Source organism: Delphinus delphis, chromosome 1 (genome assembly GCF_949987515.2).
Source record: "Delphinus delphis chromosome 1, mDelDel1.2, whole genome shotgun sequence".
NCBI classification, from domain to species: Eukaryota; Metazoa; Chordata; class Mammalia; order Artiodactyla; family Delphinidae; genus Delphinus; species Delphinus delphis.
The window spans coordinates 14,316,047-14,381,794 of NC_082683.1; the positions used below are offsets into that span (position 1 = coordinate 14,316,047).

Here is a 65,748-nt window from a genome sequence, read left to right on the forward strand (position 1 = left end):
GAGAGCTTCTGAGTTGGTGAACACATTGAGTTGCTGGAAGGTGGCACCCCTGAGGGGGCAAGGAAGCTCCATGCTCATCACCCTATGCCCATAACCTTGACCTGTGCATCTCTTCCACTTGGCCGTCCCTGAATTGTGTCCTTCATAACAACCAGTAAAGGTAAGTAAAGTGTTTCCTGAGTTCTGTGAGCTGTTCTAGTGAATATCAAACCTAGGGAGGGGGCTATGGCTACCCCTGGATTTATAGCCAGTTGGTGAGAAGTACAGGTGGCCCCCAGGACTTGTGATTGGTGTCTGAAGTGGGGTGCAGTCTTGTGAGATTGAGCCCTTAACTTGTGGGGTCTGTGCTAATGCCAAGTAGTTAGTGTCAAAACTGAACTGAATTGTTGGACACTTAGTTGATGTTGAAAAATTGGTGTGAAAAAGAACCCACATAATTTGGTGTCAGAAAAAAAGATATCACATGGTCAAACTAAAAAAATGTTTAAATGATGTCAAGTGATTGGAGGAGACACGAGGGGGTCCCGGGGGGCCTACCATGCCATGCTCTCTTTCTTGACCTGGCTGGTGGTTACACAGCTGTTTGCTATGTGACAGTTCACTGAGCTATATAATTACATACTGTGTATGTTTCTGTCTGTTTTTATTACTTCATAATATGTAATATTATGCTGTTTTTTAAATTTTAACTTCACCAGTGAGAGAAAACACATCTAAGCGCCAGATTTGGCCCCCAGGTAGCAAGTTTGCAACCCCTGAGTTAAATATTTTCTCCCAGGTGGAGAGCACCTGGCCCATGAAATGACCAGAGCACCAGGATTTGAGTCTCACATCAGGAAAGAACTGGCAGCACAGGAACACGACCGCAAGGGCTCGTCTGGCCCAGCCCCCTTTCTCCTGCATGTAAAGTATTATTATCTGCATTTCTCAGATGAGGCCACTGAGGTCCAGGAACCCCCAGCGAGAGGCCCCACATCAAAAGTCATCATCTCATCTGGGGCCTCACAAATCCCAACAGCCTGAGTATCTCATCTTCATGAGATTTCTGCAGCCCCATTGTGGGCCTCTGCCTGGAGGGGCAGGTGGGATCCCGAGTCTTTCTCTGTTGCCTTTTCCACTGGGCCTAAGTTGCTTTCGTGACCTTGACTCACCCTTGCTGAAATTTTAATTATTATTTTAGTGATGCTTTTCAATGCTCGGAGACCTTTGGGCACTAACCTCTCATCAGCCTGAATTCATCGTCATTATTGTGATTAGTATTTTATTAACAATAATAACTCCCTGCACTGGCCATCAACTTGTCATTAGGTGATTATTTCAAAACACTTATAGAGGTTGACTCACGCCCCACAGGCAGATCAGAGACAGCGTTTTTCCTCCCCTGATAGTAAAAGACGCCAGTTAGAACTCAGGACACCATGCCTCCGTGAGCGGTCTAGAGCACCACAGCCGGGCACTGTACTGGCAATTCTGGGATTACATCAATGTCACCTGCCACAAGAGGATGTTAGGCCGTACAAGATGCAACATTAAACACCGACTTACATAATGAGATACCCTCTTGTTCATTCCTTTTCCATATTTTTTTCCTGGATTTGACCAGGAGAAAGTCTGTCTTGTTCTATTTGTCCCTAATACCTCTCTCTGTCTCTTTAATACACACAGGACAGGCCCCAGGCTTGGACCCTTGGGCCGGATCATGTGAAAACTTAATTACATTAGTTTGCTTTTTGATGTTATTTTCATGGTCACTTTCTATTCATGTTAAGTGGTGTTGGTGTGATGTAAAGTTTCCTTTTCAAATGAATTTATTTAAGTAGAACAAAGTGAATCTAAAGAAAGGACTAAAGAAATAATAATCTGGGTCAGGGGTCCGCAAATGTGACCGGCATGCCAAATCTGTCCCACTGCCTGTTTTTGTATGGTTCATGAGCTAAAAATTGTCTTTACATATTTATTTATTTATTTATTTATTTTTGGCTGCATTGGGTCTTCATTGCTGCACGTGGGCTTTCTCTAGTTTCGGCGAGCGGGGGCTACTCTTCAGTGCGGTGCACAGGCTTCTCATTGCAGTGGCTTCTCTTGTTCCAGAACACGGGCTCTAGGTGCACAGGCTTCAGTAGTTGTGGCACGCAGGCTCAGTAGTTGTGGTGCACAGGTTTAGTTGCTCCGCAGCATGTGGGATCTTCCTGGACCAAGGCTCGAACCCATGTCCCCTGCATTGGCAGGTGGATTCCCAACCACTGCACCACCAGGGAAGCCTTGTTTTTACATTTTTAAATAGCTGGGGAAGGGAATGGAGAATAAAAAAAAGAATAATATTTTGTGACACGTGACAAATATATGAAGTTCAAATTTCAGGGTCCAGAAACAAAGTGTAATTGGCACACACCCATGTTTATTGATTTATGTTTTATCTATGGCTGTTATCACACTATACTGGCAGAGTTAAGTAGTTGCAACAGAGACCAAATAGCCCACAACGTTTAAAATATTTATTATTTGATACTTTAGAGAAAAAGTTTTCTGACCCCTGGTGAAGGTGGTTGGCTGACATGGCCAAGATCTTGGTGATGGTACCAGAGTGAATTAATCCGTCATCATTTGTTTCCATCCAATTTACAAGTGAGAAGGTGACTGAGGCTCAGAGAGGTTTAGTGACTTGCCCAAGGTCACACAGCCAGTCAGCAGCAAGTCGGAATTTGAACCCAGGTCAGACTCCAAATGGGCATTTGGTGGGCAGGGCTGAACATCACATATGCTTTGCTGATCTTTCTTCCACTCCTTCATCTTCTTCATGTCCCCCAGATAAACATGGTACTTTCTTTCCAGCCTCTGCACCTTTGTTCCAACACCTCTTCTTCCGGTTATTAAACCCAGCAAAATGGTCTCTCCTCTAGGAAGTCTCCCCCACGGCCCATCCCTCCTGGACCCAGGGCAGACCTCCCTCCTCTGTTCTCCCCACACTGGTACCTGCATGGTGGTGGATTATTCATCATTTCCTGATGATGTGGCTCATCTCCACAAGCTCAGGAAAGGCCCTGGAGGGCAGGGACTGTGTCTTATACAAAGTCCTAATGATTTAGCAGAAAAAGACAGGTCTTCCACGCCTTGCTTCTGGTCTATGACCTCACCTCACCTCTCCCCTGCTTCTGCTTTATGCTCCAGCAGTACTGAACCACTTGTAATTCACCACACCCATCATGCTAGCTCAAGCCTCCCTGCCTATACACAGGCTAATCCTTCCTACAGAACACACTTCCTGTCCATTCTTCACCTAACTCCTACCCACCCTTCAAAGCCACAACCAGGCATCAGTACGGAGACCGCTGCGTACCCCACTCCCACCCCAACAGAGGAGACCTTTCCCTCCCTTGGGCTCCCGCATGCCCCCTGCTCCTGGTGAGGCAGTAGAAGGGGAAGCTTAGCCTGCAGACTCTGGAGCCAGACAGCTTGGGGTCAAATCTGGCTCTTCTCAACTCTAGTTCTGTGTCATTGCACAACTGAATGAGCCTTGCTCTGCCTCAGCTGCTTCGCCTGTAAAACGGGGGCAATGACAGCAGGTTGCACTTGGTATCGGTGTGAGGATTGGATGAGATAAAGCCTGGGAAGCCCCTGCCTACAGGGAGGCTTCTCATCGTCTGCTGTTATTACTGCACTGAGGTTGTGACTGTCAGTTTCTTTGTTTCCTTGCCCTCCAAGTGATGGGGGTTCTGCAAGAGCGGGTACCGGCTTCTGTCTCCGTGACTGTCCTGTGCCCGATAGAGCAGATTGGGGTTAGGTGCTCAGTAAAAGTGAGTTCCCTCCACCTTCCTCCTCCTCAGTTCCTCCCCCATCCGTGCTCCCAGCTGATCAAAGCAAACTGGCCCCAGGGGTGGCACCCAGCCTTTCCAGGTACAAGTCTGCTTTCTCACAGCAGTCCCTGACCCAAAATCCAGGGCTGCAGGCCCCAGACTCCCCAGGGCCACCCTGAGAGCTATCCCTACAACAGCCCTTCCAGCCCCTTGCAAATCCGAAGTGTGTACCCCATAAACTTGGTTTATGGGCCAGGAAACAGATTGACACTTGCCTTGTTCATGAGTCGCTGGGACCTCAAAGAAGGCCACACCAGTGTCCTTGCTCCCCGTCCAGTACCCGGGCTCTCTCTTGAGAGTGGGCTCCCCCCCACCACAAATCTGTAAAAAAAAAAAAACCCAGCCAACCAAAGACACATCTGAATGGTGTTCTTACAGCTGGGCTCAGGGCCCATGCGGCAGCAGGCAGAGCAAACCAAAACCTCCCCTAAACCAGACTCCCCATAAGTCTAAATGGAAAGGAGGTGGGTCAGCTGCTTAGCAGGGCTCCAAGAAAGGCAAGGTAGTACCATGGCCAAGAGCTCAGGCCCTGGGTTCAAATTCAAATATCACAACTTAAACACTGTGTGACCTTGTGCAAGTCACTTCACCTCTCTGAGCCTCAGTTTTCAACTCAGTCAAACAAAACGAGGAGCTGCTGTGAGGATTAAATAATACATGTGCAGTGTTTGCACGTAGTGCCAGGCACCAAATAATCTTCAATCCACCTAGTTATCATCACCTGGAGAATCCTTGGGTCTCTCTCTTTCCTTCCCTGGGCCTCAGCTCCTTCCAGGGCAAGTCCTCCCTCCTCAAGGTGGAGTAGAGAGCCCAGGGCTGTACAGCACACTGGCAGCAGATGGAGACGGGCCAGTCTGGTCAGGAGACTGGATCAGCCTCAGTGGGACCATAATCACAGTGCTTGGAAGCACTGCCTTGGACAGGGCACCCCTAAAAGCTGACCCAATACAAGGATTCATGTACCTAAACACGTAGTTTACTGGGGAGGTGATCCCAGGAAATGCCAGTAGGAGAGTGGGGAAATGAGCAGGAAATGGGGAGGTCGTAGCAGGCAGCTAGAGCTCAATCCCAATGGGGAATTCTGGAGCCGGTGTAGAATCCAAGCTGAGAAATCTGGGGTCTCTAAGCACCAGCTCCTGCCTATCATCTAGTGTATCTTGGGGGCAGGGAGCTGTGAATTCCCCAGCACTTCACGCCTACTACAGATGCGGCATGAGAAAGCCCCCAGGTGAAGACCTGGAGGGGCAGTGGCCGGAAGTGGGGTCAGAGCGCTGTGGAGTAGTGAGGATGTGGGTCTGCGGGGGCACCCACTGCATCTGCTACAAGCACCTGCTATGCTCCAGGCACACGGGTACCATATGCACAGTTTCTCACTCAATCCCCACAACAACCTTGCAGAACAGACATCACTGTTTCCCTCCTCTTTTTAAATAGCTTTACTGAGATGTAACTTACATACCACAAGATTCACCCATTTGAAGGGTGCAATTCAATGTATTTTATGATATTTTCAGAGTTGGGCTACCATCACCACAATCTAATGTTAGAACATTGGCCATTTACAGTCACTCCCCACTTCCCCCAAAACAGCACCTCCCACCAGCCCTAGGCATTCAGGAATCTATTTTATGTCTTTATAGATTTGTCTGTTCTGGACATTTTACTCTACATGGAATCATACAACGTATCGTTTGAGGCCAGCATCTTTCATTTAGCATGTTTTTGAGGTTCATCCGTATTGTAGATGTTTCAATATTTCAATCTTTTTTTATTCTCAAATCGTATTCTGCGGAACGGAAATACCACATTTTGCTTCCACATCCACCAGATGAAGGACATTTGAATTGCTTCCATTTTGGGCCATTATGAATAATGCTCTACGAATATTCACACAAAAGTTTTGGGGTGGATGTGTGTTTTCATTTTTCTTAAGCAGATAACTAAGGGTGGAATCGTTGGGTCATATGCTAATTCTATGTTTACTATTTTGAGAAATTGCTTTTCCAAAGCAACTGCTCCATTTCACATTCCCACCAGCAACACACCCAGGTTTCAACTCTGCACACCCTTGTCGACACTTGTTATTGCCCAATGGGTGTGAGTTGTATCTCACTGTGTTTGTGGTTTGCATTTTCCTAAAGACTAAGGAAAACTTAGTTTTTCATGTGCTTATTGGCCATTTGTCCATCTTCTTTGGACGTATGTCTATTCAAATGCTTTGCCTATTTTAAAATTGCGTTATGTGTCTTCTTCGTCATCCCCCTTTTACAGATGAGAGAACTGAGGCTCAGAGAGGCAGAGCAGCTAGCCCACAGCACCACAGCTTGTTGGGGGAACAGGCAGCCTGACCCTTAAGCTCCATCCTTGGCCTCACTGCAGGCCACCTGCAGATCCGCATTTGACCCTATTCCCTACAGGCTTCTTTGGAGCTTGTTGGGAGTGGAATGTTTGGTTCTTTGAAAATGAAGGGGCTGGGGAACTCCTCACATCTCTCCTACCTTTAGAAGTCTATGATCCCCAGAGAGAAAAGGACTTCTCAGCAGCCTGCGCCCCTCCCCAGCATGAGGACCAGGTGACAGCAGCATCACTCTGCCAGGTGTTCAGTGTTCAAAGACGTGCGTCCTGGACCATGCGGCTCGGCCCCCGCACCCCCCCTTCCCCCTCACTCCCGCAGCCTCTCCATCCGTCTCCCTCTCAGCCCTCCACTTGAGAGTGTGGCCTACTTTCTCCTGACCTCAGGCCTTGGCTCGGTTTCCTGGCCACTGTTCCGATTTCTTCTCCACAGTCCAGTGATTCCACTAATGGCACTCTGGGTACCACCCCTGCTGGCCTGACCCAGCTCTCCTCTAGAAGCCCTCGGTCAATCCTCTTAGCAGACACTGTCTTAACTCCTGCTTGGTGCGGGACACCAGGGACTCAGAAAGGACAGGACATTGTCTGTGCCCTTGATGGAGCAGATGAGGCAGAACCATAAATGACTGAGAGCCAGTGAAGTTTTATAGGAGCTGTAACAGATGAGAAAAGTCTGTACACCGGATTGTGGGGTGAGGGGCAGGAAGTAGAGGGAAGCAGACGTTGTGGACAGACTCCCCATAGGAGGGCATAGGCAGGAAGGGCATTCCAAGCAGTGGAAAAAGCAAGAGCCGTGGCAGAGAAGTGCAAAAGCTGTTTGGGAGAAATGCAAGGTGCTCTGGGCTGTTGGGTGTAAAGGGCATAATTGGGATCTGGTAAACCTGCCGTCATGGAAGACCTTGCCATACAAAGGAGTTTAGAGCAGGGGGAGTGAATAAGGGTTTTAAGCTGGGGATGGACATAGTCAAATTTGTGCTTTAGAAAAATACAACCTTGGTGATCAGTCTCATCAAATTCAGCCCACTACTCTCCGTGGGGTATTTTGTGGCTGCCAGCCCATCCCATTCCACTTCCCAACCGAATCAACTCTCATACTCTCCTAGATGAGCATTTCACACCTTCCCTCTCTCAAAGCTCAGGCATCTCTTCCCCATCCTCCTTCTCAACTTAATGACATTCCTTCCTATGTACTAAGGAAGCAGAAGCAACCAGAAGAGATGGCCCACATCCATCCATCACTTCATTCCAACCTATGTGATTCTGCTCTGCATTCCCACTGTGACCATCAAGTGAACTCTCCAGCTCGTACCCGAGCCCCTTTACTCCCTCTGTGCACTGGACCTGTCTATTCTCCCCTATACAAGGACATTGCCCCATCAGCCGGCCCCTGTCTGCTGGGTCGTTCTCATCACCATACAATCTCTTTCTTACCTTGAAGTAATTTCTCAACCTTTTTTTTGACCCTACATCTCCTCCAGCAACTGGCCCGTTTCTCTGATCATTTTCACAGCACAATTTCTCAAAAGGGTTACATATTTTTCTCTAGCCACATTCAATTTAAAGAATTGAATCAATTCAAAAAAGAGTCAAACTGAACATGGAGCAAGAGATTATAAAAATGACCATGGAGTTTTGAAAAAGAACCCAATAGAATTTCTAGGAATGAAAAATACATGAAATGAAATTTAAAAATCAATGGCTGGGACTTCTCTGGTGGCGCAGTGGTTAAGAATCTACCTGCCAATGCAGGGGACACAGGTTTGATCCCCGGTCTGGGAAGATCCCATATGCCGTGGAGCAACTAAGACCATGTGCCACAACTACCGAGCCTGCACTCTAGAGCCCACAAGCCACAATTACTGGGCCCCTGTGCCACAACTACTGAAGCCCATGCACCTAGAGCCCGTGCTCCACAGCAAGAGAAACCACTTCAATGAGAAGCCCACACACCACAATGAAGAGTAGCCCCCACTCGCTGCAACTACGGAAAGCCCACATGCAGCAACAAAGACCCAACACAGCCAAAAATAAATTAATTAGTTAAAAAAATAAAAATCAATAGCTGGATTAAATAGCAGATTATTTAGGGCTGAAAAGGTAACTTGGGAAACTGAAGATATATTTGAAGAAACTATCTAGAATGTAGCACAGAGAGATAAAATTATAAACTACAGGATAAAAACTCTAAAGACATGGAGGACAGAGAGGGAGGGTGTAACATACATCTCAATGGAGTTCAGTGAAGTAGGCTGAAAAATGGCCCCCCAAAAGATATCCATGTCCTAACACCTGGAACTTGTGAATGTTACCATATATGGAAAAAAAAAAAAGGTCTTTGCAGATGTGATTAAGTTAAGAGCCAAGGATGGGGAGATTAAGGTAGATTATCCAAGGCCCCTAAATGCAATTACCTGTATCCTTATAAGAGGGAGGTAGAGGGAGATTTGACAACACACAGAGAAGTCTACATGAAGACAAAACAGAGATAGATATGAAGATGCTGCCCTTGAAGACAGGAGTGATGATGCCGCAAGCCAAGGAGGGTTAGCAGCCACCAGAGCCTGGAGGAGACAAGGAAGGTATCCCCTCTTACAGCCTCCAGAGGAAGCATGGCCCTGCTGACACCCTGATATCAGCTCAATCATATTGATTTAGGACTTTTGGCCTCCAGAACTGTGAAAGAATAAATTTCTGTTGTTTTAAGCCACCAAGTTTGTGGTAAGTTGTTACAGCAGCCAGAGAACACTAATACAATGGGAAAGAAGCAATGATTGAAAAGATAACAGTAAGAATTTTTCAGAATTGATGAAATACATGAATCATATTCAAGAAGCACAGTAAATCTCAAGTAAGATCAAAGCTTAACTTCACATGTATGTATAACATAACGCACCTGGAGAAGAGAATGGTCAAAGAGAAAATATAGTCAGAGAGGGCAACAATAGATGATTAACCAAGAAACAAGGATTCAAGGGCAGCTAACTTTTCAATGTTAACAACTATGGCTGGAAGACAGTGGAATAATATTTTCAAAGGACCAAATAATTGTCCCATAGTGAAAATAATTGTCACTAAGATTGTGTACCCAGCAAAACTATCTTTCAAGAGCAAGGACAAAATTTTCAAACAAACCAATACTGGGTGTCTTGACCACCAATAAACTTTCACCAAGAGTAAGTCAAACAGAGAAAGACAAATATCATATGATATCACTTATATGTGGAATCTAATTTAAAAAATGGTACAAATGAACTCTTTACAAAACAGAAACAGACTCACAGATCTCAAAATCAAACTTATGGTTACCAAAGGGGAAACATGGGGGGAAGTGATAAACGTGGGGGGAAGTGATAAATTAGGAGATTGGGATTGACATATACACACTACTATATATAAAATAGATAACTAATAAAGACCTACTGTATAGCACAGGGAAATCTACTCAATATTCAGTAATAACCTATATGGGAAAAGAATCTGCAAAGGAATGGAGAGATATATATGTATAACTGATTCACTTTGCTGTACACCTGAAACTAACACAACATTGTAAATCGACCATACTCCAATGAAAAATTTTAAAAAACTTTCACCAAGGGAACTTTAAAAAATGTACCTCAGGTCAAAGGAAAACGATTCCAGGTGTAAGGTCAAAACTGCAAGGTAGAACAATGAAAGAAAGGACAACCATGCAGGTAAATATAAACCAATGTTAACTATATAAAATATAATATCTGCAGAAATCAATTTACCACTCAGTGCGGTTCCAAATAAAATCCCAACCAGGTGTTCATGCCATATGACAATCTCTTTCTGTAATTTATAAGGAAGGACAAAGGGCCAAAAGGAGCCAAGACATTCCTGAAGAATTACAAGGAGTAGGGCTTGGCCTACCAGGTATCAATACATACAATATAAAGTGATCATTAAGACATTTTAAAGCATTAGTAATTGGAGTAGTGTGGTTTTGGCTCAGAGATAGACACACAGGCCACTGGATCAGACTAGAGAGTCCAGAAACAGACTCAAGGATAATGGAAATGTGATCTAGAGAAGAGGTGGTTTTAAAAATAACACAGAAGATGAACTATTCAATAAGTAGAGCTAGAACAGTTGCTTATCCATATGGAAAAAAACCTGAAATTACATCCTTATTTATATAAAATCAATTCCAGTTGGCTAAAGACCTAAACGTGCAAGGCAAAACTTTTAGAAGAAGATACAGGAAACTATGTCCTCAGGGGAAGGAAGGATTTCCTTAAAAAGACACAAAAAGCACAGACCACACAGGAAAGCATCAATAAATTCCACTATGTTAAGAATAAGAATTTCTGTTCACCAAAACACACCATTTAGAAAGTGAAAAGATAAGCCACAGATTGGGAAACGCTACTTGAAAGGCATATAATTTACAAAAGATTAGGATTGGAATATATAAAAAGCTCCTAAAGAATCAATAAGAAAAAGATGACACAGCAGAAAAAGACTAGAAACTTAACCAAACGTTGCACAGACAAGGAAACAAGTATTGCCAATAAACATTTAGTCTCATTAGGAATCTGGGAAATGCAAACCTAAAACCTCCGTAATATGCCAATTTACACCTACCAGGTTGGCACCTGTGTTAAAGTCGGACAACACCAAGTGTTGTCAGGGTTATGGAACAATGAAAGCTCTGTACACCATTTGTGGGAGTGTTATTAGTTCATACGGCTGCTTTGGAAAGCAGCTTGGCATTGTCTGGTCAAGTTCACATGCACATATCTTCCAACCCAGCATTTCTATTCCGTGTGCCTCACCTGGAAACTCTTATACATGTGCATCAGGGGATGCAATAAATATTGATTGCAGCAGCCCTATGTCCATCAAGAGGAGAATGGATCGGTGATCTTTGGTTTATTCACACAGTAGAGTGCATTACGGCAGCAAAAATGCATGAACAACAGCACTACTCAACAATATGGGTGAATATCAGAAACAAAATGTAGATCGAGAACAAACGTGCTGTCGGAAAACTCAGACAGCCCATTTCCATTTCTCCAAGGTTCAAAGACATGCGAAACTAGACAGTATATTGTTCAGGACTGCATCCATCTGTGAGAAAACTGTAAAGAAAAGGACAAAGAAATGATAAATACAAAATTCAGGTTATTGCCTCCAGATGGGAGGGACAAGCAGAGCTCAAGGAGAGACATGGAGAAGCTTCAGGAATTAATAATGTCAGCTCTCCTAAGTAGGATGGTGGGTATATGAATGTATTATTATTATTATTTCCCTTATATGTTTTACATGGATGAAATGTTCTTAATTTAAAAAAGGAAATGCAGGGAATTCCCTGGCGGTCCAGTGGTTAGGGGTCCACGCTTCCGCTGCTGAGGGCCAGGGTTCAGTCCCTGGTCAGGGTACTGAGATCCCGCATGCCGAATGGCGCAGCCAAAAAAAAAAACAGCAAAAATTTTTTTTTTTTTATTGTGGTACAGTTGTTTTACAATGTTGTGTTAGTTTCTGATGTACAGAGACGTGAAGTAGAGTTCCCTGTGCTATACAGCAGGTTCTTGTTAGTTATCTATTTTATACATATTAGTGTATATACGTCAATCCCAATCTCCCAGTTCACCCACACACACACTTTCCCCCCTTGGTGTCCATACATTTGTTCTCTACATCTGTGTCTCTATCTCTGTCTTGCAAACTGGTTCAGCTGTACCATTTTTCTAGATTCCACATATATGCGTTATTATATGATATTTGTTTTTCTTTTTCTGACTTACTTCACTCTGTATGACGGTCTCTAGGTCCATCCATGTCTCTACAAATGACCCAGTTTCATTCCTTTTTGTGGCTGAGTAATATTCCATTGTATATATATATATATACCACATCTTCTTTATCCATTCATCTGTCAATGGGCATTTAGGTTGCTTCCATGTCCTGGTTATTGTAAATAGTGCTTCAATGAACATTGGGGTGCATGTGTCTTTTTGAATTATGGTTTTCTCTGGGTATATGCCCAGGAGTGGGATTGCTGGGTCGTATGGTAATTCTGTTTTTAGATTTTTAAGGAACCTCCATACTGTTCTCCATAGTGGCTGTATCAATTTACATTCCCACCAACAGTGCAAGAGGGTTCCCTTTTCTCCACACCCTCTCCAGCATTTGTTGTTTATAGATTTTCTGCTGATGGCCATTCTGACTGGTGTGAGGTGATACCTCATTGTAGCTTTGATTTGCATTTCTCTAATAATTAGTGATGTTGAGCAGCTTTTCACGTGCCTCTTGGCCATCGGTATGTCTTCTTTGGAGAAATGTCTATTTAGGTCTTCTGCCCATTTTTTGATTGTGTTGTTTGTTTTTTTGATATTGAGCTGCATGAGCTGTTTTAGAGATTAATCCTTTGTCCGTTGATTCGTTTGCAAATATTTTCTCCCATTCTGAGGGTTGTCTTTTCGTCTTGTTTATAGTTTCCTTTGCTGTGCAAAAGCTTTGAAGTCTCCTTATGTCCCATTTGTTTATTTTTGAAACTACCACTCATGGGCACCCATACTCCCTGGCAACCATGAGGATGGTGTGAACTCCAAAGAGAGAAACTGGAGAGGGGAGACCGGCCATGAGGCTTTGCCTCTGTGGAGTCTTGTGAGTATTAAGTGAAATCACGAATGTTAAAATGCTTAAGACAATGCCTAGCCCATGATAAGGTCTATATAAGCATTCACTCTTATTGCAGTGATGAGGGTTTGGCACAGGATGATGGCCATGGGAATAGGGGAAAAGGAATATATTTGAAAGATCTTTGCTGCTTAGAGTGATCGAATGGGAGGGTGAGAGGGTCAATAACGACACTATGATTTCATTGTATTTCTTTCTGGTGGCGCGGCACGGCTTACAGGATCCTGGCTCCCTGTCCAGGGACTGAACCCGGGCCACAGAAGTGAAAGCGCCGATTCCTAACCACTGGACCACCAGGGAATTCCCACATTGTATTTCTTAATACACTTAGTATTTACAGAAAACGAAGCAGGGACCAGTAGAGGAGAAGCAGTTGGGGGTTGCAGGGGTGGTGGTTGCTCCTCATGCCACGTTTGGGTCATTTGGTGATGGCTATTTCCATCGATGTGCTGTGTGCACTGGCCTGAAGAAAGGTGGATGGAGAGGTTTTGTAAAGGGTGGAGAGTCAAGGATTTGCTGGAGGAGGCTTCCTCAAGCCTGCCCTGAGAACCAGGCACAGACACCATAACTCATGGGTCAAGGCTGCTCTAGCCCTTGGGAAAACTCAGAGTTTACTGGTCACCTTTGGGGCTCACCATAGAACCCTTCTATCACATGACTTCCCCCTTGCCTCTTAAAAATGTCAAGCATCTTATTTGGGGAGGTATACACAACTTTTGGGGTGGTTACCTTTGGAAAGTGCAGCAACTCCATACTGGAGCCCTGTCTTTGTGGGCCCCAAGGGAACATGACTCCTGACAGGGCTCTCAGATGGCAGAGTCTCTGAAGATCCTCCCAGGGGCTTTAGCCCTCACAGCCAGATGTCAGAGTTAACCTTGCTGCAGCCTGCATGGTTTGTCTTCTTGTTATTGGAACCTCAGATCAGTTATGGAAGGGACTTCAGAAGGTTATCCGGACAGCTCTACCTCTGAAGACCAACCCGGACCAGACATAACGCTTCTTTCTCTGAAGGTCTCCTAGGAGAGAAATGCCACTGATTCTCTCTGGATAAGAAACTGCTCTTGAAAAGCCTTGGGGCAAAGAGGACCTGTCTGGAACATACTGCCTTTGCAGTCTGCAGTGGGTTCCCATTTATGGAAGGCGACTGGGCATTGCGTATCAAAGGCTTTAAAATAGCTTCATCCCACATAGTTTCCAAATAGAATGATCCTAAGTAAACAACTGGACAGCTGTATAAAGATGCACTTACAAGGTTGTAGATAATAAAGAAAACATATCAATGAGCTATGTGTCAGCCACAGGGGATTCGAGTGCATGATGGTAAATGTAAGCAGCATAGAACATTAAATGCACCCATTAAAAAAAACAAATATCATATGATATCACTTATATGTGGAATCTAAAAAAAGTGGTACAAATGAACTTTTATACAAAACAAAAACAGACCCACAGACATAGAAAACAAACTCATGGTTACCAAAGGGGAAAGGGAGGTGAGGAATAAATTAGGAGATTGGGACCAACATATACACACTACTATATATAAAATAGATAACCAACAAGGACCTACTGTATAGCACAGGGAACTATACTCAGTAATCTCTAATAACCTACACAGGAAAAGAATCTGAAATATATATATATATATATATATATATATATATATATATATACACACACACACATATGTATAACTGCATCACTTTTCTGTACACCTGAAACTAACACAATAATGTAAATCAGCTATACTTCAGTATAAGTAAATAAGTAAAATATATAAAAAGTAAAAAAAAAAACTTGAGAGAATATTTATTGACATAGAGAGACACAATATAGTATTTAAAAAGCAGGTCATAAAACAGTATATTTAATATACTGTTTTTTTAATTTTTGAATCATAGGAAAATACAGAAAAGATTCAGAAGCCTGTGTAGTAAGATCTTAATAATGGTTACCTTTGGGATGTGTTTAATATACGTATTTTCCCCTTCATTTGCATAGCTGTTATTTTCAGAGGCTTTGCAATGACTATATATTAGTTTCAGCTTTAACTTTTTAATTACACCAGTAATGCATGAAAATAGATTCGGGGTGAAATATTCAAACAAAACACATAAGGGCAGCATCATCTTTAACCACCACCCGCCCTAGTGTCCATCCTCTCCCACCAGTGACCACCGTTATGAGTTCAATGTCATTCCTCTGAGTCTTTTTCCCATGCATTTTGCATAGATGTGTGCGTACATTTAGAAATGGACAGCATTCTTTAGGGTCTTTTCTTTTTTTACGTATCTGATATTATAATGTATGTACTATACTGATATGAAACTTGTTGGTTTTTTCCACTTACCCGCAGACCTAGAAGATCTTTTCATGTTGGTAATAAGGAGATCTACCTCCATTATTTTAACTGCTGCATGGGATCTACATGGATGGACCACAGTCTGTCTGCCTATCCATAATTGATGGATACTTAGAACATTTACAGTTTCTGCTATACAAACACTGATACAGTGAAAATCCTCATCCAAGCTTGTATGCATGCAGGTACACACTCATTTCTCTAGAGGAGGTCCTAAGGAAGTCTGTGGTCACGCACATTTTAAATTTAAATAGATAACCCCAAAGTATGTTCCAAAAAATAAGATTTACCTGTTGATTTTCCCACTAATGATAAGTAAGGTACCTGCTCCTTGCCCACCTATGACATCATCATCAATCTTTTAAATTTTTTGTGTGTTACTTTAATAATCAGGAAGAAAAATAGGGTTATCAAAGGTCATTCTGTTCAACCTCCACCATCTGATACTTGACTAGGTCTTTAACACCCTCCAAGGAGTCCACCAGCCTTTCTCCCCACCTCAAATACCCAGAAACACAGTTTTGTGCTCGGTGCCCTGGGTGGCTGGGGTCACATATCTGAAGGCTGGATAAGGAGTGCCAGTGGGGCTGTAGATGAGAGGGGAGGTCCCAGAAATGTAGGAATCATCTTCCATCTCCAAACACTATGCACGGAGTACTGGTCTGCCTCCAAAATAAACGTCAAATCTGTCTGTCTCTTCTGGTGTCATCACCACCATTCCAGACCCAGCCGTCCTCATCCATCACATGGACCCTGAAATTGTCTGCAATTGTCCCCCACTTCCACCCTTGTCCTTTCAATCCTGTTCATTCTCCACCCAACAGCCAGATTAATCTTTCTTCAAATGTAATTCAGATCCCATCACTCCCACGCTCAAAAGGCTCCCATAGCTTCCTACTGGACCGGGAATTACATCCTAGCGTTTTTCCATGGCTGCAGAGTCCCGCACCATCAGACCCCGCCCCTAACTTCATCTCCTCTGCTCTCCCCCTTGCTCACTACCGTCCAGACACCCTGGGTCCTCTTCTACTCGACACAGATCCCCCAGCTCCTCCATACCTCAGGGTCCCTGCCCATGTTGCTCCCTCTATCAGGGACATTCTTCTTCCATTGCTGGCCCCCGCTCATCTTTCAGGTCTTAGCTTAAATGCCATGCAGTCTAAAATGGCTCTGCCCCATCTTGTTCTTATTTTCCACCTTTGCCTACATGGCACCTGTCACAACTAAAATGTAGAAGTTAATCTGTGTGTTTGTCTCCAATATCTCAGGTCCATCTTCCCACCAGACTGGGAGCCCATGAGGGTAGAGACTTGTCCACCATTTCTCCCTTGTATCTTAGCACCAAACACAGTACCTGATAATACTAGATGCTTGGTGAGGAATGAATGGACGGATGGATGGATGGATGGGCATACAAGAAAGAGCTAAGAGAGGCAGCCTAGGAACCAGGGAGGAAAACAGGAGAAGTAAGGAGGTACTTGAGGGAAACCTCACTCAGGAAGGAGCCCTGGGAGGCAATGGGGGCCCAGAGATGGCTAAGAGGATGAGCATCTAATGGTACCTTCCAACTGTTTGCTGTTCTGTGATGCAATTCTCTCTGTGACCCCAAATCTCAGTAAAAGCCTGTACTGCTCAGGTGAGTGGCACCTTGAGAAGTTAAAGGAAGACGGGCTACTTCTGAGTCCACATGGGGTTGGAGAGACAAGGACAGCTGCAGGAAATGACTCAGAGAAACACAGCCCCCTGCGAACCCTTGGCGATTCGGGCCAGGTGGGGACACCACGGGTCCCCATGGTGGGGACTCATTGAAGGGAAGAGTGACCCCACATGGCTAGAGGAATTTGGTGATTCCGTTATTCTACCAGGTTCCCCATTTTCTTCAGAGGAAAAGAATATTAGAAAAATATCAGGAAGGGCTCCAAGAATGAGGCGGCTTATTCCTCTTAGGAGGAGAGGTGGCGGTACAGGGGCACGAGCCCAAGCCCCGGCCTCAGCTAAGTTCTGGGTTCCAGGGCCAGGCCCCCCTTTGCATCTCTACTTCCTCATCTGTAAAGTGGGCAGGACAGTCACTGTCTACATCTGGATGTCGACAGATGACATGAGTTAACAAATCTCGAAACTTGGCACTAGTTGACACACTTTTCACCTCGTTCACAGAGGGTGAGAAGGGAAGGCATGAGTCTAATGCCAACAGCAGGGACCTTGTGTGTTTGCGTGGGGAGAGGGTTGGCTGCCCGGCCTCATGACCTGGGCAGTCACACAGGCCTGGTGCGCGCAAAGGACCTACACTTGGTTAAAGATCTGCTTCAATTATGCCACCTTTTTTTTTTTTTTTTTGCAGTACGCGGGCCTCTCACTGTTGTGGCCTCTCCCGTTGCAGAGCACAGGCTCCGGATGCGCAGGCTCAGCGGCCATGGCTCACGGGCCCAGCCGCTCCATGGCATGTGGGATCTTCCCGGACCGGGGCACGAACATGTGTCCCCTGCATCGGCAGGCGGACTCTCAATAACTGCGCCACCAGGGAAGCCCTCAGGTGTATCTTAAATGGCTGAATTATAAATAATGTCTCTGGTGAGGCTCACAGCTAGAGTTGGCTAATGTTCCAATTCCATTGTAAATTTGATAAAATTTAAACACAGATGAAGTATTTCTGGAGAAATGTTAACATTTGGGCTAAGATGTGCTGTAAGTATAAAATACAGATTTTGAAGACTTACTATAAAAAAAGAATACAAAGTATCTCATTAACACTTTTTATATTGATTATATACTGAAATGATAATATTTTAGATCTAATGGGTTAAACAAAATATACTATGACAATTAATTTCACCTGTTTCTCTTTTTCGTTTTCAATGTAGGCACTAGAAAACTTAAAGTTGCATCTGTGGCTTACATTCTACTTCTTTCGGACAGCACTGGATTAGGGAATCTCTAAAAGTACTTCCTTTTTTAAAATATTCTAACATTCTGCAAAACAACAGACTTCTATGCTGGGTAACCATTGAATTCTAGGTTTGCTTGTCCAGCATCATACTCCTCACCCCATTCTTCTGTTGGCACCTTGACTTTCCGAAGGAAAATTGCCTTGGGTAGACTCATCTTCACCCCCAGCTATAGGGATGGGCATATGACCAGGTCTGGCCAATCAGAGAAGAGCGCCCTCTCTTTGACCACAGTGATTGGCTCAGGAATGACATATGACCACCAGTCAGTGCCAATGAGACTCCATTTGATTGAAAGATTGGCAATGAGCCCTGCGTTGTCCCTGGGATTGCAGAGGGAGTAGGATGGAAGCCTAGACTTGCAGGCCACCATCCTGCCCGCCCACGCCCCACCCCCCCGCGAGAGAACAGCCTGCCTGACAAGGAAGCCAGCACAGAGAAAAGGAGAACCAGGAGAGAGGCCAAGTCATGTATCTGAAGTCAGGATCTATCCCTGGAAAAAAATAATTCCTTTTTGCTTAAACCAGTTTGAATCAGAATTCTGACCCTGGAATCTTGAATAACACCTGGACGATCGGTTAGGGCTAGGGTTAGGGTTAGGGTTAACCCCAGCTCAAGTGATCGTGTTCTAAAACGGCTGGGCTGCCCTCCACCCCCTCCTAAGCTCGGCTTTCCCATACTCCCAACCTCTTCTCTTGCGGCCAGTTTCACCCTCCTATCAGCTGGAATAACTTGTAGTGACATGAGCCAGCCCACTTGTCTTCCTGCATTTTCATGTCCCTGCATTTCCCACTGCTTGGAAAAATCTTCTCTCTCTCACTCCTCACCCCCACTCTGCCCCCTGCCTCATAGGACCTGGCAAACTTCTCATCTTTCAAGTCTCAGATACTCTTATCAAGGTCACCGATGACCTCTGTGTTGCCAAATCCAATGGTCACTCCTCCATCTATCTTTTATGCAACTTTTTGACATTCCACACAATTGACCATTCCCACATTCTCGAAACCTTTCTCTCGGCTTCCATGATACCTTATTCTACTCCTCCTACCTCACTGACCACTCCTTCTCAATATCTTCATTCATTCCTTTATTCTTTCATGCGTTCCTTCAGCAAATCTTTACTAAGAGCCTACTACTTGCTCAGCCCTATGCTAGGTCCTAGGCAGTCAACAGAACAAAACCCTGCCCCACGGAGTGTATGTTCTAGGGGAAGTCTACTTTATTGATTCTCCACCTCTGTTCAACCTCCAAATGTTGGCTATGCTGAGGTTCATCGGGGATCCCTTGTTTCCATCTTATCCACTCTCGTGACTTTAAATTCCATCCACGTGTTGCTGACTCCCAAATGTTTATCTCTAACCCTGGCTATTTCCCCTGAACTGCAGACTCGTAGATCCAACTACCTACTTGATTTCACCGCTTGGATATCTACAGGCTGTCTCAAGATTAACACGTTGAAGACAGACTCATAGATCCAACTACCTGCTTGATTTAACCACTTGGATATCTACAGGCTGTCTCACGATTAACGTGTTGAAAACAGAAATGCTTACTCCCCCACTCTCAGCCTAAACCTGTTTCTTCACCTGCCATTCTCCATCACAGTTAATGGCCCCACCATCCACCCAGTTGCTCAGCCAACAACCTAATAGTCATCCTGATTCCTATCCTTTCTTCTCTCCCCACATCCAATCTATCACCAAGTTCTGTCAGCTCTACCTCCAAAACGTACTCTGCAACTGTCCACTTTTCTCCATTTCCTCTTCTACCACCCTGGTCCAGGCCACCATTATCCATCCCTGGACCACTATTATAATGACCTCTTAACTGGTTTCCTTGCATCCACTCATGGCTATCACCCCGACCTATTCTTCACACCATAGGCAACGAAATTTTAAAAATGTAAATCAGATCACTTCACTCCTCTTCTTAAAACCCTCCGGGGGCTTCCCTGGTGGTGCAGTGGTTGAGAGTCCGCCTGCCGATACAGGGGACATGGGTTCGTGCCCCGGTCCGGGAAGAGCCCACATGCTGGGCCCGTGACCCATGGCCACTGGACCTGAGCGTCTGGAGCCTGTGCTCTGCAACGGGAGAGGCCACAACAGTGAGAGGCCCGCGTACCGCAAAAAAAAAACCTCCAGGAAGCAGCGTGGGAGAAGACATTTGCAACATTTATGAAAGATGATAGATTAGTAAATCAGGGAGGGGATATGGGGATATATGTATAGGTATAGCTGATACACATTGTTATACAGCAGAAACTAACACAACATTGTAAAGCAATTATACTCCAATAAGGATGTTTAAAAAAAAAAAGGGAAAGACAGCCATGTTGAAAAATGGGCAAGGGATATGAACAGACAATTCACAAGAAACTCCAAGAGCCAATAAATACAAAGTTACACGTAAACCTCACTAGTAATCATGGAAATGCAAATTAAAATGAGTTACACCACATGTTTTTACACCAATGTTTTTTTACACCAAAAACATTGTCAAATTTTTGAAAGGCTGACAGTATCAACTGCTGGCAAGGATATAAGGAAATGGGAACTTTCAGACTCTGCTAGTGGGAATATAAATTCAGATGCCAACTTTAGGGAACCATCTGGCAACTTGTTATAATGTTGGAAATGCACAAACCCATTCATCCCCCATTTCAGAATCAGCTGTAATAGTAAAAAACAGAATGCAACCTAATGTCTATCAATATGAGAATGGATAAATAAAATATGATATACATGTGCCCATATAATTCTACGTAGCATTGAAAACAAATTAGCTAAGTTAATTTAACACCTATCAAGGTTCGTTGGATGAGAAAAAGCAGCCATAAAAAGACATGTGCATACTGCTTCCATTTATGCAGATTTTAAATTTTAAACTTAAAGGGAAAAATGGTTTCCCACTAACGTCACAATGAAACCCTTAGAGTCTTTCCACGAACTGTTCCCTCTCGTGGCACTTTCCCTAAAGCAGGCCCCCCCATCACCTCCAGACATTCTGTGTTTATCTTTGTCTCTCCCCACTAGACCGTGATCTCCAGAAGAGCAGGAACCTTGCTTCTCTTATTCAGTGGTATATCATGAATGGATGGCATTTTGTCAGTGCTCAATAAATGCTTGTTGAATGAATAATTGTGATTCCTTCAGGAAGTCTTTCCTGTATTCCTAGATTAAGAAATGTCCCTTAGCTTTGCACTGCCACAGCATCCTGCTTGGCTCTCTCAGCTAGTTTCCCATTACGATTCAGAAACTCTTGATCTGGGTTCTCGAATGGGTGTCCGGCGAACCCATAAACATCCTAAAACTGTAGGTAAAATTTCATATGCATGTGCTTATTACATTTTCTGGAGGGAAGTTTCTTCACTTCCATCATATTCTTAAAAGGGTCTATGCCACAAATACACAAAAAAGTTTTCATAACACTGCTGTTTCTGTTGTTTTTTACCAGCTCCTCTAGACCGTAGGTTGCTTGAGGGCAAGTCCACAACCGTTTCCCTAAACGCCAGTGCAGGGCCTGGCATGTAATAGACGAATTTCAGTGAAATCTTGAATGAATGAATAAGGGAATGACTGCATGCTTTTGGAGCCTGGGTACCGGGCCCACATTCACTCTCAGAGCCTTTGGGAGGCCTAGACCTTGGAACTGGAACAGAGAAGGAACAGAAAGCTGGCCTCAGAGTCAGGAAGGCGAAGCACTCAGAAGCACAGGGTCCTGGACGGGTCTCTCCTCTTGCTCATCCCGAGCGCAGCAAAGCTGATTCATTACAGGCTTTTCCATCCTTGGCCCAGAGCCTGCAGCAGCCTCCTTCTCTCTCCTCCTCACACTTCAAGGTGAACCAGCTTTGGTACCAGGGGTGTTGCAGCCAAGATCAATACAGTTGCCAAGCTCCGGCAGCCCCATGGAAACCCCATAACAAGGCACCAAACAGAGACCAAACCCTTCCCAGGAAACTCCAGGGGCAAGGAGGGTTGCCTCCTTCACCAATGACTTAGGAATCTAGAAATTCCGGTGGAGCCAACTGGGCAAGGGGTGCAGGACACTAGGCCTCCTTCCATATAAAGATATCCCAAGCTCCAACATACAGCCCTATCTGGTCTGTGGCCAGAGTCTTTCCCCAAGGCCATCTTGCACACCTCCCAGGGCCATGTATTTCCCTGGCAAGTTCATGAATGAAGTCCAGGCATGCTGGGTCCTCAGATATCACGAGGAATATTTAGTAACACTATTGGCTCCATTAACTGAGGTCAACCATGTGCCAGGCCTTTGTGCTACACGACCCACATTTTAAAAAATTTAATCCTCACAAGGTCCCTATTAGTCCCATTTGACAGAAGAGGACATTGAGGCAGAAAAGGTTTGCCCGAGGCCCCTTGGCCAACGAGTGTCTAAACTGAGATTCAAACAGGTCACCTGATTCCTATGACCTTCACCTCAACCCTAGAGCTGCCATCTACAGAGCTGCTCACTCAGGGCTACACCTGATTACACTCAGGCCTCACAGCAACCCCAGCAGGCAAATCACCATTACTTTCCTTATTTTATTCTATTTTTTTAATTTAATTTGTATTTTATTTGGGGGTATAGTTGATTTACAATGTTGTGTTAGTTTCAGGTGTACAGCAAAGTGATTCAGTTTTACATATACATATATCCATTCTTTTTCAGATTCTTTGCCCATACAGGTTATTACAGAATATTGAGTAGAGTTCCCAGTAGGTCCTTGTTGTTTATCTATTTTATATGTAGCAGTGTGTATCTGTTAATCCCAAACTCCTAATTTATCCCCTCCCTTCCCCTTTGGTAACCATATGTTTGTTTTCAAAGTCTGTGAGTCCGTTTCTGTTTTGTAAATAAGTTCATTTTTTTTTTTAGAGTCCACATATAACTGGTATCATACCATTTGTCTTTCGCCATCTGACTTACTTCACTTAGTATGATAACCTCTAGGTTCATTCATGTCGCTACAAATGGCATTATTATTTTATTTTACTTTTGCACTCTAATCCTAGGTTTATTCAACACAGTCCTTTTACTCTACACAACAAAGTACAACCACAACATTATCTAAAATGCCACAAAGTTACAAAACTCAAAACAGAAAATTTATAGTACTGGCTGTACAATGAAAACCAAAAAAAGCAACGTACACGTTGCCAAGGTAACCTGCAAGACGGCCAAGAACACCAGCGCAACAGGGAGTTCTGTGATGACCCGGAAGAACTGGCCTTCAACCTGTTCATCAATTTCAGAGACAGAAAGGGAGACACGGTGTGTGTATGCGTGCACGCGTGCACCCACAAGAAAACATGTAAAAAGAGAACCATTTTCAGCAACGAACAGCGGCTATTTGACCCTAGAGGTCAAAAGAGGGCTCAAGCAAGAATGGCAGCTGCACAAAAGCGTGCCCTTTCCTGCGGGACCCTGCAGGCCAACAAGCGAGGGCATGACCAGGCCACCAGGGTGGCCCCAGGTCACTGGTGGAATGGAAAAACCGGTTCGCAGGCTCGGCCACACGGCCACCTGGAGCCCTGCTCATCCCTGCTGGCTTTGCCACTGACCTGGCTCTCAGGAACTGGAAACATGGGAGCTTTGTAGCCGGAAAACTAGAGGGCATCTTTATAGATACACCCTTGATAAAAGACATGTTCACATACTGAGGTATGGAAAGTCATTCTGGCTTATACATGAGTTAACCTGAATTTCATGCTAGCTAACACAGCCTGTTTGTGGCCTATCAAACAAGCATTGTGTATCTGCTTTAATTATTAAAGGGCACATTGACCAGAAGCAAAGAATGTCCATTTTAGAGAACAGACTTGTGGTTGCCAAGGGGGAGTTTTATATATATATATATATATATATATATATATATAACTGAATCACTTTGCTGTATAGCAGAAATTAACACAACATTGTAAATCAACTATACCTCAATTAAAAACAAAAGAAAGAATGTCCATGTTAAAAATAAAGATTAAATGCCTCCCTTCCTGGGATGCCAATGCTGGTACTTCTTCAATGGTAAGACCTCCTTGCCAGGTGCCAGGACGGTACTGACTCACTGTGTACGTGCTGATCTGGGTTTTTCTGAAAGCTTGAAGGAATGTATCCCTGACTTGTTTGATGTTCTTTATCCTGACACAAAACTGTGCTGAAAACCATGCATCTCCAGAGCAGGTCCTCAGAGTTACCCGAGAGGCTGTCTCCCAGGCCATAGTCCTCAGTTTGGCTCAAATAAAACTCTTTTCCTATTTATACGTTGTTTATTGATTATTTTCGTCAACACCCCCAGACCAGCAACACCCCTACAGCCAGAACTCTGTCATCAGGGGAAACATCTCAATCCCTCGCCTTCAAATCCCTGAATGAGGGATTTCTTTCTGACCGATCCTCCTTGGTTAGAAAAATGACACAACTGAGTTGGATGGGATGTAATTGACGGGGCGGAGCTTCGGTGGCCCTGCTTATTGGGAGGAGTTGGAGCTGCAGCGGCTGCCGCGGCAGTGGCCGCGGGGGGGCGGGGGGGGGGGTGGAACTGCGCAGAGGAGAACGTGGCTTCCTCCTCTTCCACGTGACCGGCGCCACGTGCGGTGTGGTGACAGCATTCTCCTGGGAGCGCTGAATCGCCGGGGGATGGCCTAGGCCAGGGGGCCAAGTCAGCAGTGGCAGTGATCTCCTGGACATCAACCTTTCCTGTGTCCACGTGCGTGTGTGACCCCCTCCAGGAGAGGCAGGACCCGCCAAACGTTCTCCCTGGAGGCCGGAGACTCCTGTGTGGCGTGTGTGGTGCCGGAAGCGGGCTCACACGGGCTCCTGGAGAACCAACCCTGTTGTTTGCACAACAGTAACCAACCCTCAGTCCCCAGAGCACTTGGCACACACACGCTCACGTGGTGAGAACCACGGCCACCATGAGGGCGGCACCACGCTTCCATGTTACAGGTTAAAGAGGCTGCAGCGGGACTTCCCTGGTGGTCTAGTGGTTAAGACTCCGTGCTCGCAACGCAGGGGGCCTGGGTTCGATCCCTGGTCAGGGAACTAGATCCCGCATGCTGCAAGGAAGATCCCACATGCCGCAACTAAGACCCGGCACGGCCAAATCAATAAATAAATATTTAAAAACATAAAATAAAGAGCAGATTCTTTCTGCTCTCACTGGGAGAGGATGTGCTCTGCTGTCCTTGACAGCTCCAGGGAGAAAACGTAAAAAAAAAAAAAAAAGAGGCTGCAGCACAGAGAGGGGACATGAGGTGTCACCCAGGAACAGGTGGCAGAGTGGGGGTCACTTCAAATCCCTTGTCCCTTCTCCTCCGGTCTGTCCCTGTGTATTAGAAACCGACCTTAAGGCAGCCACGGGTCAGGGATGAGATTATAGGACTGCCAAGGGTTTGCCTCTAATCCACAGGCCAACAAGTTGGGGAGCAGCAACCAGATCCCCGTTTAAAGGGAAATGAAGTGGAAACAGACATTCCATGGGATGTACTCAGAGGTCTCAGTCAGATAATCAGGCCCGGAGGACTTCTGCGAGCTGCACGGAGCCCCCCAGATGGGGTCAGGCTGGAAACCAGGCAGAGAAACAGGGGTCTCACCCAGGGTTGGCCAGACAGGCACAAGCCCAGGCTCAGGTAGCCCCAGGAATCAGCAGTGGGCCCCCACCTGCCCTCCTTCTCACCCCTCCTGCTGGGACACAGGCTCACCGTTGGGGAAGCCGAATGCCGGATGATGGGCCGGGAGGGCAGACCTCTCTTTGGTATGGGCATGGTGTGGGGTTGCCCGGCCCTGCCAGGCCCTCACCAGACAGCCAACCACAAAGCCTCTCTCAGGCAGACAATTCAGCCCTTTCAATCCAAGCTCAGCCGGGCTGGCATTCCCTGCACCTCTGTTTCTCTCTGGCTCCTCTAAGTGAATCACCCGGAGTTATTGGCTCTGGGAACAATGAACGAGGAGCAGGTTTAAGTCCTCGAACAGACAGACAGCTGGGTCCTAGCACACCAAGGCCGTGGCTGCCGATGAAGGTCAATGCCGTGGACGCGCCAGGGCTGCAGAGCTGCATGACAGAGTGTCATAGAATCGACACCACAGAAGGGTAGAGTCACAGCAATGTGGATTGTTCGAGAGCTACAAATTGTTCTAATCACAGAGCCACAGAAAGCCAGTGTCCCAGAATCATCAATTATTAAAAGCCTAGAATCGCCACCTCGGGGAACCAGAGACTTCCGGGACGATCAAGCCATTAGCTGCCCAAACCCAGCTCTTTAGAGCAGGAAAAGTTCCTCCTGTCTGAGGCTTCATCATGCAGGTGGGGGAACTGAGCTGATCACGGTCACAGAAGCAGGGCTGGGACACAGACATCTCCACTTCCCATCCTTGCTCCACTCCCAGGGAATGTGGGTAAGAACAGCAGCCCCCTGAGGTCCTGGACACTCGGCCCAGGGACCTGCCCCTTGGATGGGCCTAGCCTCACTCTGGGGAATCATCACTCTGTCAGAGCACCCGTGGTCAAGCCCCTCTGTTGTGTCAAGATCTGAGGCTTTGTGAGCTCTAAGGTCAGGATGATGTGTTTGGCAAGTCTGGGCAGGCTTGGATTCTTGTCACCAATCCCTCAATCCCCTGCCTAATAAGGGAGAATTGTGCACCTAATGATACCTGGGAGTACACCTAGTGGTGATCACACAGGGGAGGGAGCCAGCCTTCCTGGGTTTCAGACTGGGATGCCCATTGCCTCATCGGGGTCACTTCAGTTCACTGTCAAGCTACACAAGGTAATCCTGCCTCGCTTCCCAAGGGCCCATCACATGCTAGGGTCAGAGAAGTTACTCAGACACAAAGACTCTGTGCCCACCTTTGAGGCCCTCATAATCCACTGAGACAGTCACATATGTAGGTAATTATAAGTCAAGGCAGAGTGTGATGGCAATGAACACAGAAGAGACACAAATTAAGAAAGGCTTCATGAGAGAGGGGTAGCATTTAAACTGAGCCATTAGAGGGCTTCCCTGGTGGCGCAGTGGTTGAGAGTCCGCCTGCCGATGCAGGGGACACGGGTTCGTGCCCCCGTCCGGGAAGATCCCACATGCCGCGGAGCGGCTGGGCCCGTGAGCCGTGGCCGCTGAGGCTGCGCGTCCGGAGCCTGTGCTCCGCAACGGGAGAGGCCACAACAGTGAGAGGCCCGCGTACCGCAAAAAAGAAATAAAAACAAAAACAAAAAAGTAAACTGAGCCATTAGAGAGATTTTCTTTATATCGGTTCCTGACTTCTGCTTCTGCTTGCGTTGCAATAACAAGGATTAGACTTACCTTCCCACCCTACCCTAAACAACTAGAAAACTGGACAAAATACATGAAACAACTGTATTTCAAAATACGACGAAAAACAAGCATGACGGGATGTGATCACTAAGAGAAGAGAAACATATGAAGGGGTCGGGGGTGGGGTGGGAGTGCTGACTGTCCTGGTTTTCTGCCTGGAGTCACATTCCAGACCATGGTCCAAGGAGAGGGATCCCAAGCAGAGTATAGGAATCTTGCTGAACTGAGCATCTGGAGACTGGCGTCCAGGGACACAGCTAGAGTTGTATGGCAAAGTTCCAGAAAGGAGGAAATTGTGCAGAAAATGAGCTCCATAAGTCTGCATGGGACCTTCTGGAGTTGTTTCTGAGTACGAGGGTAAAATTCCCTGAGACAGGGCAAAACTAAAAAATGAAAGCTTCAAGCAGAACAATTCCCAGAACTCACACAAGTCAGGAGACGTTTGAGTTGCAACCAGCCAGAGTAGTGAAAACTCCGTAAGAACCTCAAACATTCAGTGGAAACTTTGTAGAAGTCGTGTCATAGCCGTAGGCTGAGCGATCCCTAGAGTGAAGGCTAGTCCAGACCAGACATAGCAAAGTCTGAAAACAGGCTTCAAAGGGATAAAGATGGTGTGCAAGAAACCAAGCTGCATGTTACAGCAAAGCCCAACATTCTTTAAGACGACAAAATTGAGACACTCAACTATATAACATCCATAATGTCCAGCATCCAGTCAGAAACCGCTAGATATGCCCCAAAGCAGGAAACTGTGACCCCTAACCAGAAGAGAAGTCAATCAATAAAAATGGACCCAGGAATGACAGAGATGATGGAACTAGGTACAAAGATGTTAAAGTGTTACTATAACTACAAGTATTTAAAGAAAAATAGAATCATAATGAGTAGAGAAATGGAAGATATAAAAAAGAATCAAGTAGAACATCTAGAGATGAACAATATACTATCTAAAATGAAAAGTGTATGAATGAGATTTACTGCAGATTAGACACCGCAGAAGAAAAGATAATTGACCCAAAAGGTCAATATAGCAATATAATGTACCTAAACTGAAGCACAGGGACAAAAAAAGATGGGAAAAAATGAACAGAGCTTAGACATCTGTGATACGACATCAAATGGTCTAACAGATGTGTAGTTGAAGTCCAAGAAGGAGGGGAGAGAGAGAGGAAGAAAGAAAGGAAGAAAGAAAGAAAGGAAGGAAGAAAGAAGGAAAGGAAGGAAGGAAGGAAGAAACATAAAATATATTTGAAGAAATAATGGCTGGAAATTTTCTAAATTTGAGAAAAACTATAAACCCACAGATTCAAGAATCTCCACAAAACCCAATCAGGATAAACATAAAAACCCCACGCCAAGATGCATCATAATCAAGTTGCTGAAAACCAGTGATAAGACAACCTTAAAAGTAAGCAGAGAAAAAAGACATGTCACATACAGAGAAAAACTGATAAGAATTCTCATCAGAAACTATGCAAGCAGGAGACAATGGAACCTCTCGAAAGCACTGAAAGGAAAAACAAAAAACAAAAAACTGTCAACCTAAAATTCTATGGCCAGCAACAATACCCTTTAAACAATGAAAGAGAAATAAAAACTTCTTCAGAAAAGAAGAACAAAAGCTGAGAGAATTTATCACCAGCAGACCTGCACTACAAGAAATAGTAAAGGAAGTTCTTGGGGGGACAGGACATTATACTGGATGGAAATTTGAACTAAACAAAGGAATAAAGAGCACCAGAGATGATAAACATGTGAGAAAATAGGAAGGTCCTTTCTTCCCTCATTTGTTGATTTCTTTAAAAGATAAGCAAGAGTAATATTCCTGTTTTTATTACTGTATTACTGTTTACAATATATGTAAAAGCGAAACGTGTGGTAACACTAACACACAAAGGACAGAATGGGCAATGGAAATATACTGTTATAAAGTTTCTTACACTCTCTGTTAAAGTGGATTTATATTGCGCCCACTCAGCTAAGCTGGAACTATATTTCCCAGAATATCTTTCCCTGTATAGTTCCAAGTTAGCGTAGGTCACTAGAGACATTTTATACAACATCTGCAAAAGGTACAGTAAAGCGGTAGCCACTTGCTTTCTGTTTTGTTTTGTTTTGTTACTCAAAAAGTTGGCATAGGGACACCAGGTGCAGCTCGCATACACTGTCACTTAACGGCTGGGTCACCTTGTCATCATGAGGCAGCAGCTGAGCCCACAGCCCCTCAGGCCCCTGCTGGATCATCCAGCAGTTTCTCTGATCCCTGGCCCAGGTGTTTCAGCTTCATGATGAGTTTCTCGTCTAGGTCAGTCACATCACTGAAGATGGCATCTTGGAAGGAGTGAGAGATGACATGTGGGTGCTGGTTTGTTCCTGTTCTCTTCCACGCTTCCCCCACTTTGAATCCATCTCCCCTTCCCAAACTTCTCTCCCTTCACTGCCAGTAATATACCAGAACCAGACACAAAGAAAATAGCATTTTAGAGACTGTTTAGCCAGCTCCATATAATTGCATAAGGTCAAATTCCTATAATAAATCCCTTATTATATATCATTCCCAGTGGTTCTGTTTCTCTGGTTGAACCCTGACTAATAAATATGTAAAGTATGCAAATATTATGTGATACGTTAAAGATGCATATAATTAACCCTAAAGCAAGCATTAAAATAGAAAATAGGGTTTTCCCTGGTGGCCTAGTGGTTAGGATTCTGGGCTTTCACTGCCATGGCCCAGGTTCAATCCCTGGTCAGGGAACTGAGATCCCACAAGCTGAGCAGCCAAAAAAAAAAGAAAAGAAAAGAAAAGAAAGAGTGAAAATAAAATGAGATTATAAAAATATATATAATCCAAAAGAAGCCAAGCAAGGGGAAACAAAGGAACAAAGAAGAGATGGGTCAAATAGAAAGCACATAGCAGGACAGTAGATTTAAACTCAACTATATCGATAATTACATTAAATGTAAATTGTCTAAACTCAGACAAAGTAGGCCTCCAGTACAAGGGATTTTACCAGAGATTAAGAGAGATATTAATGAATGAGAAATTGATCAATGAATCAAGAGGATATATTACTCCTAAATATATATGTACTTAATAACAGAGGTTCGAAAATACATGAAACAAAAACTGAAAGGAGAAAGAAAAATCCACAACGAGAGCTGGAAATTTCAACACCCTCATCACTGATAGAACAAGCAGACAGAAAGTCAGCAAGGATATAGAAGACTTGAGCAACGCTGTCAACCAGCTTGACCTAATGGACATTTGTACAACACTCCACCCAAGAGCGGAGTACACATTATCTTCAAGGGCACACCAAGATACACCAAATACTGGGTCATACAGTAAGTCTCAATACATTTAAAAGAGATGCAATCACTGCACTGATGCTGGAGGGGAAAAAGGAAGATAAAGGGGTACACAAGTTTTGTTTGGTTTTTTTGTTTTGTTTTTGGGGTTTTTTTTGCTAAAAGATAGAGACAAGAAACTTTCCACATAATGCAAATGAGTTATCTTTGGCCGCTTACAAGTGATAGCTGTGGATTACTGCAGTGCGTCTTAAAACCTAACTCCTTTCAAACCAGGTCATGAGTCAGAAGGGACTTCTAGGCCGGTAGAGCATGTTGTTGAAGGTCTGGATGACTTTTCAAAGGGAGGGTGCTGGTAAGAGTGACTCGAGTCAGGAAACTGGCCAGTAAATAGCTAGTTCCCTGAGCTCCTGTGATAAATTCCACTCTTACACTTCCTCCTGGGTGTCCCATAGACACATCAGTATGTCCAAAATCAAGCCAACAGTGTAATACCAGCCCCCTAGAGCTCCCATCTTCATCCCTTCATCTCAAAACTTCTATTTCTCCTGAATTATCCATCTTAGTCAATGGTACCACTCAGAAACTTGCAGGTAGTCGAAACTCCTGCCTTTCTTTCAGTCCCCACAGTTTAGTAGTCACAGAGTCCTACTGAGTCTTTTTCTCTCATTAATCACTTGAACCCTCTTTTCTTCCCTTCCTCATCACCACTGCCAAGTCCAAGCCCCTTCTCACTTCTCACCTTATTCTCTGTCTCTAACTTGCCCCAGGCCTTCTGCCTTATTCTACCTCCCTCTGTGCTATGCCCTGCTTGCTAAAGCAGTCTTAACTTTCATGTGTTTCACGTTTTAAAATTCACATAATAATTCACAGAAAATATAATAATTCACAGAAAATATCTAATACAGGTAAGCAAAAACCAAAATACATTACTTAATAAAAAGAAGTAAAGGCTAATTGTAATTTCCCATCAACCCACCACTACCACCCACTGTTAATACTTTGGATGAACAGCCTTCCAACTCTTTTCTGAACGTTCATTTATATTCTTTACAAGATAGGATTGTTCTAGACATGCTCCTAGGGTAATCCGGTTTGCTCGGGACAGTCCCAGTTTTAGCACTAGAGATCCTGCACCCTGCAATTGTCACCCTGCAATATATTAGCTTAATATAGTAGCACGTTTCAATGTTAGTAATATACAACTTTATCTTCATTTTAATGACTTCAGGGATTCCAGAATGTATCCATGTCAAAATGGCCTTTTAAATGTAAACATCCACCCTCTTCCATGGGCCATCTTTTGATGCATCCCGTAGGGTAGAGTAGTGAGCTTCAAAGTGGGGTAAGGGAGATGCATTTCAGGAGATACACAAGAGCAGCCATTGGTGCGAGGGAGAGAAAGTACCAGGATTTCTATTTATATGTATTCTTTGTATTTCTGTTGAGGAAGCTGGACAGCCACATGCAAAAGAAAGAAACAGGGCCACTGTCTTACACAAAAATTAACTCAAAGTATATTAAAGACCCAAACGTAGGGTGAATGATTTGAAGTTCTGGTTTTAACTTTATGAGTTTTATTACATGATTTTCATGGTTGCCTTAGATTTTTTTTTAATTAGGTACCTTAAAAAGTGATCTTTGCAGGCAATTCTTTCCAAAATATTATAATCATTCAATTATACTAAACAATTACTCACAAGACAAAAAGAAAGAATTGAACGTAAGACCTAAAGCCATAAAACCCCTAGAAGAAAACATAGGCAGAAAGCTTTTTTGACGCTGGTCTTGGTGATGATTTGGCACCAAAAGCAAAGGCCACAAAAGCAAAAATAGACACGTGGGGCTACGTCAAAGTAAAAAGCTTTTGCTTAGCAGATGAAACCGTCCACAAAATGAAAAGGCCATCTACCAAATGGGAGAAAATATCTGCAAATCATATATCTGATAAGAGGCTGATATCCAAAATATATAAAGAACTCATACAATTCAATAGCAAAAAAACAAACAATCCAATTAAATGCTTGTATTTTTGTGTGTCTTATAATGTACATGATATATGTGTGTGGCAGGACATGTATACAATTTATTCATAAGTAAGTCTCCACATAATGGAGATTTTTGTGTGTGTGTTTATTTCGAGCATGATCCTAAAATTTGGGGACACTGGCCTAGCTGATAAAATATTAACTTTTTAGCAGTCCTGGAATGTTCAGCGTAGTTAAGGCTTTGCTGCTCTTCTGGCTTCTTCGACCACCTACCCACACCCCTGCGAGCCACAGCAAACCACATCTGTTCCCTAAACATCCATATTCTCCCCTCCAAGCCTTTGCACAAGCCATTTCCTCTGCCAGGGGTTCCCATCACCCTACCCTCTTCACCTCCTGGCTAATATGTACTTGTATCTGAAGACGCAGATCAGGTGACATTTCCGCCAGGAAGCCTTCCTGGGCACACACCGGCTCTTGAGCCCGTCCCACCCAGGCTGGGTGCCTCTCCTCTTTGTTCCCATAGTGCCCTGTGCTAACCTACACAACACGGCAACACTAACCACGTGACTTCGTAATTGCCGGTTTATCTCTTTGTGACCTCCTCAAGGTTGGGGATTGTCCTCCTGATCTGAATCCCTGGTGGTTGCCCAGCCCAATGCCTGCCTCAGAATTATCTCTTAGTAAATGGTGAAAGAATAAACAGTAATAGCAAACATGTGTGTTGCACTTTGTCAATGCTAGGAGCTAGTTTAAGAAATTTAACATGAAAACCACCCCACGAGGTGGGTACTTCTGTTGTGTCCATTTTACAGATGAGGAGACAGAGGCACGGAGAAGTCCAGTAACTTGCTGAGGTCACATAATAATTAACAGAGCTGGGATTTGAACCCAGGTAAATCGGCTTCAGAATCCAGGCTATCAATCACTATGTGGAGGGAGACGCAAGAGGGAAGAGATATGGGGACATATGTATATGTATAACTGATTCACTTTGTTATAAAGCAGAAACTAACACACCATTGTAAAGCAATTATACTCCAATAAAGGTGTTAAAAAAAATCACTATGTGAATCACTCAGTGAAAGAATGAGTGAACAAAGGGAGGAAGGAAGGAAGAAATAAATGAACAGTTAAACAGAGGAGGGAGTAAACAAATATCCCGTGGCCTGGCGTTATGAGACCTTGCCCAGCCTGCTTTGCAGACATCAACCAACTGCTCTATCTATAAGGTGTTTTAGTCGCTTTCCACTGCACTATTTTCCAAATTTTAGTTGGTGCTTAAGAAGGTGCCAAAATCTTGGTTCCTAATGATAGGGATAGAGTAGGATAATTAGTTAGTTTAGGAGTCTCACTAGGGAATTAAAGACAGAGATGGAATTTTGAGCGAGTCTGGGAGACTGCTGTAAGCTAATGAGCACTCAAGGAAAAATTACGGAAACCTAGCAACAATCTACTCTATCCTGAAGGAAGACCAGGTGCATCCAAGCACCAGGCACACTCAAGCCACAAACCCTGACAGTTAAAACACGAGACAATAGATATGGGGTGTGAATCTCGTTACACGAAGTCAGGAAGTTAATGGTCCTTGAAGAGTAGCATTTCTGCATGTAGCCTAGACAGAAATAATAGGTGAAAGGGGAAAAATCTAGGCGAAAGGGGACATTATACCAAAACCTGAGATGAATGGTTTCCAGTCTGTCTCCCTTTACTTCTTTACTAAGCCGCCTGCGTTCATTGCTTTAGCCTTGTCCATCAAAAGGCATTTTGAGCAGAACCACTACATACAGGTTTAATGATTTCTTAAATGCAGACCCTACCCCAGATCTGCTTCTGTGTCAATTTGAAAAGGTCATGGGAATCAGGGAGGTGAGAAACTCAAGGTCGAAGCCCTGTGATTTCCTCCAGGCAGAGAAGTCACTGAAGCCATCATCGACAACTCGCCCTGTGCTACATCCTTCCTCGCATTATCCCGTTTAATCCCAACGGAGATAATTATCCTCGTGTTACAAGCAAATGGAGCAAACTGAGGCTCAGAGAGGTAAAAAGGCTGACCAACTCCAATTTTCCTGGAACCCTCCCTGTTTTACAACTGAAAGTCCCATGTCTCAGGAGCCCCTCAGTCCCAGGCAAACTGGGACATTTGGTCACCTTAGGCATAAGCAACCCACCCAAAGAACTGGATCCCCGAGATTCCAGCCCAGATCCAATGCCAATTCCCAAGCCCTTTTCTACCACACTGTGCTGTGCTTCTGGGGAAATAGATAAACTTGAGAGGCAGAAGGAAACACGTAGACAAGCCAGTTGGGATGGGGGTGAGAAGTGGGCTGGAGGAGGGTGGGCACGGAGGGGCAGCTCTGAAGTCAGGTCAGCCCTGGGTCACTGCAGCTGAGTCAAGCCATCTGGGAGGTCGGATGCTACTGGGTGACAAGCCAGGGGAGGACAAACAGGCTGTTCTATTCTCCCCTCTTTATCCCAGGAGGGGTCTGTTTACCACGATAACAGCCCTGTTATCTCAGCCAGGTCTCTGGTTTCTTGCCAGGCAGTGATGAGGGGTTTAAGGTCTGAGACTCTGACAAAACCAGTCTCCCTAGGACACTGGCACTCTCCCCGTCCTCGCCTGAGAGCCTGGTTGTTGGGATGGGGGGAGCCGTGTGGAGCACAAAAGGGCAGGGGCTCCCCACCCAAGGAGGCCCCTGGGAGATCAGGACCCCTATGCTCAGACGGTGTATTTCTGTGTTAACAGGTAAAGGATGTCACAGTGGTTGACCAGCTGCTGGAAGCCAGACATGGCCCGATGCTGCCTCTTCTTACCTTCTCCCTCCCCAAAGCGCTAGAGATAGGAAGCATCACCTCCACCGGACAAGAGGAAGCTGAGGCCCAGAGAGGGGATGTCCCTTGATGAGGTCACACAGCATGACAGTGACACAGAGTGTCAATGACGGAGCTGTGACCCCAGCTCTCCCTGCCCCCCAAGTCTGGGCACTCTGCTCCCCCGGACACTACCCTCCCCCTCCTCCACCTGGCTGAGTCCTCCCCATCTTGGACACCCAGCTTGAGGGCCCTCACCTGCAGTCAGCCTGCCTGACCCCTAGCCTGGATGAGGGTTCTGTCCCGGAACCCCTGGGGGCCCGTGCTTGGGCAACCAGAGTTCTTACGGTTTGGGTTATAACAGGTACTTGTCAGGCTCCTCCCTGCACTAGGGCACCCAGGGGCCAAGAACTGATTCCCCACCTCCCAGCAATAATATATTTAGTTAATTACCAGATCATCTTGAGTTCTCAAAACAGTGGCGTCCTGGAAGCAACAGCCCACTAAAAAGTCTCCCAGCAGGTGCCCACGCTTCACCCACTCCCTCTCCCCAGTCCCATGATCCCATTGACTTTCATCTGTCACCTCACTGCTCACAGTGTGGTCCCTGGGTCAGCAGCATCAGTACCACCCAGAGCTTGTTGGAAGTGCAGAACCTCAGACCCCAATCCAGACCCCTGGCACTTTGCTAAGAGCTTGGTTAACGTCAGCTAGCATTACAATATTGGACCCTTGCTCCAAACCCCACTGTGTAGCCCTCATCATCCCCATGCCTGCAGACGGAGTGGGGTTCAGGGAGGGGAAATTACTTTCTCCAGCCTGAACAGCCAGGAAGTGATGGAGGTGGGGTTCAAACCTAGGGTTCATCTAGCGCTGGTGTTCCATGTGGTGGAAAGAGATGGGAAATCTACCTTTATCGAGTATCCACCCCATGCAGAGCCCTTTACCTGGCTTATCTCATGCGATCTTCCCAACCCCCTTATGAAGTAGGGGGTTGACAGGCTCATTTTACAGATGAGAATACGAGACTCAGGCAGAGGAAGGGACTTGGCCGAGGCCCACAGCCAGGAAATGGCAGCAGTGGGATGGAACCCAGCTCTGTTTACCTGACGCCAGTGACACAGCCTGTTCCTGGTCCAGCGGAGCAGGGCGGCGGACACTGGCTGAGTGGGGGGCTGGCTGGTTCACTGCTCCAGCTCCCACCTGTCCTCTCCCCCACCTCTGAGAGCTTGTGGCCTGGGGTCAAAATCCACACTTCCTTCCCCTTTCTAGTGGCTTAATCATTATCCACTTCTGACAGAACACAAACACCTGCCTATCATGGCAATCAATATGCTGCCGATGTGTGATGTCACCCCCCAACTATTTCCGTCAGTTGCTGGCAGGTGCCGGCAATTCCTGGGATCTCCCTCCTGTATGCCTAAGGCTCTCCTTGCAAGTTGCTCTCTGTCTGATCCTGGATGTGTGTCTCTGCAGCAGGCAGGTCAGAGGACGGCATCATGCCCAGTTGATGAACACAGGAGAGTGGGATGTGAGAGGCCCGCTCCCATGCCGTCCCCATCCCTCTCGGTGGTGAGATTTGGGCAGATTTCTCACCATTCTGAGCCTCAGCTTCTCCATCTCTAAAACGGGTGGGTGATAATTCCCAGGTGATCATGAGAAGTATCAGGTGTGCACGGAAGTGGTGGGGGATGGTCACAGTCCTCACTGCCGAGAATCAACACACAGCTCAGGAATGTCTGTTGGGTTGGCCAGTGAGAGCAGGCAGGGCAGGGGCATTGATCTGTATGGATGGCTCGTGGTCAGAAATGTCATTTCGAAGAGGAGGGAGCATGGGATCAGGCAGCGGCACCGTGTACGTCCCCTGTGAGGAGGTTCCCAGGCAGGGGGCAGGAGTGTTGTCTGCAAGGACCAAGGTGTGAGCGGAGTGGTAAGAGCAGCCTTTGCTCACCTTCTGCAGAAACACAGGACCATGGACCGAGTGGGGAGCAGGGGAGTTTTGGAAAACAGCTCTTGGCATGAATCTCCATATTCCTACAGATGGTACTGGCCACTGAGGTCAGGCCCCCTTAGTGACTTCAAGGACAAAGACATGGAGGGATGAGGGGGACAAACAAAAGAAAGGACAAACGAACAGGGGCTGGCGATGAATGTAGCGAGGTTTCGTGAGCACTGGAGACCCAGGAGGTACCTACCCTTGGACTCCCAGACCCAACCAGTAAGGTTTTCCGGGGGCCAGATGCCCGAGGAGCAGTTGGCAGCCAGACCCACCGAAACTTAGGTGGGTGCTATTAACACAAGCCTGTTTATACACAAGGCCGGAGAGACAGGTTCCAGATGGAGGAGAAAACACACTCTAGCAGGGGAGGGAAGGGCCCCTGGAAGCACGGCTGGCAGAGTTGGGACTTCAAGCTGGGAGTCCGACAGCCTGCCCCCTCCCAGACCTGGACTCAGGGCAAAAGGCACACCCAGGGCGGGGGGCTGGGGGGGAGCAGTGAAATCCTTATATAGTGAAACCTTTTTCATGAGTCAGCTGGGGCCCGGCCGGCCCAGCTCATTCATTGGAAAGGTATTTTCTTTTCAGCTCTTTTCGGCCCTTTCACTGCCACGGAGTTGAGGTCATCTCTAGTAAACACTCTGCCTTGCGGTAAATCTCCTCTGAACGCTTTGCTTGTGTTTAACTCTCCAAACCTCGAGGGAAGTTGGCAGCCGAGAGTAGTAGAAAGGGCACTGGGCTGAGTCAGAGGTCTGACTTCAAGTCCCAGCTCGGTCCCTTTCTGGCTGCAGGAACTTGCCCAATGCAAGTCACATCTCTGGGCCTCGGTTTCTCTGATGACAAAATGAAGTCACTATTACTGGAAGGATTCTAAAGAAATACACAGCACCACACACTCATCCACTCAACACATATTTACTGAGTGCTTGACATGTGCAAACACTATAGTGAGGACCATGGAAATTACAGTAAGGTAACACACATGTGTGCACAAATACATGTATTCTCTCTTACACACACACACACACACACACACACACACACACACACACGGTTCCCACTCTCTGCTCTTGGAAGATTCACATTCTGGTGGAGAAGACAGACAAGAATCAAATGACCCCATAAATGCATATTAAGATACAGCCATGATGAGAACTGAGCTATACGGTGACCCAGTCTGGGGTGTGCAGGGGTGGGACAGGGGAGACCTCCAGAAAGAGTGATGATGGAGTGGGAGATGGAAAATATGATCAGGCAACCCCCAGGCAGAGAGGAGCTGGGAGCAGAGGTCCCGCAGAGCTGCAGAACTGAGGTTTGTCCCAGGCCTGGGAGAAGGTCAGCATGCCTGGAGCACAGGGGTGAGGGTGGGGAGAGTATGCACCTAACGGGGCCAAAGACGCAGGGAGCGTGGGAACCAGCACCGAGCCTGCAGCCCCCGAGGGCAGCTTCTGGCTGGGATGCTCCAGGCCAGCACTTCCCAAAAGGGTTCAAGTGACTTTGCAGAGACGTTATGAAATATCAGTGGATGAAGCTTAATTCGGGGCAAACTCAGACACCATCACCTACTCAATGATGGTGTGGACCAAAGGCAGTAGGTATGGAAACACTTAGACCAAAAATATTCATTTTATTTGTCTATGATTTGAAAAAACACCATCACGGTTCAATTTTAGTGATAGAAAACATCAGCCCAATGCACAGAACAGCAGTTTTCCATGGGAGGCCAGTGTGAGCCTAGCTAAAGTCAGCACCGGCCTTCCACAGGACACAGCCTGCACGGGGCCAGCAGGTGCTCGCTGGAGAGGGGCAGGGGCATCCTTGGGGGACTGCCAAAGAATAAATCACACATTGGCCACGGTTCCTGCCATTCCATTCTGAGAGCAGAAGAAAATTCAGGTCCTGGATCTCTGTAATATTTGTCTTATAGAAAACACGTTGCCAGGACTTCCCTGGTGGCCCAGTGGTTAAGAATCCGCCTGCCAATGCAGGGGACACAGGTTCAATCCCTGGTCCGGGAGATCCCACATGTCGTGGAGCAGCTAAGCCCGTGAGCCATAACGACCGAAACCTGCACGCCTAGAGCCTGTGCTCTGCAACAAGAGAAGCCTGGGCAACAAGAAGGCTGCACACTGCACCGAACAGCAGCCCCCGCTCGCCACAACTAGAGAAAGCCTGCGTGCAGCAACGAAGACCCAAAGCAGCCAAAAATAAATAAATAGAAAATAATAATAATAATTAGTATAAAAGTTTTTTTAAAAAGAGAGAATACATTGCCTACAAGTAAACATGGCGGGTAAGCTCCTTGATGTCAGTCATGGGAATGATTTTTTGGATTTGACACCAAAAACAAAGGCCACAAAAGCAAAAATAAACAAGTGAGACTACATCAGAATAAAAAGCTTCTGCACAGCAAAGGAAACCATCAACAAAATGAAAAGGCAACCAATGGAACAGAAGGAAATATTTGCAAATCATGTATCTGATAAGGGATTGCATTTAAAATATATAAAGAACTGATGCAACTCAATAGCAAAAAAAAAAATACAATCCGATTAAAAACTGGGCAGAATTTTCAGCAACCTGGATGGACCTACAGATTATCATACTAAGTGAAGTAAGTCAGACAGAGAGAGACAAATACAGTATGATATCACTTATATGTGGAATCTAAAATATGACACAAATGAACTTACCCACAAAACAGAAGTAGACTCATAGACATAGAGAACAGACTTGTGGTTGCCAAGGGGGAGAGGGGGATGGGGGAGGGTTGGATTGGGAGTTTAGCAGATACAAACTATTATATATAGAACGGATAAACAACAAGGTCCTACTGTGTAGCATAGAGAACTATATTCAATATCCTGTGATAAACCATAATGGAAAAGAATATGAAAAAGAATGTATATATATATATATATGTGTGGGTATAACTAAATCACTTTGCTATACAACAGAAATTAACACAACATTGTAAATCAACCTTACTTCAATAAAATAATTTTTTTAAATGGGCAGAGGCCCTGAGTAGACATTTTTCCAAACAAGGCATACAAATGGCCAAAATGTACACCAAAATGTGTTCAGCATGACATCATCAGGGAAATGCAAATCAAACCCACAATGAGGTATCACTTCACACCTATCAGAATGGCTATTATCGAAAGACAAGAGGGACTCCAATGGTTAAGACTCTGAGGTCCCAGTGCAGGGGGCCCGGGTTCGATCCCTGGTCAGGGAACTAGATCCCGCATGGTGCAACTAAGACCCAGTGCAGCCAAATAAATAAATAAATATTTTTTAAAAACAACAACAAAAGATAAGAGATAACAAGTACTGGCCAGGATATGGAGGAAAGGGAACGCTTTTGTACTGTTGGTGGGAATGTAAACAGGTGCAGCCACTATGGAAAACAGTATGGAGGTGTCTCAAAACATTAAAAATAGAGCTACCATAAGATCCAGCAATTCCACTTCTGGGTATAAATTCAAAGGAACTGTAAACAAGATTTCAAAGAGATATCTGCAGTCCCTTGTTCATTGCAGCATTATTCGTAACAGCCAAGATATGGAAACAACACAAGTGTCTATCATCAGATGAATAGGTAAAGATGTGGTATATATATTACCATGGAATATTATTCAGCCATGTGGAAGAAGGAAATCCCGTCATTTGTGACAACATGGATGGACCTTGAGGGTTTTATGCTAAGTGAAACTAAGCCAGAGAGAGAAAGACAGATACTGCATGGTATCACTTATATGTGGAATCCTAAAAAAAGAACGAAACAAAACTCCAACTCATAGAAACAGAGAATAGAAAAGTGGTTGCCAGGGGCCGGGAGGTGAGGGAAGTAAAGAAAGGTTGCTAGGGGCTTCCCTGGTGGTGCAGTGGTTGAGAGTCCGCCTGACGATGCAGGGGACATGGGTTCGTGCCCCGGTCCGGGACGACCGGGGCACGAACTGTGGAGCAGCTGGGCCCGTGAGCCATGGCCGCTGAGCCTGCGCATCCGGAGCCTGTGCTCCGCAACGGGAGAGGCCCCAACAGTGAGAGGCCCGCGTACCGCAAAAAAAAAAAGAAAGAAAGAAAGAAAGAAAGGTTGCTAAAATGGTACAAACTTTCAGCTCTAAGGTGAATAAGGCCTGAGGATCTAAGGTGTAGCATTGTGACTATAGTTGATAAGACTGTATTATATAATTGAAATTTGCTGAGAGTAGAACTTAAATGTTCTCACAAAAAAAATTTTATATATATATAGTGATGGATGTGTTAATTAACTAGATGGGGGGGATCCTTTCACAATGGGCATGTATATTAAATCATCATGATGTACACTTCAACTATCTTACAATTTTAGTTGTCAAGTATAACTATATAAAGCTGGAAAAAGAGAAAATGCTGAACAGAGACCTCCGATTGGGCCATCCTTGACCATAAGCGTCTGCATCCTGACCCACGGGGATGGCCAAGAGAGCCGGGCCATCTACTTCACCACTGTGTCTCCAGCCAGTATCTAGCACAGGGAGGCCACACAGTAAATACCCAAGGAAGGGAACAAGAAGGGTAGGGGGGGAATGGGGCCTGCTACATGGATCTCCTGGTGTCTCCTGTGGGAGCTGAAATTGTTCAGTCAACGTTTATGAATATTAGACATTGAACTACCTAGAATCGTTATTGCTTTCTTTAAGATCGTAGTGGGTTTAGGGGAAGGATGATTTAGATAAGTTGAGTCTCTCTCTAAAAAAAAGTTGAGAGAACTACACTCAATATTTTGTAGTAACCTATAAGAGAAAAGAACCTGAAAAAATATATATATATATATATGCATATATATGTATAACTGAATCACTTTGCTGTACACCTGAAACTAACATGACATTGTAGATAAATTATACTTCAAATTAATTTTTTTTTTTTTTGGCCACATTGCATGGCATGTGGGACCTTAGTTCCCCGACCAGGGATCAAACCTGCGCCCCCTGCAGTGGAATTATGGAGTCTTAACCACTGGACCATCGGGGGGAAGTCCCAAATTCATTAATTAATTAATTAAAACAAAAAGTTGAACTACAAAAGTGGAAATGAAGACATTTCCCCCTCCTGGATATATTTTCTTGACCAAAATCATTCCTTCTGGGAATAGAGGGGTGGAGGAAGGAAGGAAAAGGAAGGACATCCCCAAGCACCTCTGGGTACCCATGTCGTGCCCACCCTGTGCTGAGGTAGGGTTACCCAGAGAATAGCAAGTCAGGCATCCAGATTAGGAGATGATAATAATAAAACAAGACAGATGCACGGACAAGGGCTCTAAACGTGATGTAAGCAATGGGCAGTGGGAAAAGGCTCTGGGCAAGGTACGTGGTCCACAGACAACTCTCCAGGACTGACATGGGACAGCCAGTCCAGCCTCAGGACACAGGCAACCTGACTTCCAACTCCAGCTCTCCTGCTTTCTCCTTCGGGCAAGTTCTCACGCTGCTCCGAGCCTCAGTTTTCTCAGCTGTGAAATGGGCTACCAATAGGTGTGAGGATTGAGACGAGGTATGCAAAGAGCTCAGACCCCGGCACAGCTCTCAAGAGTGGAAAGAGCAAATGTGGGCTGGGGGTAACTGGAAGTTTCTCCCATGGGGTTGACATGAGTCCTTAGAAGAAAGGGCAGGACTGAACAGGTGGCGCCAAGTGCCCACAAGGATGCTCTATTCACAGGTAAGGCTGGTGGTCCTTGGGGATGGTGGTGAAGGTGCTACTTCCTTTGAAGAGCAATTTACTTTAAATGAAGGCTGACCATAGATTTAGCCATTTCATGCTCTATTATCACCTGCCTCAGTTTATTCCAGTTTCAGCCAAGCCTTGGGTTAAATAAAGGTCACCAGGAAATGGTTTCCCTCCCATCCTTTCACACTTCACTGAAAGCCCATAAAACAATTCATGCACCATTAGGGACTGGGTAAAGGAAGCTGAAATAAGGCCCTCATGTCACTGCAAACACTGGCCCAAGACTGCCCTCTAACCAAGGAAGAAAGTGGTAGAAGATGCTGGGAGAATCCAGGCCAACACACTCATTTAGTCTCAGCAAAAAGCAGTGAAAGGCAAAGGGTGACGGTGAACATGTACTGTTCACCGTATATATCTGTTGCTGGGACCCCCGTAATCTTTGCCTGGTGCTTTAGAATCATGGAACGCTTACGAAAGGAGCACAGATGTTGCCATCTAGAAGCTTTAACCAGCAACCTTTCAATTCCAAGATGGAAAGAGATTTGACAATAGCTAGTGGGAGATTTTTAAAAATTCATGCCCTTTGCCCCAACTATTTCCTCACTTTAGGCCTCTTTCTGAAAGTCATCTGTGATTCTGACAAACAGCTTAGATACAAAGATCTTCATAGGGGAGTTATTTATATTAGCAACATTTGGAAGAAAATAAACGTCCAACAATAGAATGGTTAAACAGAAATTCAGCATAAGCTTAAGTTAATATTTCTGGTTTGGAAGGTTTTCTAATAATGACATGGTGAAATGGTCAGGATAACTATACTCAGTGGGGGGAAATACACACAATGACATATTGACAACATGACTCTGAAGTTATGCTTTTAACATCTACACAAGGAGCTTATTTCATTCTGCCTTGTGTTGTAATTAATTGGTTGTCTATCTGCCCCCAGACTGTGAGCTCTCAGAGGAAGAATGGGTGGGTGAGTGGATTATTTGAGAATGAGTAGTTCATTTAAAAATAGCAGGAATAAATAGATAATCAACAAAGACCTACTGTATAGCACAGAGTACTATACTCAATATTTTGTAATAACCTATAAGAGAAAAGAGTCTGAAAAAGAATATATGTATGTATATATATGTATAACTGAGTCACTTTGCTGTACACCTGAAACTAACACAACATTGTAAATTAACTTACTTCAATTTAAAAAATACACATAACAACAACAAAAAAATTGCAGGAATAGCTTACATTTATCGAGCACTTACTATATCCCAAATCCTGAATTGAGTTCTTCATACACTTGTCACTTGATCCTTACGATACTATTATGTGAAGATGATGCGGGTTAGTTAGGGCAACGTTTCCAAAGTGTGGGCCCTTGGAATCAGCAACATCAGCATCACCTGGCAATTTGCTAGAAATGCAACTTCTAGGGTTCCCACCTGGACCTACTGAATCAGGTGGGAGCCGGCAATCTGTGCTTTACCAAGTTCTCCGGGTGATTCTGATACAAGCTCAAGTTTGGGAAGCCCTGGACTGGGGTGACATGCAACCCAGGTTTCTCGTGGGCATTCTTGGAGTTGAGGCCTAAAAGTTGTGTCCCAAACCAATCAAGCTAAGACCCAGAACAGGCCTTTAATCTGACAAAGTCAGATTTATCAACTGCAGTGAGGGAGGACAGTGAGGGAGGACACACAGCAAAGGAACCAAACAGAGGATAAGATAAGGTTACTGTAGAACTTTGGAGTAGGATGGCGTTCGGGTGGAATTTAAATGAAGCAGTGTTTCGATAGCCTCACAGAAAAGCAGGGCTGTGTTTAAAGGGATTGACATCAGGTCTGCACTGCAACATTGACCCAGAGTCCTGTTTCCTTGGAAACTACAAAATTAAGATAGATGTGGAATGTTGTATTCAGAAATCCCTTATCGGCAGCCCTGTTACAACTGCAGTGTCTATTGCTGTAGGAGAATGGTTTCCTGGTTCCCCTGCAGCTGGCTTTACCCACTTTACTGATAAGTGGCTGGCCAGATTTGCACTTTCTCAGTCCAAGCTGATTTCCACTTTCCCTGCTAGGAAGTATGAAATGAATTAACATTCATAAAGTGCTTAGAACAGTGCCTGGTAAATAATGAATATAAACTATAATTTTATATTACATAAGATATAGATTAATAGAAATGCATATAACACATAAAAGGTTATATAATTTATATAGATATTAGTTAGTTAATGAAGGTAATAAGAACTGTGGTTTAGGAGCAGAAAGGGTTTTTCCCTTCCTTTCAAGTGAGACTATGGGATTAGAAAGTATTTCAGGTCTCTGCTGCAGTAATAGAAAGATTAGATTAAGAAAGATGCTGGGTTTGGGCTTCACTGGTGGCACAGTGGTTAAGAATCTGCCTGCCCATGTAGGGGACATGGGTTTGCGCCCTGGTCCGGGAAGATCCCACATGCCGCAGAGCAACTAAGACCATGCGCCACAACTACTGAGCCTGCACTCTAGAACGCGCGAGCCACAACTACTGAAGCTGTGCACCTAGAGCCCATGCTCTGCAACAAGAGAAGCCACCGCAATGAGAAGCCCGCACACTGCAACTAGAGAAAGCCCGCGTGCAGCAACGAAGACTCAACGCAGCCAAAAATAAAATAAATAAATTTATTAAAAAACAACAACAACACTGCAACAAAATATTTTTTTTAAAAAAAAGAAAGATCCTGGGTGCTAATTTCAGGCATGCTAAGAAGAAAGAGAGGGAGAAGTATTTACTGAATGTCTAATTTATACTGGTCTCTGAGCTAACTCATTTGCCATATAAGCTGAGTATTGCTACTTCCCCCACTTTGTTGTTGTTTTTTTTTTTTTATGGTACGCGGGCCTCTCACTGTTGTGGCCTCTCCCGTTGCGGAGCACAGGTTCCGGACGCGCAGGCTCAGCGGCCATGGCTCACGGGCCCAGCCGCTCCGCGGCATGTGGGATCTTCCCAGACCGGGGCACGAACCCATGTCCCCTGCATCGGCAGGCGGACTCTCAACCACTGCGCCACCAGGGAAGCCCCCACTGTGTTTTTTGTTGTTGTTGTTCCTCCCATTTTATCCGTGAGGGGAGGTTAAAGTAGTTGCCTAAACTCATCTAGCTCATTAGTGGTGGAGCCGGAATTCAAACCCAGCCACAGCACTGATGCTTTGGAAGCCTTTGGTTTTTCATCCGTAAAATGGAGGGGTTCCAAGAAAATTATTTCTCATGCCAATGTTCTCTCTATAGTTAAAACTCAGTGATGACTGCCCCCCAGGAAAAGGCCGCCTGTGAAAAGATAATGGTACAAAGATAGTTATCATATACTCTTTATAATATCAAAAATGGGAAATAGTCTAAATACCAAACAATAAAATGTGATTAAATAAATTAGAATATATCCACATGGTAGAACACTATGCAGCCCTTAAAATGATGTTTTTGAAGTAGATTGTGAACATAAAAGATACCCCTGATGTTTTGTTCATATATTCATAGCACTTCATGGAAAAAAGATAGTTTAAAAAACGTTTATATCGTCTACAGATTCAATGCAATTCCTATCAAAATCCAAACAAGATTTTTTTGCAGAAACAGAAAAATATATCCTAAAGTTCACATGAAATCTCAAGGGATTCTGAATAGCCAAATCGACCTTGAAAAAGAAGCACAAAGTTGGAGGTCTCACAGTTCCTGATTTCAAAATTTACTATAAAGCTACAGTAATCAAAATAGTATGATACTGGCATAAAGACAGGCATATAGACCAACACAGAGCCCAGAAATAAATTCTTGCATATATGGGCAAATAATTTTCAACAAGGGTGCCAAGACCATCCAATAAATTAAGTACGGTCTGTTCAGCAAATGGTATTGGGAAAACTGGATATCCACATGCAAAATAATTGATTGACTGATTGATTGATTACATTGGACCCTTACCTTACCCTATATACAAAAATTAACTGAAAATAGATCAAAGACCTAAATGTCAGAACTCAAACTATAAGACTCTTAGAAGAAAATATAGGGGAAAGCCATCATGACATTGGATTTGGCAATGATTTCTTGGATATGAAACCAAAAGCACAGGCAACAAAAGGAAAAATAGATAAGTTGGACTTCATCAAAATTAAAAGCTTTCATGCATCAGAGGACTCTATTAACAGAGTGAAAAGACAATACATAGAATGGAAGAAAATATTTGCCAATTCTATATCTAATAAGGGATTAATATACGGAATATACAAAGAACTCCTCAGAAAGCTCAGTGACGTAGGTCTTGATGATGACTTTTTTAATCTGACACCAAAAACAAAAGCAACAAAAGCCAAAATAAAAGCCTCTCAAAGGAAATTATCAACAAATGAAAAAGTGACCTACTGAATGGGAGAAAATATTTATAAAGCATATATCTGATAAGAGGTTAATATCTAAAATATATAAACAACTCAACAGCAAAAAAGCAAACAATCCAGTTTAAAAATGGGAGGAGGAACTGAATATTTTCCCAAAGACTCATACAGATGACCAATAGGTACATCAACATCACTAATCATCAGGGAAATTCAAATCAAAACCACAATGAAATTACCTCACACCTGTTAGAATGGCAATTATCAAAAAGACAGGAAATAACAAGTGTCAGTGAGGATGTGGAGAAAAGGGAACCCTCGAGCACTGTTGGTGGGAATGTAAATTGGTGGAGCCACTATGGAGAACAGTATGGAGCGTCCTCAAAATATTAACAATAGAACGATCAAATGATCCAGCAATTCCACTACTGTGTATTTATCTTAAGAAAATTAAAACAGTAACTGGAAAAGACATATACACCTCTATGTTTATTGTAGCATTATTCACAATAGCCAAGATATGGAAACAACCTAAGTGTCCATCAATGGATGAATAATGTAAAAAAGTGTTTTACACACACACACACACACACACACACACACATACAGTGGAATATTACTCAGCCATAAAAAAGAATGAAATCTTGTCATTGGCAACAACATGGTTGGAACTCAAGGGCATTATGCTACATAAAATAAGTCAGAGAAAGAGAAATACCATACGATATCACTTATATGTGGACTCCAAAACAAAAACAAAAAAAGAAACTCGTTGATAGAACAGATTGGTGGTTGCCAAAGGCGGGGGTAGAGAGTGGGATAAATGAGTGAGATGTGTTAAAAGGTACAAACTTCCAGTTATAAAATTAAAACGTCATGGGGATGTGATGTACAGCATGGTGACTATAGTTAACAACACTGAATTGCATATTTGAAAATTGCTAAGAGGGTAAAAAGCTCTCATCATGAGAAAAAAAAAATGTTGTTACTATATAAGGTGACAGATGTTAACTAGACTTGTGGTGATCTTCATAATGTATACAAATATTGAATCATTATGTTGTACAACTAAAACTTATTAATGTTACCTCAATTTTAAATAAACTCCTACAACTCAACAGCACCCACAAAAAAATCAACCCGATTTTAAAATGGACAAAGGACTTGAGTAGACATTTCTCCAAAGAAGATATACAAGTGGCCGATAAGCACATGAAGAATGCTCAACATCACTCATCATAAGGGAAATGCCAGTCAAAACTATAATGAGATACCACTGCACACTCATTAGGATAGCTATTATGAAAAACAAAAACAAAAGATAACAAGTGTTGGTGAGGATGTAGAGAAATTGGAACCCTTGCACATTGCTGATGCAGCTGCTGTGGAAAACATTACAGCAACTCCTCAAAAAAATTAAACGGAATGATCATGTGATCCAGCAATTCCTCTCTGGGTATATACCCAAAAGAAATGGCACAGATAGATGTGATAGCAGCATTATTCGCAATAGCCAAAAGGTGGAGGCAACCCCAAGATGAATGGATAAACAAAACGTGATATATACATAGAATGGAATATTATTATTCAGCCTAAACAGGATGGATATTCTGACACAGGCTACCGTATGGATGAACACTGAGGACATCACGCTAAGGGAGAGAAGCCAGTGACAAAAGGACAAATACTGGGCTCCCCTGGTGGCGCAGTGGATAAGAATCTGCCTTCCAATACAGGGGGACACAGGTTCGATCCCTGGTCCAGGAAGATCCCACATGCCGCAGAGCAACTAAGCCTGTGTGCCACAACTACTGAGCCCGTGTGCCACAACTACTGAAGCCCATGCTCCTAGAGCCCATGCTCTGCAACAAGAGAAGCCACTGCAGTGAGATGCCCATGCACCACAATGAAGAGTAGCCTGCATGTAGCAACGAAGACCCAACACAGCCAAAAATTTAAAAAACTTTTTTTAAAAAGGATAAATACTGTATGATCCTACATATATGAGGTACTTAAGAGTAGTCAAATTCAGAGAGTCAGAAAGTACTGTAGAACGGTGTTTGCCTGAGGCTGAGGGAGGAAGAAATGGAGAGTTGTGGTTTAATGGGTTCACAGTCGTTTTGTTTTGTCTTGTTGTTGTTTTTTGGCTGTGCCAGCAGCTTGCAGGATCTTAGTTCCCTGACCAGGGATCAAACCCAGGCCACAGCAGCGAAAGTGCCAAGTCCTAACCACTGGGCCCCCAGGGAACTCCCTGGGTACACAGTTTCAGTTGGGGAAGATGAAAAATTTCTAGAGGTGGGTGGTGGTGATGGCTGCCCCAAAATGTGAATGTCCTTAATGCCCCAGAGCTGTATGCTTCAAAACGGTTAAAATGGCAAACTTTGTGTTATGTGTATTTTACCGCAATAAAAAGTAGATATCGAATTAGCCCATTTTAAAATGCATATCTATTTTTTTTAAAGAGAAAGGCTCTTTCTTTTTTAAAAATTTATTTATTTATTTATTTATTATTTTTGGCTGCATTGGGTCTTTGTTGCTGCACGTGGACTTTCTCTAGTTGCGGTGAGCAGGGGCTGCTCTTCGTTGTGGTGCACAGGCTTCTCATTGTGGTGGCTTCTCTTGTTGTGGAGCATGGGCTCTAGGCATGCAGGCTTCAGTAGTTGTGGCTTGCGGGCTCTAGAGCTCAGGCTCAGTAGCTGTAGCGCACGGTCTTAGTTGCTCCGCGGCATGTGGGATCTTCCCGGACCAGGGCTCGAACCCGTGTCCCCTGCATTGGCAGGTGGATTCTTAACCCCTGCGCCACCAGGGAAGCCCAAAATGTATATGTTTGAAAAGATATAAAAGGATGTATCTATAATGTTATCAATTATTATCTCTGGCAATAGATTATGAGTGATTTGAGAAAGCTATCTTATTTTCTAAATGTTTATGGTAAACTTATGTAGATGGATAATAAAATACAATCCTGAAAAATTACAAAGGGAAAGATTTCCAGTACTGTCCTCATGAGAACATAGCAATTTTCTTCCACAAAAAACAAGTATAAAACTAGACAAAATTATTCTAACAGAGCACTGGAAAATGACCAAACGCAGGTTACAACTTGAAAAATCTTTATTCATGAAAAACTGCTGCAGAGGGCAGAGACTGAATTCTTGGCCTTTATGCCTGGGGGTGTCAGATCTCTCCAGCAAGGGCAGCAAAAACCCACAGCTTCACTGGCCAAAGATGGTGGACATGGTTCAAAGGTGGCATATTTAACAGGGAGATATTGAACATGAGAGAGCCATATGTGATGATTAATTTATATTTCAACTTGACTGGGCTGAGGGATGCCAAAAAAGCTAGTAAAACATTATTTCTGGTTGTGTCTATGAGGGTGTTTCTGGAAGAGATTAGCAGCATTTGAATCTGTAGACTAAGTAAAGAAGATAACCCTCAACAATGCAGGTGGGCATCATCTAATCCACTGAGGGCCTGAATAGAACAAAAAGGCAGAGGAAGGGTGAATTTGCTCTCTGTGCTTGAGCTGGGACATCCATCTTCTCCTGCCCTTAGACATCAGCATCCCTTGTTCTTAGGCCTTCGGACTCAGACCAGGACTTAAACCATTGGCCCTCTGATTCTCAGGCCTTTGAACTTGGGCTGAAATTACACTGGCTTCCCTCGTTCTCCAGCTAGCAGATGGCAGACTATGGGACTTCTCAGCCTCATACTTGGGTGAGCCAATTCCTATAATAAATCTCCTCTTGATATGGGCATATATGTATAGCTGATTCACTTTGTTATAAAGCAGAAACTAACACACCATTATAAAGCAATTATACTCTAATACAGGTGTTTAAAAAAATAATAATCTCCTCTTTATATTTATATCTATATATCCCACTGTTCTGTTTCTCTGGCAAACCCTGGCTAATATACCACAGAAGGGTGAAGACAACAAATTCTTCACACGTCTTCAGCTGAATGCTAAACTAAGCATAAATGTAGGAGAACCCAGAGAACCCAGAGAAAATGGAAACCCTGGGACACTTAAAAACTTTCTCCCTCTTCTTCTTAGCATGCCTGAAACTGGAACCTTTGAATGAGCTGCTCAACCCACCCAGAGTTCAGGTTGCAAAGGGTTAAATCCTTATTGGCTTGAGGTGTCTGAGCATAACCTATGCCCACTCATTGGTTGACCCTGAACTATTCAGAAACAGGGGAGAGCCCTAGGGAGACAAGCTAAAATAGAAAAAAAAAAAATTAAAATGAGCAGAAAGATCAGTAGCTTCATGCTGTGGGAGAGACAGAGTTTGCAGCTCAGGTCCAGGCAAGTTAATTACCTACTAAAACAGAAAAATCAACAACCTCAGAAAAACAAAATAATCTAGAGTTGTTGCCACAATGTATTATCTACAATGTCAGGTTTTCAACCAAAAATTACTCTACAGGCAAAGAAACAGGAAAGGTGACCCATATCGAGGGAAAAAAAGAAAAGCAGTCACTAGGAATTGACTCTAAGTGGGCCCAGATGTTGAATATAGATTTTTTAAAAGCTAAAAAAATATATTATAAATATGTTCAAAGAATTGCAAGACTGTGTATTCAAAGAATAAAGGAAAATACACTGAGAGTGAATAAATAGAAACTCTCAACAGAGAACTAAAAACTAGTTTAAAATCAAATAGAAATTCTAGAGCTAAAAAGTATAATAACTGGAAAAAAAACCACGTTTAAATCCACCAGATGGGCTCAATATCAAATGTGAGATAACAGAAGAAAGAAACAATGAACTTGAAGATAAATCAGTAGTCTCCAAACTGAAAAACACAGTTTGAGGGAAAAGACTGAGGAAACATCAACAGAATCTCAGAAATCTTCAGGACAATATCAAGCACTGCAACATATGTTTCATTATAGCCCCAAGAGAGAAAAGAGATAAGTGGGGAGAAAAATATTTGAAGTATAATGGCCAAAATCTTCCCAAATTTGGTGAAAACATTGGCTAAAAGATCCAAGAAACTCAACAAGAAGGATAAACACACAGAATCACACCGAGATACATCATAGTCACACTGCTCAAAGACAAAGATAAAATCTTGAAAGCAGCAAGAGAAAAAAGACACATCACATATTGAGGAACAACGATATAATAAGCAGCTGAGTTCTCACCAGAAATAACGGAGGCCAGAAAACATTGGAATGACATATTCAAAGTGCTGAGGAAAAATCTTGTCAACAAAGAATTCTCTATGTAGTAAAATTATCCTTCAAAATAAGGGTGAAATAAAGACATCTACAGATAAATAAACACTGAGCAAATTTGTTGCTAGAAGATCTGCATTACAATAAAAACTAAAGGAAAACTGAATAAAAACTTTTAACTAAAGGGAAATGATACCTGCAGTAATCCAAATACACATGCTGGAATTAAGAGCACTGAAATTGGTAACTGTGTGATATATTTTTTCTTTTGTTTCATTAATTTCTTTAAAATATATATGACTGTTTAAAGCAAAAATTATTACACTGTGTATCTAGGTTTGTAACACATATAGGTGTAATATATGTGATAACAATAGCACAAAGAAAGGTGGGTAATTGAACTACAATACTGCAAATTTGGTGAAAGTTAGTCATTATTCATTTGTATTAGATTGTGATAAGGTAAAAGTGTATTTTGCAATGCCTAGAGAAATCATTAAAAACCTACAAAAATATCAAAAAAATAGAATTAAAATCATGCGTTTTAAAAGATTTGTTAGTGGGTACAGAGGGAACATATCTCAACATAGTAAAAGATATTTATGACAAACCTAAAACCAATTTAAAACTCAACGGTGAAAAGCTGAAAGCTTTCTTGCTCAAATCCAGAACAAGACAAGGATGCCCACTCTCACCACTTCTATTCAACATAGTATTAGAAGTCTTAGCCACAGCAATTAGACAAGAAAATGAAATAAAAGGTATCCAAATTGAAAGGGAAGAGGTAAAATTGTCATTGTATGCAGATGACATGATGCTATATATAGAAAAACCCTGGGACTTCCCTGGTGGTGCAGTGGTTAAGAATCCACCTGCCAATGCAAGGGACACTGGTTCGATCCCTGTTCTGGGAAGATCCCACATGATATGGAGCAACTAAGTCCGTGCACAACAGCTACTGAGCCTGCACTCTGGAGCCCACGAACCACAACAACTGAGCCTGCATGCCACAACTACTGAAGCTCATGCACCTGGAGCCCGTGCTCCACAACAAGAGAAGCCACCGCAATGAGAAGCAACAAAGAGTAGCCCCCGCTCGCTGCAACTAGAGAAAACCTGCGTGCAGCAACAAAGACCCAATGCAACCAAAATAAAAATAAAGAAAATGTAAATTAAAAAAAGAAAAACCCTAAAGGCTCCACACAAAAACTACTAGAATTGATAAACAAATTCATCAAGGTAGCAGGATACAAGATTAACATATAGAAATATTGGTTGCATTTCTTAACACTAACAATGAAATATCAGAAAAGGAATGTAAAAAAAAAATACTTTTTAAAATTGCACACACAAAACAATAAAATACTTAGGAATAAACCTGACCAAGGAGGTGAAAGACTGATATGCTGAGAACTATAAAACATTAATAAAGGAAATTGAAGATGATTCAAAGAAACGGAAAGATATCCCATGCTCTTGGATTGGAAGAAGTAATACTGTTAAAATGAAAAAAAAAATGGTACTGATGAACCTAGTTACAGGGCAGGAATAAGGAGCGAGACATAGAGAATGGACTTGAGGACACGGGGTGGGAGGGCGAAGCTGGGGTGAAGTGAGAGTAGCATCTACATACGTACACTACTGAATGGAAAATAGTTAGCTAGTGGGAAGCAGCAGCATAGCACAGGGAGATCAGCTCAGTGCTTTGCATTGACCTAGAGGGTTGGGATAGGGAGGGTGGGAGGGAGGCTCAAGAGGGAGGGGATATGGGGACATGTGTAGGCATATGGCTGATTCGCTTTGGTGTACAGCAGAAACTAACAAAGTACTGTGAAGCAATTATACTCCAGTAAAGATCTATTTAAGCATGCCCCCTCAATGTCCTTGCCATCTTTTGTGCTGCAGTCTCTGGACCCCAGCCTCTGCTTCCTCTCGCCATGGATCCCAACTGCTCCTGTGCCACAGGTGGATCCTGCACGTGTGCCGGCTCCTGCAAATGCAAAGAGTGCAAGTGCACCTCTTGCAAAAAGAGCTGCTGCTCCTGCTGCCCTGTGAGCTATGCCAAGTGTGCCCAGGGCTGTGTCTGCAAAGGGGCCTCAGACGAGGGCAGCTGCTGCGCCTGAAGGAGGGAAGAGCCTGCTCCCAGGTGTAAATAGAGCAACGTGCACAAACCTGCATTTTTTTTTATACAACCTGACACGTTTGCTACATTCCTCTTTTTTTTTTTTTTGTCCTATAAAATACAAGAATGATAATAAAAGTGGTTGGCTTAAAAAAATCTATTTTAAAAAATATTTATATATTGTTAAAACGGCCATACTACCCAAAGCAATCTACAGATTTAATGCAATATCTCCCAAATTACCCATGACATTTTTCACAGAACTAGAACAAATAATCCTAAAATTTATATGGAACCATAAAAGACTCAGAATTGCCAAAGCAATCCTGAGGAAAAAGAACAAAGCAGGAGGCATAACCCTCCCAGACTTCAGACAATTCTACAAAGCTCCAGAAATCGAAACAGCATGGTATTGGCACAAAAACAGACATATGGATCAATGGAATAGAATAGAGAGCCCAGAAATAAACCAACACACCTATGGTCAATTAATCCTCAACAAAGGAGGCAAGAATATACAATGGGAAAAAGACAGTCTCTTCAGCAAGTGGTGTTGGGAAAGTTGGACAGCCACATGTAAATCAGTGAAGTTAGAACAAACCCTCACACCATACACAAAAATAAACTCAAAATGGCTTAAAGACTTAAACATAAGACATGACACCATGAAACTCCTAGAAGAGATCATAGGCAAAACATTCTCTGACATAAATCGTACCAATGTTTCCTTAGGTCAGTCTACACTAGAAATAAAAACAAAAATAAACAAATGGGGCCTAATCAAACTTTCCAGCTTTTGCACAGCAAAGGTAACCATAAACAAAACAAAAAAACAACCTATGGAATGGGAGAAAATATTTGCAAACAATGGCACTGACAAGGGCTTAATTTCCAAAATATGCAAACAGCACATACAACTCAACAACAAAAAAACAAACAACCCAATCGAAAAATGGGCAGAAGACCTAATAGACATTTCTCCAAAGAAGACATACATATGGCCAATGGACACATGAAAAGATGCTCAACATTGTTAATTATTAGAGAAATGCAAATCAAAACTATAATGAGGTACCACCTCACACCAGTCAGAATGGCCAACATTAAAAAGTCTACAAATAACAAATTCTGGAGAGGGTGTGGAGAAAGGGAACCCTCCTACACTGTTGGTGGGAATATAAGTTGGTGCAGCCACTATGGAAAATAGTATGGAGGGTCCTCAAAAAACTAAAAATAGAGCTACCATATGTTGCAGCAATCCCACTCCTGGGCATATAACCAGACAAAACTATAATTCAAAAAGATACATGCACCCCTATGTTCATAGCAGCACTATTCACAATAGCCAAGACATAGAAACAACCTAATTGTCCATCAACAGATGAATGGATAAAGAAGATGTGGTACATATATACAATGTGGAATTGGAATACTACTCAGCAATAAAAAAGAGTGAAGTAATGCCATTTGCAGCAACATAGATGGACCTAGAGATTATCATACTAAGTGAAGTAAGTCAGAAAGAGAAGGACAAATACCATATGATATCACTTATATGTGGAATCTAAAATATGACACAAATGAACTTATCTACAAAACAGAAACAGACTCACAGACATAGAGAACAGACTTGTGGTTGCCAAAGGGGAGGGGGGTGTGGGAGGGAGGGATGGAGTGGGAGGCTGGGGTTAGCAGATGTAAACTGTTATATACAGAATAGATAAACAAAGTCCTACTGTATAGCACAGGGAACTATATTCAATATCCTGTGATAAACCGTAACGGAAGAGAATATAAAAGAAGAATGTATATATATGTATAACTGAATCACTTTGCTATACAACAGAAATTAACACAACATTTCAAATCAATTATACTTCAATTAAAAAAAAGATTTGTTTAACACAAAGAAGGCAATATATAAGGAACAGGCACAACAAGAGGTGAAACAAGTAGAAAACAAAGAGCAAAATTGCAGACCAACTCTAACCACCTCGGTAATACATTAAATATGAATGAACTAAACCTCCCTTCAAAAGGCAGAGGTGTCCTAGACTGGATTAAAAAGCAAGATCCAACTATATGCTGTGTACAAGAAAGTGAAAGGATAGGAAAGGATATACCATGCAAACAAAACCATGAGAGGGCTGGACTGGTCATATTAATAACAAACAAAATAGGCTTTAAGATAAAGATTATTACTGTAGGCAAAGAAGAACATTTCATAATGACTACAAGGTCAATATGGCATAAGGATATAACAATTATAAATGTATATGTCTATGATAAAAATGGCCTAAAATACATGAAGATTTTAATACTCCTCTCAGTAACTGGTAGAAAAAGTAGTCAGAAAATCAGGAAGGATACAGAACATTTGAATAACACTATCAAGAGAATTTACCTAATTGACCTTTATAAGACTCCACCTAACAAAAGCAGAATATACATTCTTTTAAAGTATACATGGAGCCTTCACCAGAATATACCAAGTATTGGGCCAAAAATAAGTCTCAGCATGTTTAAAAGGATTGAAATCGTACAGCGTATACTCCTTAAACACAAAAGAATTAAAGTAGAAAGAAATGTGGGAACCCTCCCCCATCAAATACTTAGAAGTTAAACAACATGCTTCTAAATAACTCAAAAACAGACATCACAAAGGAAATTAGAAAAATGTCTGGACCTGAAGGAAAAATTTCAAAACGTATCAAAATGTGCAGGGTTTAATTAAAGCAGTGCTTAGAGGGGAACTTATATCTTTAAATGCTTATATTAGGGAAAAAAAAGGTATAAAAATTAATTATCTAAGTTTCCACCCTAAGAAGCTAGAAAAGGAGAAGAAATTAAACCCAAATTAAGTACAAGGAAGGAAGTAATAAAGGGAAGAGCAGAAATTAATAAAATAGGAACAATTAAGAAAATCAATGAAACTAAAATTTCCGGTATAAACTGGAGGATCTAAAAAAGATGCACAGCAGGATGACTATAGTGATACTGTACTGCATGTTTCAAATTTGTTAATAGGTTAAATTTTAAATGCTCTCATCACAAGAAAAAAAATTGTAACTATGTACGGTGATGGATATTAACTAGACTTGTGATGATCAATTTGCAGTATATATAATATTGAATCATTACCTTGTATACCTGAAACTGATATAATGTTATATCTCAATTATACCTCAAAATTCAAAAAGACTCAAGTCAAATTTTACGAGACGAAAACTATAATGTCATATACAAAGGGACACAGGAAACTTTTGGGATGGTGGGTTTGTTCTCATCTTGATGTGGTAAAGGTTTCATTAGTGTATATATATGTCAAAATGTATAAAATTATACCCCCTAAAATATGTAGTTTATTGTATGTTAATTATGGCTCAGTAAATCTGTTACGGAATCAATATAAACAAGAGAAGAAAAAGGACAGCAAGAGAATATTATGAACTTTATGCCAAGAAATTTGAAAACGTAAAGGAAATGGACAAATTTCTCAAAAGATAAAAATTGCCAAAACTGACTCAAGGAGAAAGAGAAGATCTTAATATACCTTTATGAAGTTAAAAATTTGAGTTGGTAATTAAAAACCTTCCCACAAAGAAAAGGCCAGGCCCAGATGACTTTCACTGGTGAATCCTAATCAAATACGTAAGGGAGAAATACTACCAATTCTGCAGAAACTCAGAAAATACAAGAAGCATTTCCCAATTCATTTCATGAGGCTAGTATTATCCTGACAGCAAAGCCAGACAAAGAAATCACAAGAAAAAAAAATCCTATAGATACATACTTCTCATGAACATGGATACAAAAATATTTTTAAAGTATTAACAAATCAAACCCAGCAATATACACAGAGGATAATACATCATGGTTGTTTGAGGTTCATCTCAGAATGCAAGTTTAGCATAACATCCAAGCATCAGTAAATATATTACACCATATTATCAAAGGGGAAAAATCATATAATCACCTCAGTAGATGCAGGAAAAGCATTTGTCAGCATTTATTCACAATAAAAACTCTCAGCAAACTAGAATAGAAGGGAACTTCCTCGATGTAATAAAGAGCATCTGTGAAAAACCCACAGCTAGCATCACGTTTGATGGTGAAAGACAACGCCCGCTACCTCAAACCAGGAACAAAACGAGGACGTCTGCTCTCACCACTTCTATTCAACATTGTACCACTATGCACCCATTAGAATGGGTAAGATTAAAAACAAACCAAAACACCTGACTATACCAGGTTATATTGTACACTTGCAACTAATAATATAGTGTTAGGTGTCAATTTTAAAAGACCCAAATCAAATTTTGAGATGAAAACTATAATGGAACGTACAGAGGAACACAGGAAACTGGGGATGATGGTGAGGATATAGGGAAACTGGTACCTTGTGCATTGCTGGTGGGAATGCATAATGGTACAGCCACTTAGACACACTCCTTGACGGGCTTCCTAGAAAGCATTTTATCTCATGATCTAGTAATTCTAGCCCTAAATATCTACCTAAGCAAATTGAAAACAGACGTCCACACAAATATTTGTATGCCAGTGATCACAGCAGTATTATTCATTAAATCCAAAGAAATGGATCCAACCTAAACGTCCTCCAACAGGAGAATGTATACATCCATATTATGGAATACCATTCACTAATTAAAAGGAAAAAAACACACTGATATGTGCTACAATGTGGATGAACCTCAAAAACGTTATAGTAAGCAAAGAAAGCCAGACAGCAGACCACACACTATCTGATTTCCTTGATATGAAATGCTATGAAAAGCAAAATTACAGTGACCGAAATCACATCACTGGTTACCTGGGGCTGGAGATGGACTGCAAAGAGATACGAGGGAATGTTGGCAGTGCCAGAAGTATGTTAAACCTTGACTGTGGGCGTGGATGCACAAGTGTATATATTTACCGAAATTCATTGAACTGTATGCTTAAAATGGGTGACATGTATGGAATGCAAATTATACCTCAGTAAAGCTGTGGAAAAAAAAACCAGGAGACCAGAAATTTGTTGTGGAGTTAGTTAAGCACTGTGGGAACCAGGAGCGATGCTCTGACCCATAATTCACATTTGGGTTAACATCTGTGTGCTACAGACTGCCAGCCTCCTGGGCAAGATTGACTGGGAAGATGAGCTGCCATGGAGACGGCACCCAGTCCAGTGGGGCAGAAAGGCATGTGACCCAGTCATTGCAAAGCAATGTGACGAGGCTTCACGAGAGTTCCAAGTTCTTCAGGCACACGGAGAAGGGAGCCATCAACCTTTTCCGGGAGAGGCCAGCCCTCCCGGGAAGCAAGGTGCCTCCTCAGAGCTGAGACAGTGGAGACATCAGACTAGCACTCTTCCTCCTCTTCCTGCCCATCCAAGTGCCAGGTGGCTGTCATTTCTTTTTTAATTAAAGTGTATTAAAATTTAATCTTGCCTAGAGAGTTCCTTGATCTCGGTGGGGGAGGGGGCAAAGGTAGATAGCAAGGAGAGCGTTGCAGGTGGAGAAAACCACCTATGAAAAGGCCCTGTGGCAGGACCTGGTGTGTTCAAGGAACTGAACAGGAGCCCTGTGTGAGCAATGCCGCAAAAGAGCCACAGAGGTCCGAGGTACAAACCACCGCGTGCGCTAGGGCAGGGCAACATCTTATGATGTTATTCAGCTCCATTATTGTGTCTAATTGTCTCCGTGCGCTTTGTCCTGGCTCCACAGGTAACAACCCCCTGAGGGCAGAGCCTATGCTTCACCTAGTTTCCTTATAAGCCTGCAAAGGAGGGAAGGAATGTTGATTGCAAACCTACTCTGTAATTTGTGGGTGTTACAGCCTTTGGTTCTTATATGGTGAGTAATTTTTAAGGATAAGGCAACTGAGGTCCAGAGAGGGGGAGTGACTTGCCCAGGGTCACACAGAGAGGCAGAGCTGGGATTCCAACCGTGGTCTGCCTGGCCTGAGCCTAGTACCACATCTAGCTAAGAGGTGTTCAGAAATCCCGGTGCAGTGAGGCTGGGCCCCGGCCTGCTCGTTTGGCTTATTCCCTAAATCCCAGAACCAGGAAAGGGAGCAGCAGGTGGGCAGTGTGCGGTGAGAGCCCCCAGCTAGCTTGGCCCCCTGCCTCAGTTCCCCTGGTGCTAAGGATGGGCACAGTCATCTCGAGTGTGACTAAGGCTAGAAAGATGTGCTGAAAGTTAGATCAGAAGCTAAGAGGAAGGAAGGGGTGTCCCTGGGCACTTCCCACCCCTGCCCCACAGTCATTTCCCAATCCTTCTACTGGTTTGACGGAGTTGATGGGAGAGTGGGAAGGAGGGAGGTGTGGACCTTCTGGACACGGCTGCAGGAAGCTGGCCGGGTGGGGAGTGGGGAGTGATTGCGACAGCCTCCTGGCCTCCCTGCCTCCGGCCCCGCCCCATACCACCTGGCCCACGTGAGGCTGCCCACATCTGTCCTCACTCCACAGACCGCTGCGGGGCTCCCCATCACTCCAGGACAAAGCCCAACTCCTCGCCCGGCATCCGCTGCCTGCTCCCCAAGGGCGTCTCCCCACCACCCCATCACAACTTTCTGCTGCCCCCAAAAGCCTTTCCAAGACCCATTTCATCTGTCCTTTGGCCAGGCAGGTCTCCTGCCACCTCAAGATTCCACTTCTGTTTTCCACATGTTGACTTTTGACTCTTGAAATCCTCAAACAAGACCCTTCTTGGTCCCCAAACCACCCCTGGTCACCTTGATCCGGGGGACTCTGGCCAAGGTGGCCTGGTGTTTTGAATCACCTTTCTGAGGGCCTGTCCTGGGTCCTGGGTGATCGTAGGCGACCCCAAGTGAAGTCCTCCTTGGAGCACCTTCACCATCCCAGGCAAGGCCAGTGCTCCCAGCCCCCAGCCCGTGATCCCTTGCCCGGGAAGACCCGCAGGTACACTGTGGCATCAGGCCAAAGGGTCATGGTGACTCGATCCTGGGTCTGTCTTCCCCCTGGATTGTGAGCCTCTGGGACATAGAAGGTGCTCAAGAAAAGTTGGGAGATGAAAGGGAGCAGGCGAGGGAAGGAAGGAGGGAGAGAAGGAGTGAAGCAGGAGGGAGGGATGAGTCTAGGGTGGTGCCCAGCCCATAGGTGTGTTATCGAATAGAAAGAAATTATTCTAGATGCATTTTTTTGTTAAGTGGAAATTTATTACCTCCCAAAAAGGAAAACTTGCTGCTTTTACTTTTATAGCAGTAATACATGCTCATGTTAATTTTTTTTTTTTTCCTAGACCAAAGGCTGGTGAATTTTTTCTGTAAAGGGCCCTAAATAGTTTAGGTTTTGTGGCTCACATATGCTCTCTACAGCATAGTCTTCTGATTTTTGTTTGTTTGTTCCTAATTCTCTGTAAAAATGTAGATGTCATTCTCAGCTCATGGGCTGCGCAAAAAACCCAATTCTAGATAACTCACAAACATACAGATAAGAAAATGGAAATCACCTTAAACTCTCTTTTCAGAATAACCACTGCCAACATTTTAGTGTGCTTGTGTCTAGACTCCTTCTGGGCATGTGTATTAGGTATATTTTGCCAAAATAGGATTATGTTCTTACATTACTGTTTAATAACCGGCTTTTTCATTTAACAAAATAATGTGGATCTGGCCCCACACTGCTGAATACAGGTGGAGGATGTCACTTTCGTGGCCGCGTTGCATTGCACTGTATGGGCCTAATGATCTCTTTGGTATATTTATTGAGGGCAGATGAGTTGCTGCCTGCAAACCCTCATGCAGTTTATTAAAAGAGATGAAAAGGCTAATGAAGGGATAAATCTTAGTGTATGGCTACCAGGCACCCCTCCTAGAGCGGACACGGAGAAACGTTTCTTGCTGATGATTTTATTACGTATTTATCCCACTTCTCTGCAGTGACGGCTGGGGGAGCAGAGAAATGGAAGCACAGACTGGCACTTGCTTTGACCCCAAGGCTGATTTTGAGAGCAGACGCACTCAGACTGAACAGGGAGCCCATTTGCCAGGAGCCGGGTGCAGGCGATACAGCAGCCCGTAGCCGCTGAGCGTTCGGATGTGTCTTCAGGCAGGCGACACCGGCCCGGCCGGTCACCAGACGTTTGTCCTGCGTGAGGGCGGCCGTTATTTAGAAACTCCTGGAGGGACAGTTCCTCACTTTCCAGGTGGGTGTTTGAAGCCCTGGCAGACATGCCCCTGGCGTCAGGAGAGGGGCGTCCTCCGCACATCCTAAGATGCTCCAATATTTGTAGGCCGGCAAAGGCGGGGTGGCCGGGGGCTTCGATCACCATGATAACACATTGTTTCATGTATCGACCATGCACAGGCTTCGTGACCTCATTTCAGTCTCACGTACGCCCAGTGAGAATATCCCCACTTTACAGGTAAGGGACCTAAAGCACAGAGCAGTCAAGTTACTTGTCCAGGGTCACACAGTCCAGGAGTAGGAAACCCCAGACCTGCACCTGTGCCATCTGACTCAGAAGCCTGTATCCCACTGTGCAGACAGTAGGTACCCAAGGGAGGGGGTTGCTTCAGCGAAGGGGGAGAGCCCAGGGCTAGGAGTACAGAGACCTGTTGTAGGGTCCACCACCTCTTAGGAGCAGGAGTTCTGGGGAACCTCTCAGCCTCTGCTTGCCAGAGCCTGCGTCCATCTCGGGGGTGCCCCACACTCCCCTCAATGCACAGGAGGGCAGGTGGGAGACGCAGACAAGAGGGTGGACCTGAACGTGCTTTACGTCACATGATGTAAGGGGAGCCGCACCGACTGGCCAACCTACAGGAAGATGTCATGAAGAAGGGGCCCCGAGGCCAGAAATGAGGAAAGGGCACCACCACCTGCAAAAGGCAACGCTGCTTCCAGGGACCAGGGGCCCTGAGTTCACAGGAACCCGACCCTCCTCTCTGTCCCCTGCCCCATCCTGGTGCAGAACTCTCTACCTACCCTGGACTATCATGCCAGCTGCCAACTGGGCTTCCCGCCACCTGTCTCCACCCTCTGTCCATCCTTCCCACCTTGCTACCGGCATCACTGCCTAAAACCTGACCCTGGTCATGTCACTCCCATGCTTCAGACCCTTCTGCGGTCCCCGATGTCCTGGTTTGAGCTCGTTGGTATGACAGAGAGCCCACCACTGTCCAGGTCCTGCCACCTCCCGCTTCATCTCTTCCATCACACAAACCGCTTTGGCTCCCCCAAACGTGTCTCTGGACCTTTGCACATGCCGTTCCCTCTGATTGATGCTGTTCCCTCTGATGTGTCCCCTCCCGTTTTCTGGCAGCCTCGGATACAGCCTTCAAGGCTCATTTCCGGAATCACCATCCCCGACCTCCAGGGCAGTCGGGTGTTGCCCCCTCAGGGCACCGACAGAGTCTGGCACGAATAGTTCAATGAGTGGAAATCTCTATCTGCACATTCCTCCCGGCCCCGCAGGCACAGGGTCTTCTCATCTTCAGATCCCAGTGCCCACGCTGGGGCCGGGCCCAGAGGCAGCCTTCAGCTGACAGCAGTTGGGTTAAGGGCCAGATGAAAGCCAGCGGGGCCTGACGGGCCTGGGGCCCAGCTCCGCCTACCGACCACCAGCCCAGGGTCCAGGCCCACAGCCCGCGCACCATCCGGGGTGGAACCAGGGTGCAGCCGGGGAGCCAGTGGGAACAGAGCATCCCAGGCAAGAAGGTGCTTGTCTGAGAACCCAGCCAAGGGGTGACTTCACTGATGACTCAGTCCTGCAAACACAAAGGTGGGGGCCAGCCTTCCAGGGAGGGGCGGTGCCTGGGATGATTTGAACAGGCAAGGTGCACGCTTGGGGGCCAGAAAGTGGGGTGGATGAGTCAACGACGGGGAGATGCCTTGCCCTAAAAAGGGAAGAGCTTCCCTCTCACAGGGCTCTGTTGATCCCATCACACTCATTAAGAGAAAGAAAAGAGATAGGAGGGAAAAGCCTCAAACCTTATAGCTGGCATTTTTCTCAGAGGTAATTAATGATCATTCAGAAAGAATGGATGACACCATCTCTGGTTTGAGCCAAGAGCAAGAGCCCCAAGTGTACGTCAGGTACACTGAACTTCATTGAAGTACTACATTGAACTTCATCCTGAAGTTCTTAATTACTTTGGGACAGGGGCCCACGTTTTCACTTTGCACTGGGCCCTGAAAATCACATAGGCGAACCCAGTCCACTCCAAGGACACTGCCTGCCCTTCAGGTTCATCCTCCCGCCCCTGCAACCTGTCACCCCCCAAACGTGTCAGCCCCCTTCCCGAAGTGGGGCATTTGCAAGCCCTCTGGTCCTCCGAGGCAGATTTTGGCTTTCCCCCCAATATATCAGAGAACGGGCTTCCAAGCTGCTGTCTCTTACGTGTCCCCCAGCGCTCCAGGCTCTGTTGGGAGCTTCCGACACACACAATCTCCAGAGCTCACGACAGAACCACGAGGTGGGTCCTGGTGACCCGATTTTAAGGTGAAGAAACTGAGATTGGGAAACAGGAGGGGGAACTCGAGGTTAATGGGTAGTGAGTGGTAGCACAGGACACTGTCCTTTTGGACAAAGGGACACATCAGTTGTCACTCTCAGGCAATGGCTGCTTCGCAGATTCCCTTTACAGGATGCAGTGAGGACACTAATGCAGGGCAGGGACCACAGCAGCAGAGCTGGCAGCCATCAGGTGATGACTGGGTTACACTGGGTTACATAGACAGAGCTGGGAGGTAGACAGGGTCTGTGCTCCCAAGAGAGTCACACGGGG

At 44.2% G+C, this 65,748-nt stretch overlaps 1 long non-coding RNA gene, 1 other non-coding gene and 1 pseudogene across 2 annotated transcripts; 2 read left to right on the forward strand and 1 right to left on the reverse strand.

Moving 5' to 3' along the window:
- Positions 1-1,911: 1,911 nt before the first annotated feature.
- LOC138414111 (uncharacterized) lies at positions 1,912-36,811 on the reverse strand. The gene is made up of 3 exons (XR_011246520.1): positions 36,708-36,811; positions 4,070-4,175; positions 1,912-2,284 (listed from the first exon to the last, which is right to left on the reverse strand). It is a non-coding gene; the product is annotated as an uncharacterized lncRNA (long non-coding RNA).
- TRNAA-CGC (transfer RNA alanine (anticodon CGC)) lies at positions 25,151-25,223 on the forward strand. The gene has a single exon. It is a non-coding gene; the product is annotated as a tRNA-Ala (tRNA).
- An 18,003-nt stretch (positions 36,812-54,814) lies between the features above and the next one.
- Positions 54,815-55,101, forward strand: LOC132440432 (metallothionein-1E pseudogene; annotated as a pseudogene).
- Positions 55,102-65,748: the final 10,647 nt, after the last annotated feature.